At 41.9% G+C, this 72,089-nt stretch overlaps 1 protein-coding gene across 1 annotated transcript; it reads left to right on the top strand.

The window, feature by feature from the left end:
- The first annotated feature begins 26,342 nt into the window (after positions 1–26,342).
- LOC124775526 (alpha-amylase 2-like) lies at positions 26,343–62,276 on the top strand. The gene is made up of 11 exons (XM_047250358.1): positions 26,343–26,516; positions 34,626–34,777; positions 40,156–40,321; positions 45,367–45,482; positions 46,043–46,170; positions 46,258–46,380; positions 50,716–50,837; positions 56,913–57,129; positions 59,628–59,746; positions 59,831–59,986; positions 62,127–62,276. Exons 1-11 carry the CDS (start codon positions 26,343–26,345, stop codon positions 62,139–62,141), a joined length of 1,488 nt encoding a protein of 495 aa, XP_047106314.1. The 3' UTR covers positions 62,142–62,276.
- The last annotated feature ends 9,813 nt before the right edge of the window (positions 62,277–72,089 follow it).

The raw sequence follows: 72,089 nt of genomic DNA, 5'->3' as shown, positions 1-72,089 counted from the left end.
AACTCAAACGATCACTCTGTGTAGCCGCACAGGGGCGGCGAGGCGAATGCGTATCGCAGACCTCGCAGGCAAAACAACAGACAAGACTACAATCAAGTACCAAGATGGTTAATCAAATATTTAAGACTATACATAGAATGGAATGTGTAATTAGTATAAACTGACCTATTCAGTAGTAAACATAAATTGAATATGTAAGTTGTATCTAGTACCTAAAATGAAATTTATAGTTAATTTTAAACTGACTTATTCAGTATATATATTAAATGAATTAAATATTTGATTAATGTTAGAAAAAATGGAAATATCTTAAGGTTTAGGTGATGATGATGAGGTCCCATACTCCGAGGAGCGTAGGGGACGATGCGGGAAATAAAAATGGTTCAAATGGCTCTGAGTACTATGGGACTTAACATCTGAACTCATCAGTCCCCTAGAACTTAGAACTACTTAAACTTAACCAACCTAAGCACATCACACACATCCATGCCCGGGGCAGGATTCAAACCTGCGACCGTAGCAGCATCGCAGTTCCAGACTGAAGCGCCCGGAACCGCTCGGCCACACCGGCCGGTGATGCAGGAGATCTTCACCGCTGTACAAGTCAAGGTCCCAGTGGAGGTTTGCCATTGCCTTCCTCCGACAAGGTTTATACAGTACTTTGAAATACCTAGCTTACAATAAGGAACGTGTAAGTAACCTATTGCACAATTTTTGCAATCATGTCATATCACCCACTCAAAATCGCTCCGTCATAAAAATGGAAACAACTACCATATAAGAGAAAACCATATGTTGCATTATAAGATTTCTACAGTAAACTTCAACCATACGCTTTGTTCTGACTATAAAAAGTTATACAAAAATGTAAAAAAATGGATTACGTTAAAAATTTGCATTTTGACATTCTCCCGTGTAAAAACGGAAAGAAAAACATACGGTCCCAAGCAAAGATCCAAAACCCTGGCCCATAAAAGAATGTACAAACCCAAGTCCAAGTCAAGCATAGTTAACGAAGAACCCCAATCCTCTAAGAGAAAAACTGAATAGGTTTAATGTTAACATATCTCGCGGTTACCTTAAACGATGACAACTTGGTTAAAATCAAGTAGTCATCGTTGAGGGGGGGGGGGGGGCGAGGGGGCTGTGTAACCCCTTGTTACATACCTGATCTTTGTTAAAACTAAAGTTTATTAGAACCGGCCATGAACAATCACTATATTTCATATGGGATCACAAATTCCTCTCTTAAAGCAGAGAAAATTAAATAAAAGAATAATAAGAGCCAATGGAATAGAGTATTATATGCAAAGTAGCAAGAGGCTTCATTGAAAGAGTTTGTAACGAAAGTTCGTTTTGTTTCAAAACAACTACATGAACGCAACGCACATATTCTTAACGTCTTTAGCGTCTTAGTGTTTTCGTCGTCTGAGAGTCGTTAGCGTTTGAGATTTTAGTGCCCGAGCTTTTGGCGTTTGAATCCTTAATATTTGCGTCTCTTAACTACATGCGCCACTGCATGAAGTAGTTAACTTCATTGGAAGCCGGGCAAGTTAAAGTATATTTAGTTTCGTTTAATTTATCGTCAAAAAGACGAAAATTGACTGAAGTGAGATAACGCTAATATCCAGCGATCACCTCAATCGACAGAAGATTGATATCGTTAATTCCAGTTTCAGAACTTCAGTTGTTGTCGAGGCTACTATTCAAACACCGAGTCGCAACTTGACTTTCGAATATTGACTCTGTTTGGACACTTATTTTAGGCTTTAAGTGTGACCATTCATGGTAGTGAATCGTGTCAAAGAAACTGTGTTAGTAAAAATCAACTTCAGGAAAAACTATAGTGTCCTACTATTTGGAACATAGTATAATGAGAAGTAAACCGCATATTGGATTATCTCTGGACAACAACAAAAAAATGGCTCTGAGCACTATGGGACGTAACATCTATGGTCATCAGTTCCCTAGAACTTAAAACTACTTCAACCTAACTAACCTATGGACATCACACAACACCCAGTTATCGCGAGGCAGAGAAAATCCCTGACCCCGCCGGGAATCGAAACCGGGAACCCTGGCGCGGGAAGCGAGAACGCTACCGCACGACCACGAGCTGCGGACTACAATAACAATAGTAATAATAATAACAATGATAGTGATAATAATAATACTTTACTCCATATTAATATAAAATAATATACTTTTCATCGGACAAAACATCATGCTGTATTAAATGAACCCTGTGATCTTTGACGGGATTAATTCGGTGTCACGTGCCTACACAAATCGAAGACATCAGTTCACTTTGGAACGCGAATCGGCCGTCTAGTAATTGTTAATGACCATCATTGGCACTAAACAACCCCTCAGCTAGCCGATGGTAATAGTTTGAATATAAACTTATTAATCAACAAATGTTGATAACAGATAGTGTTGTTTCACCTCGCTACTTTGCCGTTAATCGTGGACGTGCCAATTGGGGCCAATAGGAGGTGCCACATGTTGGGTCACGATAGCAGAAAGTTCGTCTGCCTGTTGGGTAACTGTATTTAACTGTTTTCGGGTAGCAAATTCTGTCTCTTTAGCCTTAAATGATGTGCACTGTTCTTCAAGACTTTGTATCTGGATTTCAAACTGAGAGGGAAATTTCGTCGGTTTCAGTATGTTCGATTTTTGACTTTAGAGTATTTACTACGTGGTTGGTCTCTTTACGTACATCTTGCTTCATAACGTTTCTTTAATCTCTTCTCTAAGACGTTTATTGTCTTCCTTAATGCTTTTAAACTTTGATATAAGGCTTTTATTGTCTTCCTTAACGCTGTTAAACTCTGATAGCATAATCTGTAAAATAGCCTTGTCCGTATCTTTGACGCTACTATCAAAAGGCTTTGTTTGACTAACAGTTGTGGCTGCAAAGCCTGAATCTTTAACTACAGAACTTGACTGTTGTGACAAATTACAACTTAGAGTCTCATTTCCTAAAGCAGAATCCCTCAACTCCACTTTCTTGTTCCAAGTTTGATACTGAAAAATTGTTGTTGTTGTTGTGGTCTTCAGTCCTGAGACTGGTTTGATGCAGCTCTCCATGCTACTCCATCCTGTGCAAGCTCCTTCATCTCCCAGTATCTACTGCAACCTACATCCTTCTGTATCTGCTTAGTGTATTCATCTGTTGGTCTCCCTCTACGATTTGTACCCTCCATGCTGCCCCCCAATGCTAAATTGGTGATCCCTTGATGCCTCAGAACATGTCCTACCAACCGATCCCTTCGTCTAGTCAAGTTGTGCCACAAACTTCTCTTCTCCCCAATCGTATTCAATACCTCCTCATTAGTTACGTGATCTACCCACCTAATCTTCAACATACTTCTGTAGCACCACATTTCAAAAGCTTCTATTCTCTTCTTGTCTAAACTATTTATAGTCCATGTTTCACTTCCATACATGGCTACACTCCATACAAATACTTTCAGAAACGACTTCCTGACACTTAAATCTAAACTCGATGTTAACAAATTTCTCTTCTTCAGAAACGCTTTCCTTGCCATTGCCAGTCTACATTTTATATCCTCTCTACTTCGACCATCATCAGTTACTTTGCTCCGCAAATAGCAAAACTCCTTTACTACTTTAAGTGTCTCATTTCCTAATCTAATTCCCTCAGCATCACCCGACTTAATTCAGCTACATTTCACTATACTGGTTTTGCTTTTGTTGATGTTCATCTTATATGCTCCTTTCAAGACACTGCCCATTCCGTTCAACTGCTCTTCCAAGTCCTTTGCTGTATCTGACAGAATTACAATGTCATCGGCGAACCTCGAAGTTTTTATTTCTTCTCCATGGATTTTAATACCTGCTCCGAACTTTTCTTTTGTTTCCTTTACTGCTTGATCAATATACAAATTGAATAGCATCTGGGACAGGCTACAACCCTGTCTCACTCCCCTCCCAACCACTGCTTCCCTTTCATGCCCCTCGACTCTTATAACTGCCATCTGGTTTCTGTACAAATTGTAAATAACCTTTCGGTCCCTGTATTTTACCCCTGCCACCTTCAGAATTTGAAAGAGAGTATTCCAGTTAACATTGTCAAAAGCTTTCTCTAAGTCTACAAATGCTAGAAACGTAGGTTTGCTCTAAGATAAGTCTTAAGGTTAGTATTGCCTCACGTGTTCCAACATTTCTACGGAACCCAGACTGATCTTCCCCGAGGTCGGCTTCTACTGAAAAATTACCTGATCAATTCTATCAAGCGTTGTCCTACCTGCCTCAGTTAAATCAGTATTGTGAGAGGGTCCCTGCTCATTCGTCCCTTCTCTGTCTATAGAATTACCAAAAGTTACATCACCTGCTTTTGACATTTTAATGCGATTACAGTAAAACAGCAAACAATAAGGAAATCCCTCACACACAGAAGATCAACATTACAGAAATAACTGCTAAAAATTACTTGATATAAACGTTACTGAAAACAGAAAAACATTTAAATTACCGCTGACATAATTCACTGTATAAAGGAAAACCCAAGTTTCTCATATAACTGTGCAATTAAATACGTACACCTCAGTAAAAGACACAAAGTAGCATTTACCGCATGTAGCCACATAACACTTCAAGGTTTAATAAACAAGAATTCTTCCAGCTGGGAATATGTAATTAGCAATAGCAAAGTCAGTAGCAAAATAAATGATTCTAAGCACCACATAAAACTACAAATGCATAAAATGAAAGAATCTGACTTTCACTACCCTCTGTACTATTTCAGAAGTTCACAGTTGAGAATGAAATACTTTTCACAAAATCGGTATTTAAAGTTGCAGAGAGTACACAGTAGTTCTGTTCCTGGTCCAGCAATTTTAACTGTTCTCCATAAAATCTGCATATATTGTTCACGGGTAAAGTTGTTGTAATGTGCTACAGTGTCTAATTACTTCAATTGTAGCTTCACAGATCCTGAAAGTAACTGCTGAGTTGAAGCCTGAAACTGAGATTTTAATTTATGGTTGATAAACAAGCATCTCCCACCTCTCGGCAAGACGTCTCCCCTTTTTCCGGCTTGGCTGCAAGTGTCTTCTTTGCCGGCTCGATAACAAGTGTGTCTATTTTTCTATAATATGTATCCTGGCAGGTCAGGATGCCAGGTGAAAGTATTTTGTAGAACTCAAGCTCGTGTTCATAAGACTCACTTTGGTACCTGAAAAATCTGTATAACTTATTTTGATGTCTAAATGTGTAAAGGTCGGTGCAGAGCAACAGTGCTATGTAAAAATTTAATTTTGAACGGAAATCTGTGAAGCTCACGCTAAACGATGCGAAATCCAGACTAGCCAGTACATCAGACAATTAGGAGGTCCTGCAGACAGTCAGAATTGTTAGTATAATTACACATGAGACGAACACAAAAATTAGCGCATCTGACTTTCCCATAAAACTGCATGAAAATTCACACGTTAGCACTTCACTGGAATATTGCAGTGGTATTAAAACTCTGAACTGGTATAATGTTACACTCTGACCATCACTGTGCCTTACAAAGGACATGAATTTTGATGACATTTATATTTATTGGCATACATTGTTAAGGGAACTCTTGTCTGCTCTGCATCCTATCACTATTAGGAGTGCTGTTGAGACAGTCAGAAATCAAATTTCACTTGCCGTAGTTGCGATGTGTAAATCAAGACGGTATCTTACCATTTATAATAAAAATGCCTCCCATTACACAACTCGCGATGTGCAGTGCGTGTATGCAAACGAAGTCATGAAAGTAAAATGGAAATGGGATGCTAATCTTAACGACTGATAAGTAAGATCAAAGACTTCAAATTTAATTACGCTTCGTTAAGCCATGACAACAATACATCTTTTCATAAAGTTCTCACACCTATAAAAGTCAGCAAAACACTTCTTAAAAACTTTCCTGTGTACAATTACATTCCTTGACACTTGCTTGAAGAGGAAACCATATGTTGCATTAGAAGATGTCTATAGTAAACTTCAACCATACGCTTTGTTCTGACGATAAGAAGTTATAAAAAAATGTAAAAAAAAATTGGATTGTGTTCAAAATCAGCCTTTTGAAATTCTCCCATGAATATAATCTCTTTTTCTTTCCTCAAAACATATTAGTACAAAATTCTTTTTAAATAGTGCTGCCTCCACTATGTGGCAGGTCAGCTTCCATCCTTTTCAAACCAAGGACACAGCCAAACTGTCCAACACACACTGCTACTCCATTCCAAAGAAGTAACCTCTCTGATCAAAGAATATAAAATTACAGAAGCTGAGTATATTTATCAATTCGCAATTGTGGCCAAAACTACCTGAAAATCGCCGTGGGAAGTAGGACAGTCCACTTTCAAGTAGACAGGTGGAGCCCTCCTTCCCTGTACTCACCAAGCTCGGAGAGGTCTTTGCGACCTCTCACCACAGTTGTTCGCTACTTCGCCACATGGAGCGGAGTCAGAGCAAGTGCTTTCATCTTTATTGGTTTTATTTCAAGAAAATTTTGTCGAATTTCTAGGAAAGAAGGGTGTTTTCTGGAGGTGTACATAATTAGTACATTGCGAGTGAACTTATTATGGTGAAACTAATTTACTTCGTTTGTCTTTTGTTCCAGATTTTTGGATAATATGGCGAAGAGGACGCTCGGTTTGAGTAATGAGAAGGTTGTCGAGGAGATAGTAATATTATTGACAGCTGATGATAATGAGGATCCGGTGGTAACAGAAGATTTAGGTGAAGAAAGCGATATTGTGTCAGTACATGGGGCTGAAGAAAAACAAGCGTATACTGAAGATTCTGGCGATGAAGGGGATTTTGACACTGAAGACAAAGATGCACCATTCACATTAGGGAAGGATAAGAATACCAGATGGACCGGAAAGCGACCGAATATGGAGTAAGCGTAGAGGATCTGAGAATGTTGTCGCTCATCTTCCATTGGTCGTAGTAACAGCCAGATTAGCCATAAACCCAGCTGTTTGAATCACTTTTTTACTGACACCGTGAATGAAATGATGGTGAAATAAAGCAGTCAATATAAGGAGAGCATTAAGGGGTATTTTGCTCGAGCGAGGGACATGAGGCCAACAAATGGGACTGAAATTCTGGCATTTATTGGTTTACTGTACCTTGCACGGGCCTGTAAAGGAAATCGTTGAAGTTGGGAAGATCTCTGGGGTCATGAAAACGACGAAATTGTGAAATGTGGAGTGTTTATGAGCCTAAGACGCTTTAAAAACTTGATCAGGTGCCTTCGCTTCGACGATAACAATCCCAGAGAGCCTAGGAAAAAGTACGACAGGCTCGGACCTATTTCGTGAAATCTGTGAACTATTTGTGGAGAATTATGAATAGAACTATTATATAGAGAGTATGTCACCATCGACGAAATGCTCCCAGATTTTAGAAGAAGAAGCCTTTCCTGTCAATATATTCCCTCAACACCAAACGAGTATAGGATCAAACTATTCGCTCTCGTGGTTGCAAAGATGACCTACACATACTACATGGAAGAGTGTGCTGGCACACAGTCTGAAGGTCATTTCAGAGAGCAACAAACCACCTGACCTCTTAAAATTAATGGTTCAGCTCTTATTAGAAAGTGGACGAAATATGACATCAGACAACTGCTTTAGCGACTTTGTGCTTGTTGAAGAGCTCGAAAAGTATAAACTTACCTAAGTTGGTACAGAAAGGAAAAACCAGAGACAGTTTTCTTCAGCCTTTATCAGCACGAAGGGAGCAATACGACAGTATTTTTTGTTCCAAAGCAGGCAACCGAGAGAGCAAAAATATTTGATCCTCGTTTCTTCCCTTCATCATGATAATGCTATTGATCCTTCTTCTGGACAGGCAAGGCCAGAGATCATGACATTCTACAACTCCACAAAAGAAGTAGTGTATATACAGACCAAGTGTACAGAACTTGCCATGTATTCAGAAACAACAAGCGTTGGCCAATGGTAATCGTTTATGAGATGGTGAATGGAGCTCGGATCATGTCTGTTTTCAAAATCTTGTTTGGTTTGTAAAAAGCTATATTCCTTCATTTATTGTGACATCCCATACTCTAGGCCCTAAAGAAGGTAAGACATGTTCTCCAGATCCAAAAGGGGATGGGAGTTATAACAATTTGGAGTTGTCATTTTTTTTCACATTGCAACCGAAGTTACGGAAGGGTTGCAACCGACGGAAGGTTAAGTCGAAGTTGCTAGGTTGCTAGGAGACAAACGGAACTGTCATGCGGACTAAGATGAGGGGTGAGACCTGTAGCGCATTTTACTGTGCGTTCATCAGGCTGTTGCCGGCTCGGAGTTCGTGCGCTGCAGGCAGCAGGCGGCGTTTCGTTAGTGGTGGGCGTGGCGAATGGCTACGACCGGAGGTGAGTGTTGTACATAGGCTGCGCGACGGAAGGCGCTCAGCATCTACCTCCTCTCAGCAAGACGTCTCTCCTTTTCCGTCTTGGCTACAAGTGTCTTCCTTCCCGGCTCGATAACAAGTGTGTCTTTTTTCCTTACTTGCCAATGAGTGTGCGTCCAAGGCGATCTCTTTGCGGCCACCATTGCTATGTCCCCCATTCGATTGGCTGGCTCATATTCTTCTTTTGGCAAATCAGCATATTATTCACTGACATTGTTAAATATTTTTGTACGAGCCACAATTTGCAAGTTCTCGCGGTAAGAATAGATTTTCTGTCTTCCGTCTATTTGTCACCTTCAGCTCCTCCTCCGCTAAAACACTTTTCCATAACAGTGTGCTCTTTCCTACACTTGCGCTCGGAAAGACAGCACACGAAGATACTAAAAGGGCGTTTCATAATAGTAATTATTTCCCTTACTAAAGTGGATAACGCCCATTTCACATTAGTGTTTCACGCCCGGTAGGGTAATCCACTTCTCCCATCTTGCACACTGCAAACTTCTTACCTGCAGTTTTATAAAGCATTTCAGTCTGCGTCTCAACAGCACAGAAAAACAATCTGGCAAACGTGAGAATGGATTTACCGGAAGGGGTAGGGGGGAAGGGGGGGGGGTTGAGGGGAGTACTTCTCTTTCGTCTGTCGGCTGCCTGCCTTGCCTCTCAGACAGGCGGGGATGGATGTGGCTAGGCTGCTATCTCCGGATCCATTACAAGCTACAACATAATACAGACATAGACACGGTGGACATAGTTTCATGGAAATGAAAGAGTATGAAAAACATTTTACTTTGATGATATCTCAGTTACTTCAGCGACTTCAGGTTCGCGTGCAGCTCAGTACAAAAAACATAAACTGATCAGGGAATACAGGAAGACTTGGTCGGAAAACTACAGAACATGCAAGGATACCCCTTGTTTTGAGCTTTCTTTGCAGTTCCCAAAGTTTCTTGAACGTAATTGGAACGCCATATCGCTTTTAGCCAAGCATGGCACTTCCAGTCACAGCGACTAGTGCTTGATGCTGGCCTTGTACGATCGAATCAACTCTATCTCTTTGGAAATGGGACTTCGTTTTGAGATTTTCTGTAGCCCTCCAGTATCTCTACAGCTCTACCGATCGGGTAAACCCATGAATCTGGTGACCCGACTTCTGGCAATTCCATGAACTACCCAATATTTTCTTCCTGTAATTTACTAATTATCTTAGGAAGAAACAAACATTCGACTTCAAAGGTAAACTCACTAATACATGAGACCACTTACACAGAAACAATACACCTTGTTTTTGAAATGGTTGACCCTATTTCTCGGACTGGTACACTGCTGTGCCTGTTTCGATGTTGCACTCGCTGAGCACGTGATTCTGAAATGAATCAGAGGTGTTAACCAGAATCTAGGATAAAATGTTTGCCTCTGGCCACTACTATGAGTTACATTGATTCTAAGTGTTGGAACAGAATGTGACTACTTAGGTAGACGCACAGCGTGCAGTAACTCGATATGCCCAGCTTGTGGCACTGAATTCCCTACCGACATTATTTGGACATTAATAAAATGCCTGCCCCAGTTGCACTTTCCTTTTTACTTTAAAAATAACGACAGGTTTTGGACCCAACCGTTATCCAGTGGTATACGTGAGGCCTTCTAGGAGGTGAGCAATCAGTCTCTGTGCTTCACCAGCCAAAGAGCTCAACTAGCGATATTCAACAAACACCTATATCTTTCCGTGCCAGCTCCGATTTTTCTTATTTTATCATGATGATCGTTTCTTCCTATATAGGTCGGCGTCAACAAAATATTTTCGCATTTGAAGGAGAAAGTTGGTGACTGAAATATCGTGAGAAAATTCCGCTGCAACGAAAAACGCCTTTGTTTTAAAAATGTCCACCCCAAATCCTGTATCATTTCGGTGACACTCTCTCCCCTATTTCGCAATAATACAAAACGTGCTGCCCTCCTTTGAACTTTCTCAGTGCACTCCGTTAATCCTATCTGGTAAGGATCTCACACGGCCCAACAGTATTCTGAACGAGCACGGGTAAGCGTAGTGTAGGCAGTCTCTTTAGTATACATGTTACATTTTCCAAGTGTCCTGCCAATAAAACGCAGAGTTTAGTTAGTCTTCCGCACAACATTTTCTATGTGTTCCCTCCAATTTAAATTGTTCGCAATTGCAACCCCTACGTATTTAGTTGAATTTACGGCCTTTAGATTGGACAGATATATCGTGTAACCGAAGTTTAACGGATTCCTTTTGACACTCAAGAGGTTGGGCTCACACTTTTCAGTATTGAGGGTCAATTGCCAATTTTCAAATCATACAAATATCTTTTCTAAATCGTTTTTCAATTTGCTTTGATCTTCTGATGAATTTGTTAGTCGATAAACGAAGCGTCGTCTGCAAAGTACTAAGACGGCTGCTCAGATTGTCTCCCAAATCGTTTATGTTGATAACTAGCAGCAATGGACATATAACACTACTTTGGGGAACGCCAGGAATCACGTCTGTTTTACTCGATGACTTTCCGTGTATTGTTACGAACTGTGAGCACTCTGACAGGTAATCATGAATCCAGTTATATAACTGAGACGATATTCCACATGCAAGTAATTTCACTATAGGCAGCTTATGTCAAAAGCCTTCCAGAAATCCAGAAATACAGAATCAATTTGTCATCCCTTGTCAATAGCAATCAACTCAACGTACGAGTAAAGAGCTAGTTGTGTTTCACAAGAACGATGTCTGACAATGCACCAACAGGCCGTTTTCTTCGAGATAATTCATAATGTTAGGACACAATGTACGTTCCAAAATCCTGCTGCATATCGACGTTAATGATATGTGCTTTTTATGTAGTGGATTACTCCTACTACCTTCCGTAAATGTTGGTGTGACCTGTGCAACTTTCCTGTCTTTGGGTACGGATCTTTCGTCGAGCGAACGGTTGTGTATGATTGTTAACTGTGGAGCTATTGCATCAGCATACTCTGATAGGTACCTAATTAGTATACAGTCTGGACCAGAAGACTTGCTTTTGTTAAGTGATTTTAGTAGCTTCTCTACTCCGAGGATATCTACTTCTACGTTACTCATGTTGGCAGCTGTTCTTGATTCGAGTTCTGGAATATTTTCTTCGTCATCTTTGTTGAAGGAATTTCGGAAGACTGTGTTTAGTAACTCTGATTTTTCAGCACTGTCTTCGATAGTATCTCCATTGCTATCTCTGAGAGAAGGCATTGATTGTGTCTTGCCGCTGGCACACTTCACATACGACCAGAAGACAGAGAATGGCTGCGTTTCGTAGATGAGAAATATTACTATTTTCTGACGTTGTCACCTTTCATGTAAATTTAATTACTCAAATTCATGCAACTTCACTTACTCTAATTTTCTTTTCATTCCTGGAAGAACGGTACTGTTTATACGAAATATTGAAACCGCGATTTCTTATTGCTACTCAAAATGTTATCCAAGTATCTTTTGCAAATTTTGAATATATGCAAGCAAAAACTATCGGGGACCGACAGGAGTAAATTAATATAAAATACGTAGGAATGAAGTAACTAAGAAATGCAGGGAACCCCAAGCGAAATGGCTGCAGGAAGAATGTGAAGATACTGAGAAAGAAATAAACGTCGGTAGGACTGGTTCATCATACAAAAAACTTGAAACAACAGTTGGTGAAAGTAAAAGCAAAAGTGGCAACTTTAATGGTGCAATGAGAATTCCACTGTTAAACGCATGGGAAACAGAGGAGAGGTGGAATGAGGATGTCGGTGGGACAATATAATATAACAGAAAAAGAAGTTCTAATCGATATGGAAGAGATATGATACAGTACTGGATTCAAAATTAGAAGATCTTTGGAAGCTCTGAGATCAATTAAAGGAAAAGAGATTTATAAAATTTCTTCGGAATTTATAAAACCATTGGGGGAATTGACAACGAAATGACTATCCATATTGGTGTGTAAAAAGTACGAGAATAGCAACGCACTTCCAGAAAAATATCAGCTACACAATTGCGAAGATAGCAAGGGCAGATAACTGCGAGAACTGTTGCCCAGTCGGATTAATATCTCACTCATCCTAGTTGCTGCCATAAGAATGGAAAAGAAAATGTAAGATTGGGCTGATGTTGGTAAGTTTGGCTTGAAAAAAAAAAGGGTAAAGGTGCCAGATAGGCAGTCATGGTGCTGCGCTTGATAATGGAAGCACCACTCAACAAACATCAAGAGATGTTCATGGGTTTGTATACATGGAAAAAGCGTTCGACACTGCAAAATGATATAAGATGCTCGCAATTCGGAAAAAAAGGAGTTAGCTGTAGAGGAAGAGAAAACAGAAAGTCTGGAGGACCAACAAAAACGTGATCGGATTAAAAAGAGTGTAAGCATGGGATACAATCTTTCGCCCCCAATGTTTAGTCTGTACAACGAAGTAGCAACAACGGCAGGAAAGGTTCAAAGATAGAGATTAAAATTCGTGGCAAAATGACATAAATGATAAGATTCTCCGATGACGTCACAATCCTTAGTGGTTATTAAAAAAATTACAGGATATGCTGAATGAAATGAACAGACAAATGTGTACAGAATATGGACTGAGCGTAAACTGACAGATGATTAGTAGTTACAGACATTAGAATAGCGAGAAACTTAATTTGATACTTAGTGATCACCTAGTACCCGAAGTAAAGGAGTTCAGCTACCTTGGAAGCAGAATAACCCTGGACGGACGAACAAACGAGACCATAAAAAGCAGACTAGTACAAGCAAAGGGCATTCCTGGCCAAAGGAAGATGATATTGCGCCATTTACTGGGACAGAATTGCTCGCGACTGATTTGAAGAACATTCTGGATAATTCGAGTGAATGATTTAGCCACCCAGATCATCCGACATGAATCCCAGCGAACGTTTATGGGACGTAATCGAGAGATCAGTTCGTTCACAAAATCCTGCACCGGCAACACTTTCGCAATTATACACGGCTGTAGAGGCAGCGTTGTTTAGTATTTCTGCACGGGACTTGCAACGATTTGTTAAGTCCATACCACGTCAAGTTGATGCGCTACGCCGGGGAAAAGGAAGTCCGACACGATATTAGAAGGTATTCTACGACTTCTGTTACCTCAATGTATAGGCCTTACTTTGAGAAAGAAATTTATGAGAATGTGCGTTTGGGTCACAGCATTGTATGGTGAATCACGTGTAATGAGAAAAGAGAGAAGGAAGACAATCGAAGTATTTGAGGTACGGTGCCACAGAATAATGTTGAAAATCAGGTGGGCTGAAAAGTAAGGAATGAAGAGGCTCTCCGCAGAATCGGTGAAGATAAGAACATACGGGAAATACTCATAAGCAGAAGCGACAAGATCTTAGAACATGTGTTAAGACATCAGGGAATAAGTTCTATGGTACTAGAGGGAGGTATAAAAAAACAATAGAGGGATACGGAGACTGGAATAATCCAACAAACAATAGGGGACGAAGGAAGCAAGCACTGCTCTGAGATGAAGAGCTTGGCACGTGAGGGGGCTGCATGAAATATGTCAGTCAGTCATAAGATCGGTGACTCAGGAGAAAAGAAAAATATCAAAGCTATCGCGTAACAAATCTGGACAGTGAGGTGGATGTTACTACAACTATTACTTCAGATCTATAGGTCTCACACTTAAAAAGAGTCTTGGTGTAACGTGTTGCCTTGATTTCTTCTTCTTTTTTTGAGTCATCATTCTCTTGACTGGTCTGATGCGGCCGCCGCGAATTCCTCTCCTCTGTCAACCTCTTCATCATTGAGTAGCACTTGCACTCTACGTCCTCGATTATTTTGTGGATATATTCCAATCTCAGTTTTCCTCTATGGTTTTTACCCTCTACAGTTCCCTCTAGTTTCATGGAAGATACTCCGTGATGTCTTAAGAGATGTCGTACTATCCTGCCCATTTTTCTTGTCAGTGTTTTCGACATGTTCCTTTCCTCACCGAATCTGTAGAGAGCCCTCTCGTTCCTTCTCAGTCCACGTAACTGTCAACATTCTTCTGTAGTACCACATTTCAAAGGCTTCGATTCTGTTTTGTTCCTGTTTCCCCACTGTCCGTGTCTCAGTACCACACAATGCTGTCTCCAAACGTACATTCTCAAAAATTTCTTCATCGGATTAAGAACTTTGTTTGATACTAGCAGAATTCTTTTGACTGGGAGTACCATTTTAATCACTGCTAGTCTGCTTTTTATCTCATCAATGTTCAGTCCGTCATGGGTTATTTTGCTGCCTAGCTAGGAGAATTTCTTAATTTCTCCCATACGTGATCCCCAATTCTGGTGTTAAGTTTCTCGCTCTTCTCATTTCTGCTACTTATCATTACTTTCGTCATTCCTCGACTTACTCTCAGCCAACATTCTGTACTCATCAGACTTTTCATTATATTCAAGACATCCTGTAATTCTTCTTCTCTTTCAGGGAGAATGGCAATGTGATCAGCGAATCTTGTCGCTGATATCCTTTCACCCTGAATTTTATTCCCATCTTCAAACTTTCTTTCATTTCCCTTACTGATTCTTCGGTAGGGGTGAAAGACTGCACACCTGCTATACACCGTTTTTAATCTGAGCACGTCGTTCTTGGTCTTCCGGTCTTATTGTTCCGCCTTGGTTGTTGTACATGTTGTCTTACGTGTCGTTCTCTATAGCTTCTCAGAATTTCGAACAACGTGCAGCATTTTACATTGTCGAACGCCTTTGCCCGGTCCACAAATCCTATGAACGTGTACTGATCTTTATGTAGTCTTGCTTCCATTATCAACGGCAACATCAGAATTGCCTCTCTTATGCCTTTACCTTAAACTTAGTTAGCTAACATATCCTTAATTTTCAAAAATGGCTCTGAGCACTATGGGACTTAACTACTGAGGTCATCAGTCCCCTAGAACTTAGAACTACTTAAACCTAACTAACCTAAGGACATCACACACATCCATGCCCGAGGCAGGATTCGAACCTGCGACCGTAGCGGTCACGCGGTTCCAAACTGACGCGCTTAGAACCGCACGGCCACACCGGCCGGCCCTTAATTTTCCTTTCCATTGTTGTGTATATTTTTCTTGTCACCAACTGGGATCCATGACCTATTAAGCTGATTGTGCGATAATTGTTGCACTTATTGGCTCTTGCAATCTTCGGAACTCTTTGGATGATGTTTTTTTCGAATGACTGATGGAATATCACACACTCTAAACACCAAGGCACATTGTCGTGTCATTGCCACTGCCCGCAACGGTTTTAGTAATTTCGGTTGTATGTTATCTATCCCCTCTGCCTTATATGATATTTAGTTTTCCAAAGTCCTTTTAAATTCTGATTCTAATACTGGATCCCATAGCTCTTCCCTATCGGGTCCATTTTCACCTTCTATCATGTCGTTAAAGCTATTGGGTACGATCTCCGTTCGGCAATACTCAGAGCTGCCAGGACCAGATTAAATACGAGTTCTGAGAAGGGGTAAAACAACAGATACTCCAAAAGATGCCAGTGAAACAAATCCTGGTTCGGATGACTTGTAGTATTCGGCACACTCTTAACTTAAAAGGTCATAGCACCTAGCCTCGCTATAAATCATTAACACGATTTCAGATTTCAAGAGGAAGCAGTAAACCGCATTTAAAACAACTTCAGGGTCTACACAAGGAAACGTGTTCAAATAAAACGACAACAACACAAGGAATCTAACTTAAAACGTTTCGAAAAGTACACGTCTGACAGCATAAACTCTCCAGTTGGCAGATAAGCGAACCAGGTCCACAACAGCTACAGCCGTCACCGGTCCCGAAGCACCTAGGCTCCACAAGACACTGCCAAGTACTGCCGACGCCGGCCAAATCGGCGATCACTCCGTGAGACAATCGGTAGGCTAGTACTGCCCTTACCTGTCTCCAGTGACCTCCTTTCTCTACGCCAGAGCGCTCCACCTCGCTCTCGAGTAGGAGCTGACAATCAAAGATCGAAAAAGATGGCAAAAGTCGATATGCAGAGAGCCACCACGGCTCGGACTTGACAAACGTAAAAGGGTGGATCAACAAAGCTTTCAACTCGCCTTCATACTTCACAGTTTCGACGTCAGTTTTGATGGAAGGAACGAAGGAATTTTAGGGTTTAATTTGCCGTCAGCTGAGGAGCGGCGAGGAAAATTCACGATTTTTCCATAAGAACCATCCCAAAATTCACCCTATGTGACTTACTGTGAACATGGAAAACATACAACTGGATGAAAGGATGGTAATCCGAGACGTGCTACTCCCAGAAGAGGGTCCACTGCATTAACCTCTACGCCAACTCAATCTGTGTATTCGGCTGAATAAAATGTTGGATCAGAAATACTCAGAATTTTCTGTTTCAGTTATTAACTAACCAAATTGCTATGTCCTTTATAACTGCTTCTGTAGCTGCAGCAAATATTGCCCCCAATCCCATTGTTTGCTCGCAATTAGAAACTTCTCAGTCAGACTTCATTCAAATAGGATCGCTGGGAGAAACTCTCTAAGAATGAAATTATAACGAAATCTAGACCCCTTAGCTGCTTACAGGCGTTGATAATTATCAAGAGGGACAGTTGAATAACGTGTGCCCCGATCGGGACTAAACACCGGGACCTCCTGCTTACAAGGCAGAGGCTCTATTCGACTGAGCCACCGAAGACACAATCGCTAGTGCAACTTTCAAAGCCTGTAAGCAGCTAAAGATGTAGATTTCATTATAATTTTATCCTCCGAGAGCTGCAAGATCACCAATGATATCTGTACAGATACCAGTTTCAAAGTCTAAGAGCCAGGCAGAGTGGCGTGGCCAATGGGTTCAAACAGTCCGCGTGTGGAGGAAGAAAGTGCGTTGGAGAGGATAGTACGAAACCCATCGTATTCTGTTCAGAATCCATATAAGTGCATAAAAAGAGTCCTCAAAACGTGGTTACACTTGTTATAGATGTTGAATCGGTCACAATGCAGTGCTAGCGGATCTCAGTGGAGGAAGAGTGACTTTAACCTGCTGGAATTAGAGACTACGTAAAATCGTAAGTATGACACAGAGAGCCGCTGATACTTCCAGGCATTTACCTGGGCTGAGTTTTGGAATTACTGAAATTTTTCAATCTCTTTTGTCCGAAGGGAATTTGAAACCCCTTTGTTATCGAATTCGAGGCCAGTGGCCCGTCATCCGCCTCTTGTGAACTGAGAGGGACGTAGTGTATTTTTGTATGTGATTTTTCCTGAAATACCTCCTGTCTTATGAGATCGGCTGTATCTCTGCTCTTGTCGACATGTATATATTTGGTTATTCTGTGTGCCACGGAACATTTTCTGTGTCAAATGGCCTAACAATTTCGAGACGATCTAATGATAAGTTTCTACGGTATAGTACTAGCCACACATTCTGCGAAGAGATAAAATTCGATCCACTTTAGTGCCCAAGTCATGCAGAGGCGGCGCACATTCGCCATCTAACCCATCATCACAGCAACGTCAAGGGTAAGGAATATTACCATTGCAGTTAGAATACCTTACGAACAACTATAGATTTGCATGATGAAGAGTAGACTGAAGCTAAAGAGAACATTATGTAAGAATAAATATAGAAGAAGATGGATACGGAAGTACTGAGGAGTGGTGAAGAACATGTGTGGTTCTATAAAATTGTCGGCACAGTTATAAAGAATATCACATGGATCAGTTCAGTGGAAGGCTAATCACCCAAGTTAGACAGACAAATATAGGTACAAGGTGGGTAACGGCGAAGAAATCTTGAGTAACAAAAGAAAAATTCCTACTCATCGATGAGAAGGGAGTCTAAAATGTTTAGGAAAAAAACAAGAACTCAGCAATATAACTCACTTGGGAATACAATGAAAGGAAAATACATGTAAATCAAGACGAAAAGCCTGCGAGAAATAGACATCGGAAAATAAAAGGTAGACGAAGGGCAGATTCAGGATACAGAAAAGTCGAACTACACTTCTGTGACATTTAAAGCATAGTCATCAATACTAAAAGTAGAAGAGAAATTTCACAGATGAATGCAGAGGAGTAAGCGAATATTTGGAAAGATAACTTTGAAGGCCTTTACGAGGGGAAGGACTTGTCTGATAATGTGCTGGAAGAAGAAATGTGGGTCAATATTGAAGTCATAGGTGAACCAATATATGAGTCAGAGTGTAAAAGAACTTTTGAAGATCTACGATCAAATAACACGAAAAGCGTAAACGACATTTCTTCGTAACATATAAAATTATTGATGGAAGTGGTAACCAAACGATTATTCGAATTAGTTTGTGCAAGGAAAAGACAGCTAGGGACGATAACAACTACGACTACTGCATAATCTTCTTAACTCGTGTTTTCAAGTTACTGACAAGAATAATATGCAGAAAAACTGAAGAGAAAATTGAAGATCTATTAGATGACGATCAGTTTGGCTGCAGCAAAAAGAAATTTACCAGAGGGGCAGTTATGGCGTGGATAGTGATAGTGGAAGTTAGCTTTTAGAAAAACCAAGACGTGTTCATAGGATTTGTCGACTTACAAAATTGTTTGGCAATGTAAAACGGTTCAAATGTTCGAAATTCTCAGGAAAATAAGTGTACGCTAGAGGGAACGACAGGTGATGTTCCGTATGTACAATAAGTATAGAAGACCATGAACAAATTGTTTAGACGCGAAAATGAGTAAGACATGTATCTAGCCTTTCGCCTCTATACCATTCCATCTATGCAGCGAAGAAAAATTGACGAAAATAAAAGATAGGTTGAGCAATGGGATTAAAATTGAGTGTGAAGGGCTATCGATGATGAGATTCGCTAACGACATTTCTATCCTCAGCGAAGTGTGAAAGAGTTAAAGAAAGTTTTAAATAGAACGAAGTCTTGGAAAAAAACTGTCAATAGCCAATATCGCATAAATTCATCTTTGTCATTGAGAACGTGTTTCGACAGTTGTAACTGTCATCTACTGGTCTCTAACAGACTGTATGTACATGGGAAATGTCTCCTGTCATGATTTATGAAAAAATATTTCAGATTTGTTTTGTTTGACATTATAAATAAGAAATTGAAAAATGCATTTACATACCTACAAGACAAAATATGTTATAAAACATGTTAGTACTTCATATATTCTTTTCATTATAGTGGACAAAATACATCACATTTTACACAGGTTTCACTAGAATAAAACCACTTGCAGTAAAAAAGCAGCTTGTCCACAAGGGCATGTTCATATATGCAACACTCACAGAGTTAATAATCTACAACATAGTAACAATTAAAAAACTGTGCTGTTTTCTGTACACCATTTTTTACATATTCACTATTAAAGGATTTTGTGAAAATGTAAAAAAATATTTCGTGTCCGTAAAACAGCACAGTTTTGTAATCGTTAAAATGTTGAAAGATTATTCACAGAAGTTTGAAGGTTTAAATGCAAAAAGAGAATACTTTACGCCTTGATTTTACAAGACCTCTAGTGGCTGTAACTATCTACACGCTTTATATTTGCTTGCTGTCATTCAGTTGCACTGTGTACCGCAGGCCTCTAGAGGAACGGAAGGTTCCAAATGACTGGAAAAGAGCACAGGTAGTCCCAGTTTTCAAGAAGGGTCGTCGAGCAGAAGTGCAAAACTATAGACCTATATCTCTGACGTCGATCTGTTGTAGAATTTTAGAACATGTTTTTTGCTCGCGTATCAAGTCATTTCAGGAAATCCAGAATCTACTCTGTAGGAATCAACATGGATTCCGGAAACAGCTATCGTGTGAGACCCAACTCGCTCTATTTGTTCGTGAGACCCAGGAAATATTAGATACAGGCTCCCAGGTAGATGCCATTTTCCTTGACTTCCGGAAGGCGTTCGATACAGTTCCGCACTATCGCCTGATACACAAAGTAAGAGCCTACGGAATATCAGACCTGCTGTGTGGCTGGATTGAAGAGTTTTTAGCAAGCAGAACAGAGCATGTAGTTCTCAATGGAGTGACGTCTACAGACGTTAAAGTAACCTCTGGCGTGCCACAGGGGAGTGTTATGGGACCATTGCTTTTCATAATATATATAAATGACCTAGTAGATAGTGTCGGAAGTAGCATGCGGCTTTTCGCGGATGATGCTGTAGTATACAGAGAAGTTGCAGCATTAGAACATTGCAGCGAAATGCAGAAAGATCTGCAGCGGATAGGCACTTGGTGCAGTGAGTGACAACTGACCCACAACATGTTGTTGTTGTTGTAGTCTTCAGTCCTGAGACTGGTTTGATGCAGCTCTCCATGCTACCCTATCCTGTGCAAGCTTCTTCATCTCCCAGTACTTACTGCAACCCACATCCTTCTGAATCTGCTTAGTGTATTCATCTCTTGGTCTCCCTCTACGATTTTTACCCTCCACGCTGCCCCCCAATACTAAACTGGTGATCCCTTGATGCCTCAGAACATGTCCTACCAACCGGTCCCTTCTTTTTGTCAAGTTATGCCGCATACTCCTCTTCTCCCCAATTCTATTCAATACTTCATCATTAGTTATGTGATCTACCCGTCTAATCTTCAGCATTCTTCCGTAGCACCGCATTTCGAAAGCTTCTATTCTCTTCTTGTCCAAACTATTTATCGTCCTTGTTTCACTTCCATACATGGCTACACTCCATACAAGTACTTTCAGAAATGACTTCCTGACTCTTAACTCTATACTCGATGTTAACAAATTTCTCTTCTTCAGAAACGCTTTCCTTGCCATTGCCAGTCTGCATTTTATATCTTCTCTACGTCGACCATCATCAGTAATTTTGCTCCCTCAACATAGACAAATGTAATGTAATGCGAATACATAGAAAGAAGTATTCTTTATTGTATGATTATATGATAGCGGAACAAACACTGGTAGCAGCTACTTCTGTAAAATATCTTCGAGTATGGATATGGAACGGTTTGAAGTGGAATGATCGTATAAAATTAGTTGTTGGTAAGGCGGGTGCCAGGTTGAGATTCATTGGGAGAGTCCTTAGAAAATGTAGTCCATCAACAAAGGAGGTGGCTTACAAAACACTCGTTCGACCTATACTTGAGTATTGCTCATCAGTGTGGGATCCATACAAGATCGGGTTGACAGAGGAGATAGAAAAGGTCCAAAGAAGAGCGGCATGTTTCGTCACAGGGTTATTTGGTAAGTGTGATAGCGTTACGGAGATGTATAGCGAACTCAAGTGGCAGACTCTGCAAGAGAGGCGCTCTGCATCACGGTGTAGCTTGCTGTCCAGGTTTCGAGAGGGTGCTTTTCTGGATGAGGTATCGAATATATTGCTTCCCCCTACTTATACCTCCCGAGGAGATCACGAATGTAGAATTAGAGAAATTCGAGCGCGCACGGAGGCTTTCCGGCAGTCGTTCTTCCTGCGAACCATACGCGGCCGGAACAGGAAAGGATGGTAATGACAGTGCCACGTAAAGTGCCCTCCGGCACACACCGTTGGGTGGCTTGCGGAGTATATGATTAGATTAGATTAGATTGACTTTCATTCCAATTGATCCGTAGTTAGGAGGTCCTCCAGGATGTAGAACATGTCAGAAAAACAACCATACATGACAAATATTTACAATTAAAACACATAAGCTAATGTACCATTCCACAGGTCCCAAGTGGAATGATCGTCATTTTTTAATGAACACTTTATGAAAGAGTCATTTTACAAATACTAATGCACTGAATTTAAAATAAAAATGTTTATTTATTTATTTATAAGGTAATAAACTTGTAACACAACTACTATTATACTTATTTATAATGAACACATTATTGCACTGAAATGGTGCAGAAGTTAGATTACACACACACACACACACACACACACACATTTACAATGAACACATTACTGCACTGAAATTGTGCAGAAGTTATATTGTACTTTTATATACACAAATCAGTTGGTGTTACTGAGGAATTCAGCAATGGAGTAGAAGGAATTGGCCCCCAATAAATCCTTTAGGCTTCTCTTAAACTGAATTTCATTGGTTGTTAAGCTTTTTATGGCTGCTGGCAAGTTACTGAAAATGTGTGTTCCTGAATAATGCACACCTTTTTGTACAAGACTAAGTGACTTTAAATCCTTATAAAGATTATTCTTATTTCTAGTATTGATTCCATGAATTGAGCTGTTGATTTCAAAAAGTGATATATTTTTAATGACAAATTTCATTAAGGAATAAATATATTGGGAAGCAGTAGTTACTATCCCTAGTTCCCTAAACAGGCTTCTGCAGGATGTCCGTGAGTTTACACCACATACAACTCTTACTGCACGTTTTTGTGCCCGGAAAACTTTAGCTTGGTGTCCACTTCTTGTATCTGCTTGTCATCGTATGTTAGTCGTATACTTGTGGGACACCCCTTACAAGTTCTGAACTGCATGGAGTGAGTTTTTTCAAAGTTTAGTGACAAAGAATTGGCTAGGAACCAGTGATTAATGTCCACAAATATTTTATTAGTTGATCTTTCTAAGATTAAACTTGATTTGCTATTTATTGCAATGTTTGTATCATCAGCAAACAAAACGAACTTGACATCTGGTAATGTTACTTATGGAAGGTCATTGATATATACGAGGAAAAGTAAGGGCCCCAAAATGGAACCTTGTGGGACCCCACATGTATTTAGTTCCCAGTTGGATGATGCCTGGTAGCTTGATACATGTCTCTTTCCTGATTACACCCTTTCTTTCCTGCCAGAGATATATGATTTGAACCGTTTTGCAGCAAAAAAAAAAAAATGGTTCAAATGGCTCTGAGCACTATATGACTTAACTTCTGAGGTCATCAGTTGCCTAGAACATAGAACTAATTAAACCTAACCAACCTAAAGACATTACACACATCCATGCCCGAGGCCGGATTTGAACCTGCGACTGTAGCTGTCGCTCGGCTCCAGACCGTAGCGCCTAAATTTATTGCCATACCTTGTTAAGGGAACACCTGTCTGCTCTGCATCCTATGACTATTAGGAATGCTGATGAGACAGCCAGAAATCAAATTTCACTTGCTGTAGTTGCGATGTGTAATGCAAGACGGTATCTTGCCATTTGTAATAAAAATGCGTTTCAGTACACAACTCTTGATGTTCAATGCGAGTATGCAAACAAAGTCATGACAGTAAAATAAAAATGGGAAGTTAATCTTAACGACTGATATGTAAGAACTCCGAGGATATCTACTTCTATGTTACTCATGTTACCAGCTGTTCTTGATTCGAATTCTGGAATATTTTCTTCGTCTTCTTTGGTGGAGGAATTTCGGAAGGCTGTGTTTAGTAACTCTAATACTTCAGCACTGTCTTCGATAGTATCTCCATTGCTATCGCTCAGAGAAGCCATTGATTGTGTCTTGCCGCTAGCACACTTCACATACGACCAGAAGACAGAGAATGACTGCTACACTATAATATTATAATTTATTTAAAGGGATATTGTGATTTACACAGTCAAATGCCTTTGACAGATCACAAAATATACCAGTTGCCTGCAACTTTTTGTCTAATGAATTAAGCACATTTTCTCTGTAAGTGTAGATAGCCTTCTCAATATCAGAACCCTTTAGAAATTCAAACTGTGACTTTGACATTATCTTATTTGAGATAAGATGGTTATAAAGCTGATTGTAGATTACTTTTTCTGAAGTTTTTGAGAATGGTGGCAACAGTGAAATTGGACAGAACTTTGATGCTATTTCTTTATCTTCCTGCTTAAACAGTGGCTTAACTTCAGCATATTTCAACCATTCAGGAAATATTCCACTGATAAACGACTGGTTACACAGGCAGCTTAATATTTTACATAGCTCAGAATCACATTCTTTAATTAACTTTGTTGATATTTCATCATACCCACTAGATGTTTTTGATTTTAAAGATTTTATGATGGACATAATTTCTGGTGGGGTAGTGAGGGTCAAATTCATATTATGGAAGTTACTTGAAATGTCTGGTCTGAGGTATTCCATAGCAGCAGCTGCCGAACCTGACAACCCATCTTTTCAGTAACAGTTATAAAATGTTTGTTAAAAAGTTCTGCAACACTATACACGTCTCTCATCAATGTATCATTTACTCTTAATGCTATTTGTTCCTCTTCATGTCTGGTTCTACTGGTCTCCTCCTTCACAATATCCCATATTGTCTTTATTTTGTTATCTGATATGACTATCTTTTTCTGGTGATATATTTGTTTTGATGTCCGTATTACAGTCTTTAATATTCTGCAGTATTTCTTGTAATGTGCTATAGCAGCAACATCGGAACTGTTTCGGATTGACAGATACAGTTTTCTTTTTGTTTTACAATTTACCCCTATTCCTTGAGTAATCCATGGCTTCTTTGTAGACTTTGCTGTAACCTTGGTAAATTTTGGGGGAAAACAGTGTTCATGTAAGGTAAGCAATTTATTAGCAAAAGTGTTATAATTTTCATTCATGCCATGAGCACTGTAAACATAATGTCTCTGAGGAATGTCCTAAAATAATCAATTTTTGGCTTATTGATTACCCTCTTGAGCTCAGATTTAACAGATTTTATATCCTGTTCAGTATTAACATTTAACAGAAGGAACTGCATGTCATGGTCTGAGAGGCCATTGACTGTTGGTTTTGTAATATAATTTTGTTCATTGGACTTTTCTATAAAGATATTATCTATGGCTGTTTGTGAGCAATTGGCTACCCTAGATGGGAACTTTACAGTGGGAATTAAGTTGAATGGTAGTGATACTAACACAAATAAGTTCTTATTGGGAGAGTCTTTAAGGGAATCTACATTGAAATCACCAGCAACCACTATTTCTTTGTTTTTTGTTGTTAAATGGGCCAGTACAGCTTCAAGATGGTTTACGAAAAGATTAAAGTTACCTGCAGGTACACTTAATATTATGAAGGATTTTTTGTGAAATTCTACTTCTGTTGCACATGCTTCCATATGCTGTTCTAGGCAGCATTATTTCATAAATCATGATAGGAGATATATTCTACGTATATGCATTATGTTACAGACCAGAAGATGACATTTATAACAATTGAAAGACTGACTTTGGTATCTTGGCTATTGAATTTTTTTCCAAGTAAAACGTAGATCGCTTTTTCTATGTTCTCTGTATGAGAATCTCGTGAAAACCATTAACAAGAAGAATGGAAGAAGTGATAGAACGTGTATTGAGACATCAAGAAATAATTTCCACGGTATTTGAGGGTACCGTAGAGGGTAAAAGCGATATGATATTTCCAAGATTGGAATGTATGAAAGTCGTTGTGTTCAATAGGTATTCTGAGATGGATAGGTTGGTGTAGGAGAGGAATTCACGGCGGGCAGCATGAAGCTAGTCAGAGGACTGATGAAACAAACCACCCCCTTCGTTGACACATGACATTTCAAAGGTGATGTCCTTTGTATCGAAATTTACATTATGTGCATAGAAAGAACCGGTCAGTGCTTACATCCAGGAGCCAAATGATTCCGTGTCTTTCATTATTAGATAATCAGCTGGGATTACAGTCATAAATTTGTAGTTATCTCGAAGGCCACAGCTTAAATCATACAGAGTAATGGATGCGACCGATGTTCGTGCCTTAGTCAATTCGTCTGCCTGTCAACATGTCACGTAATCTCCAGATCTTCACGCAAGAGCAGGCTTTGTACAAACATAGCCGAAGCTATCGTAATGTATTTATAATCTCTGAAAACTCTTCTCCTGGGTTTTCTCGATACGGTAGACGTAACAAGACTATTATCGCCCCTCCACTGTGTACTTTATCAGTTCAATGTGCTTTTATGTTTGCTAATTTGTACTTGTATAAAAGGAGCCACATTCAGTGAGGCGTCGCACTGCTCCCGACAAACTGCCGACAATGCGAGCTACGCTGTGCCTTCTGGCCGCCCTGCTGGGTGCCGCCAGCGCCCAGTGGGACCCCAACGTGGTGGACGGCCGCAGCGCCATGGTCCACCTGTTCGAGTGGAAGTGGTCGGACATCGCTGCCGAGTGCGAGAACTTCCTGGCACCCAAGGGCTACGGCGGCGTACAGGTCAGCTAAAAACATTCAGTCAACTCAGCACTGCGGTTACCTAATAGCCTAATGTCAGCTTGGCATCTGGTGTTAAATCAGACTCCTTTTGGTCCCAGATGCATACAGCAACTGCCCTGAAGTAATGTTTGGCTACTGTCGACGTCGATTTCGTTGGTGTAAAGTCTATTACTAATCTTATTGTCCATAAAACCGAAATCTATGCTATTTCACCAAACCCATCAGAACATCTATTATTGGACATTAGAGATGGTAGTAATTTTGGACGCTCCAGTTCACCTAAAAAGCTTTCCGCCCCTTTTCAGTTCGGACTCTGGGCAAGCCACTCCATTTCAGGAATGTAAATGTCCGCAAACCATTGCCTTAAAGGTTGCTGCTTTATAAAAGGCTGCATTGTCACGTTGATGTAAACAATCATCGTCTGCAGATGTTCCTCTACAGTACATAGTAGACTATGCTATATAACGTATTCAAGTTCTTCCATATTTAGCGTCTTCGTAAGAGCAGTAAGAAGACCAAATACTAACCACGAAACTCACTCCCATACTGTAACACCACTGCCTATCTACTTGGCCGTTGCTACTACATATGCTGACAGATAACGTTCTCCGGCCATTTGCCAGGCGCAAATCCTTCCATCGAAAGTCTGAGTCATGACTCCGGATCACTCGTTCCTGTCGTCCGCCGTCAAGCGGCGTCGCTGTTTCCGCCATCTCGAGCGCCAAATGGTTCAAAAGGCTCTGAGCACTGTGGAACTTTAACATCTTAGGCCATCAGTCCCCTAGAACTTAGAACTACTTAAACCTAACTAACCTAAGGACATCACGCACATCCTTGTCCGGAGCAGGATTCGAACCTGCGACCGTAGCAGTCCCGCAGTTCCGGACTGAGGTTCCTAGAACCGCACGGCCACCACGTACGGCTTCTCGTGCATCGCTTAGCACTGACTACATAAATGTGCACTTGTCAACAGCCATGTAACTTTATTTTATTTGGAAGGCTACCACTGTCAGCATTTCCTATGCCGTCCTCAGGCCCCATAGCCGGCCAGGGTGGCCGAGCGCTTCTAGGCGCTACAGTCTGGAACCGCGCAACCGCTACTGTCGAAGGTTCGAATCCTGCCTCGGGCATGGATGTGTGTGATGTCCTTAGGTTAGTTAGGTTTGAGTAGTTCTAAGTTCTAGGGGACTGATGACCTCAGAAGATAAGTCCCATTGTGCTCAGACCCATTTGAACCATTTGAATCAGGCCCCATATACGTCTCTCCAAATAAACGAAAATATATAGAGCGATAAATCTCTGGATATCGTGAATTCAATCCTTACACTACTGCTTCATTCGACGATTTGCTATCAAGTTATCGAAGGGGGTGCTAGAGTTAAGGCTGAATTAACGAGATCCGGAGATATGCAGCTCTATATAAAATTTTCGTTTATTTGTAGAGATGTATATGGGGCCTGCAGATAGCATAGTAAAACGCTGAAACTGGTAGATTTCAAAATGAAATAAAATAACATCTTAAATTACACGGCTGTTGGTGAATTTAATTGAGGTTCACAAGTACTTAAACAGTCGATGTCCCCTGTCCACGATGGATCAATAGAGATAGAAATGTGTGGCTTATAAGCAGCTGCCGACCATTTTACTCCATTCTTTAAACTTCCTATGCACATTATTTTTTCCTACCGGTGTGCTGATAGTACTTTGGAACTCATGAATCATTCCTTCCGTTGAGGTTTTTACTCTGCAGCGGAGTGTGCGCTGATATGAAACTTCCTGGCAGATTAAAACTGTGTGCCGGACCGAAAGTCGAACTCGGGACCTTCGCATTTCGCGGGCAAGTGCTCTACCATCTGAGCTACCCAAGCAAGGCTCACGCCCCGTCCTCACAGCTTTACTTCTGCCAGTACCTCTTCTCCTACCTTCCAAACCTTACAGAATCCCTCCCGCAAACCTTGTAGAACTAGCACTCCTGAAAGAAAAGATATTGCGGAGACATGGCTTAGCCACAGCCTGGAGGATGTTTCCAGAATGAGATTTTCGCTTTGTCATCAGACAATTCATGCATCATCTCATACTCCTTCAGTGTACTCTTTCCTCCTACTCCCTCCCTCCTCTGCTTTTAACAGTATAATTCTCATTGCAACCAACTCTCTGCCCTACCTTCCTACTCATAGCGAATCTGACTCCAGTTATATGATTTTATTTTGCTGTTGCTCTATACTCGTCTGCTCAGTATTCCTTGCCTTCTTCCCATTTCACTTCACTGACCCCCCCCCCCCCCCTGCCCTACTATATTTAGTAGACTGGGCCGCAGCATTTCCCGATTCAGATTTTCTAGCTTCCCTACCATGTGCAGGCATCTGATATTCCGCACCTCGACTTGTAGAATATTATCCTTTCGTTGGTTAATCCATCTCTCTCTCACGATCATCCGACACTTGTCTGTTCTCTCCTGGAGATTCGGATAGGGAACTAGTCTGGAATCTTTTACCAATGGAGAGATTATTGTGACACTTTTTTAATTACAGGCCACATGTTCTGTGGGTGCGCATTATATGTTTTTAATGCAGTGGTTTCTTATTGTCTTCTTTAGCGTCATTCCGCTGATGATTGGTGATTATTCCTCTCTGTAGGGGCGATTCCACATTGCAAGGCAAGAGAGCGCCCTGGACCTCTTTCCGCTCCTCAGCTCTATTTGACCATTGGAAGAATGAGAGTGACTTCTTATGCTAAAAGTCGTCGGCCGCCATTGCTGTTAATTTTTATTCAAAATTTAAGTAGAATTCACTTATTCCGTCGTTCATTCATCTCTAACGCCTACATTCGATAGTACCTTTTTCGGAGTTAGTTAAGAAACTCGTTTCATTTATCCTAAAAATAAATTCTGATAGAGGACAGTATGAAAGAAAAGGTATTGAAAAAATAGCAGTGTGCTCCCTGATGACACTACACCAGTAAAAATATAACATGTATCAAATCTCATCCACCAGTTTTACAGTTTTATTCGATTTTGGCAACCTTGTAGTGTTCAGTGTTAAATTACTTTTCTCAGAGTGCACGAAAGCTCTTCAAAACACTTTGAAAGCTGGTTTGTAAGACTACACTTAATATAATTCCAATTTTCTCTCTCATTTCACCGTAACATAGCCGGTGTTTGTATTTGTGTTCAATTTCAAAACGGATTACGTATGTCTGTCACAAATGTTTGAGCTAATTACGGACTGAAAGAGACGGACCCATGGGATTTCGTTAATTAGTTTGTATATTAGTCGAACAGAAATTTTTTCTTCGTAATTGCGAATTAGTCTGTTTTTTTTTTTTTTTAGCTTGTCCGGAGCATTAACTTCGCTCCAGCAACAAGAGGCTAAATTGTCAACTGAATTTTAAGGATGGAGGAATAAGCCCCGAATTTCACCACGCTCCTTGTTGAGAGTCAGTAGACTTTAACACGGTTTTACGTCAACAGAAAGTATCGTTCTGATATACGAAATTATAGAGTATAACGATAAGCCTTATCCATATTACAGTAGAGAAAAACATGAACGTGTTGGAGAATGAAATTACAGCGGGTAAAGAGACAGCTGTGGCACAAAGGGTAAACGTGTGGGGTTGTGACTATTGTTCATTCTTGAAATGAAATGACTGATAAGAGATGAAAATTTCAGAGCACATGATGTATGTAGGTGACGAAACCCCCTATAACTTGTGAAGTATAACGAATCTTTACTATAGCTACCATACAGCAACGTTCACATGACACGCAGCATGTGAAAGTTGCTGTATTTGGATGGGTTACTCCTGTAACCGAAATATCAGATCTGAAGATGGTTCAAGATGAACCGAAACCGGTCACATGAATAAACATTTTGCAATCAAGACGGATTATAAGCAACACTGTAAAATCACTAATTGGGGCTATCCTATCAGACATTATGTCTGTTTTTGGTTCAAATGGGTCTGAGCACTATGGGACTTAACATCTATGGTCATCAGTCCCATAGAACTTAGAACTACTTATACCTAACTAACCTAAGGACAGCACACAACACCCAGTCATCACGAGGCAGAGAAAATCTCTGACCCCGCCGGGAATCGAACCCGGGAACCCGGGCGTAGGAAGCGAGAACGCTACCGCACGACCACGAGCTGCGGACTGTCTGTTTTTGCAAAGATACCTGTTTTCTTCTACTACTGCAAGGTACTGATAAAGCAGCTACTCAAAATATCTAGTTAGTGATTCTCCAACTCCCAATAATGACTCTGCAAGTAGAGGCTACGTTTGCTTACCTGCAACAGGTACCAGACAAAATTTCTGATTAATAGGCCAAATTTATTTAAATGTTAATTAAACTGATAAAAAGGCGCCACCTCACAGATCATTTGATGATTTAATAAAACACCAATTCATATATTGGATATGCAATAATCAGGATAAATTTCATTGAAACATTGCTAAGTGGAGGTGCAAACTGACTGATTGTAAGGATCCTGGGAGCGGAATGGCGCTGTGAGATGTAATAACAAAGAATTCAGCAATAGTTCACATTTATTTCTTCATTAACAGTAACACACATACAGAAGTTAAAACGCAGTTACTTGGGATGCCAGCGCCTGCATCGACACATAGTACAATATACAGCGCAGCATCTGGACCGACACATATGAGGCTAGACTGCTAAATTACAGGACACTATTTATCAAGATCACACACACACGCACACACACACACACACACACACACACACACACACACACACACATGTGTGTGCGTGATGTCCTTAGGTTAGTTAGGTTTAAACAGTTCTAAATTCTAGGGGACTGATGACCTCAGATGTTAAGTCCCATAGAGCTCAGAGCCATTTGAACCATTTGAAGGAGTACAGTGAGAGGCGATTCCTGTTTTTGAATCAGTGAAAGTGCTGAAAGCCAGTTCGAGGGCCCTGACGATATGTTTAGGAAACACAAACAGTTTGCGCGGCTCAGTGTTGAAGTGGCACGTAGTAGGAGCACACAACGGTGTTTCCTCCTGGCACTGTATCCCATCATCCTTCATGACAATACACGAAGCTACACGGTGAACCCCGTGTAGGAACTCCTGCGTACTTGGTGTGTGGGAGTTACTCGAACATCCACCGTTTTCACCAGATATGAGTCAGTGCCATTACAACCTATTCGCCAAAACGAAAGAACCTCTTCGTGGCACATGCTACAACACAAGAGAAGACACCAACTGTGCCACAGAGCAGTGCTTCCAAGACGTCGACAGAGAGAATGCGTCGACGTCGTAGGCGCCTTCCATCTCTTGGTGGAAGTTGACCGACGAGCATGACGATTACATTGAGACCTTGTATTACCCTGAACGTCTGTCAGTAACGTTTAGTATGAACTAAAATCGTGCTGCAACTGCTTTTTATTCGACTCTTGTACACACTCGACTTCCCTGTAGTCTGATTAGCAACCCATAAGATAACACGAGGTACCGCTTCTCCTACAGCCAGCCTACTATTGCGTGTGTTGAGGGCCTTAGAAGCCTTCTTCGACGAAAGACGGGTACCACTGATTCCTTGGCCTTTACATTCGGCTGATACGCTACCAGTCAAACATGTTATGAATATCTTCGATCGGAAACTTGCTTGTCACGCTCTTCCAGGAGCGATTGTTAATGCTTTGTGCTGTAACATACATTCTTTGTGTTGGGAATATATTCAGTCCACATTAGACTCCATGCAGTCATATTTAGGTATTTGGTTAGAACCGTGTGTTGATTTGGAACAATACAGAAGTCAGAAGACACGTATACTCTATAATCCTAACCATATCTGTTTTATAATGCACCTCGCTTTTTGATATAAAAATTATTTCACTCACGTTTATTCTTTTTGATAACACAATAATCAGGACGTTAATTTTCATCAAGATCAAGAGCAGTTCACTCAGTAACGAAATTCGAAACTCCGTCGAAAGGTGGTAACAGAGGTGAAGGAGCGATTACTATGGATAAGAAATATGAACATTTCTTGTAATATGTAATATAAAACGCCAGTTACAAACACAACACGTGCAACTATAGATTTCTGCGAGTTCAAGGCAGCTGGGACGACCCATGATAACATATAATGCCTCATACTCTTACGACTGCGGTTAATCGCCCAGGTATAAAACCTCAGCGGTGGCTTACAAGTTCTCCGTCATCTCTAGTATACAAGTTACCTCTTCCGAAAGAAATATTTTTGTTTGCTGGTAGGCCACGCAGCGTCTCAAAGTGACACCCATTGCGACAAGGGGCGTCTTGGTTTGGTGCAGTACAATGTGTAGTACACGCCGTCGAGCCAGGAGCAAAAATAATACGACGTTCTCGTAAGGAGTTCCTACGAGTAGCAACATCGATTAGGAGCTTCGCAATTTGCCTTTGGCATTGTCATATGATGTCTGACATCCTGACACGTTTTGAGCTCCACAACTAAAAGCATAACCTGAACAGTTCTCGTCCGTCATGTCTTCCACTTTCAGTGGCTTTATCTGCGATACTATCAGTAATTTGCTGTCTTTCAGGCTCTATATCGCGGTCATGTAACCGTGTTTCATGTTGTAGAGTGATTTGGCAGGAGACGATTTCCGATGCCAGATGCTATGTCATTTCTGTGTTCATCGTCCAGTTATAAAATGTAAAATGATGTTTCGTTTATGTAACTAATACAGGTGCAGAATTGTTAATACAAACTGAATAAATGAAATAGCAGTATATTGAGTGATGTAGCAACTACGTTTTAAAACGTATCTTCAATGACTGCCTTCACAGTCTCCATGTTCCCTGCTGGAAAGTTCAACAAGGGATACTTTTCTCCATTTCGCTTTTTTCTGTCTCCAGTAGAGTAAACTTGTACGTGAATCCAACACATTCCACCCGACAAACTCACTACCCAGTTACATTTATGCGAGAACCTCTCAGAAATCTGAATAACCATATTCCACAACCGCTACGAGACGTGCAGGAAGCGAGTCAATAAGGTTCTGGAAGGTAGCGATGGGGATGTGGCGGCATGCCAATTCCTGTTCCGTGGACAGCTGCGATAGGTTTCTCGGTTGAGGACACATGTCGAGAACAGCCCGATCGAAATTATCCCACAGACTGCGATTGGGTTTAAGTACAGGGAGTCTGGTGGCCAGGGGAACACGCTAAATTGATCCTGGTGCGAGCTGTGTAACATGTTGTATTGTCCTGCTGGTAGGTGCCGTCGTGACAACTAAAAGCAAACTGCATGTGGTGTGGATATGGCCTCTAGGACAGATGCATTGTCCCTTCCAGAATGATAATACCACCCAGGGAATGTCCTCCGGTCTGGACCCTTCAAACGATTACTGCAGTGTGCTCACTTTCAGGCGTGTCACACCGTATACACCGACGCCCATTGGTTCGAAAGAGCATAAAAGGAGATCTTCTGAAAAGGCCACGTGTCGCCACTCAGTGGTCGTCAAGTTGGTGCATTGGCGTGCAAATTGTTGCGTGAGTCACCGATGAACAGCAATTAGCATGGGTGCAAAAACCAGGCTACTGCAGCGGAGATCCAAACGTAGCGACTTTCACTGAACGGTCCTTTAGGAGACACTGTTGGTACTCCCTTGGTTCATATGAACGGTCAACTCCTCATCAGTTGCACGTATATTCCCCCGTACACATCACCGCAGCCGTCGTTCACCGCAGTCATCTGTGGCCCGTGGTGAACACAGATGTCTCGGCGCCGGCTTTGGATGGCGTCATTTCGCCATGTGCGACATACTTTAGCCAGGGATCTCGCGAACAGTTTATCAAATTAGTAGTTGCGATAATTCTTCTACCCTTGGTCCGAAAGCCAATGATCTGTCCCATTTCGACGTCAGACAAATCTCTCGGCTTCTGCATTATATCAAAGACTGCATTTTTTTCCATACCACTCCGGCACTCTTTACATACTCTCCATTTCCAATGCTGCCACTTGTGGTCTGGGATTGCACGTTGACGTCTAACTTAGGATGCAGTCACACTAATGTGACTGGACAGCGTATTTATAACAAATCAGGTAAATTAACTGACTCCGATTAATATGCCCACAATGTTCCATGTTTCAGGTGTCCCCACCGAACGAATACCTGGCCATCACCACCAGCAACAGACCGTGGTGGGAACGCTACCAGCCGGTCTCCTACAAGATCATCAGTCGCTCTGGAGACGAAGCCGCCTTCACCGACATGGTGAACCGCTGCAACAACGTAGGAGTACGGTACGTTCCACACCGTCAACTTTGCAGCTCTTTCTTCTCACAGAGAACCAATTATTAGCTTCTTTGCAGACAAACAGGATGTTTCACATTAATCTAGTTTCATTCAAATTACCACGCAGGTCTAAATCATGGCACACGTTTAGAAGTCAGTGATAATACTGTCACACATCTGGCTTGAAATACAGCTGGAAATATGTTAGATTCTTTGATCGAGATACGTTTCTATTTCTTTACTTGTCTAATCGACTGGGACGTTGCCACAAACGGATATCGACCGCAGTACGCTACGAGAGAGGGTATTGTTGGTGGAATTCTCCCGCCATTACCGTTCAACGATTTTTGGAAATTGTGAAAATCTAATATCAGGATGTCCAACCCATTACTTGGACGGGCCTGAGCTACGATGAGTCGTGATGAATTTCAGCGTGCTGCATTGCCTGACCAAAATCGATTTGCAGGAAGTATCAGTGGTATGGCCAACATTGTAATACTTCACGTGAATATCAAAATGATGTCCAGATGAACCACCCATGACGCACGTGTTTACGTGTATTCGCTACAGCTGGTCAGACGAATGTGGAACCTCTGCGGCTGAGAGCGAGCAGTTGCTTTGAGCACTGTTATCTTACTGCTATCACAATTAAAGGGTCATTTTTTCCAAACCTCTCAACTGTCTCCCATTCCATCGCGTGACTTTGGAATTCAACTCAAAGCTGTCTATGACCTTTCTCTGTATGTTGCAAAAGAGTGGCGCCCACCGACGTCCCCCTGAGGCTCGGCGACGCTTCAGACAGGAAGGTGTCGGCACACGCGAAAAACAGGCCTCAGTTCAGAAGTGCGTGTGAGTTATGAGGTGACCTAATGATATCACATTAGCACCAAATTTCACCATAACTCTGCCGAGCGACTCCGTGGCGCACCCCTTGTTCCCGAATTTAACGCCTTCTTTTGACGCCTCTGCGCTGGAAATCTAAACGGCAACGCCCAGCGGTGAGTTCAAGCGGTTTCCTTACAGGTGGTCGAGAATAACGTTTTTGACACAGCGCCGTTAAGTGTTAACACGAAAAGGTCACTCATTACGAGGCGCCTGTGCGACAGACATTCCTTTCGACACCCCAATGATGTAGCATGTGGCAAGCAGGCGATAGTTCAGCGGCTCTTAACGGAGTACGTAATGGAAGTTCAAAGAAGAGCAGCACGTTTTGTATAATTGCGAGATAGGGGAGGGAGTGTCACTGGCATGTTACAGGATTTGGGTTGGACACCATTAAAATAAAGGCGTTTCTCGTTGCGGCTTAATCTTGTCACGAAATTTCAATCACCAACTTTCTCCCCCGATCGTGAAAATATTTTGTTGACGGTGACCTTCGTAGGGAGAAACGATCATCATAACAAATTAATTGAAATAAGAGCTCACACGAAAGGATATAGGTTTTCGTTTTTTCCGTGCGCTGTTCGAGAGCGGAATAATAGAGAATTACTGTGAACGTGGTTCGATAAACCATCTGCCGCGGACTTGAATGTGCTTTGCAGAGTATGCATGTAGATGTAGACTTCGCCACTCCCAAGAGGACCGTCAGACCTGTCAATCACAGATTTTGATGGGTCTTAGGTACGTTGTAAAGAGATCTGTCCTCATTACCTGGCTAGCGGCTTTTCATGCGACAGCTCCTAGTTTCCGATATAATCGATTTTGAAGTTTTATGCGTTCCTTTTATATCAGTTACGTCAATCATGTTTAGATAGCTAATGAAGCGCAAGGGCTAAGGTTTACAGCTGCTACGCTGGGAGTTTGTGTTCAGTCCCTGCCAATATTCCTTTTATTCGATATCTAGGAAGAGAATATCTTTTAACAGTTACAGAAAATTATTCAAAATTACTAATTTCCGCCGTGATAATTTCATTAATAAAGCAGTCATTTCAGCATACTTTCTTCAAACGTATTTTCCGTTTGAGGTTCGTAGTTAAAATTTCAAATACCTAGACAGCTCCAAGGAGTTTGCAATGATGCTGCAGAAGGATTCCATATGCAGACTAAAGTTCTCAGCCCCAATTTTGTCCTCGGTTATATAATTAATATATAACAAATTAGCTGCCGGCACCAATCGACATATAACAGATGCTTTGCGGAACAAACAGTGAAAACCTATCTGCGTAAGATTAGATATTTATTCACAGGACAGTATACTAAACTGCGCCAAGAAAGATACTCCGTTACGTTTTCTTACGTATTCAAGAACCATCTGGGATATTTGATCAGGTTATTCAAGAAAGAGTTGACGATTTGACTCGCAAATTTTAAACTGTAATTGTGGTCTGCACGAAATCAGGGAAGTTTACGAAGGTGCTGTATCAAGGGTTTTTAAAATCTGTTATTCTTCACATTATTGATGCGCTGGAGACAGGGGGGGGGGGGGGGGGGTGCAGACTGATCAGACGTTTTAGGATCAAATATTTGTAGGCGAGAGAGAAGCATGGACTTGTGCCGCAAAAATTCTCTCACCCAAATTTACTCCATTTTGCCGACCCTGTCATGTTAGTTTTTACAGGCGGATTAAAAGGTTCACGAAAAAATTTCGAAATACTTCCGAATGGATAAAGAGTAATACAATAGGGAAACCACTTCGTGCGTAGATTCCATAGAAATAAACTCTTCAATTCTGTGTCCTGCTGTGACATAAATGATCAGATATGAGTGGTTCGCACCTAATTTTTGATCGAAGAAAGGACAATCATTCTGAATCCAAACAAGCTGTGTTTTCCAGTATCGCTGCTTTTATTAAATATGCGTGGTGCTTTAAGAATTTGTGTTTAAGTTGCATCTACGACAAATACTATCCAGAATTATATTCTAGCACGGCAAGTGCTGCAGGCGGTAGCATGTAAGACTATTCTGTAATTTATTCCATAACATGCGGAATACACATTTGAAGTAAGTTTTTCTGTAATGATTGCTTTATTGATTAAATAACTATGGTGAAAGTTACTATTTTAAAATAATTTTACATGAGATGTACTATTTAATGACATCTTGCACGAAGCAATAGGAAAAAGAAAAAGTGGTACAAAGGCTGGGTTGCAATCTATACCGCAAATATGGTGGCTGTGAAGTTTAGCCGCAGCCCTAGACTCGTTCGTGCAAACGTTCCTCAGTGTTAGAGGTGTGGAGGCTACGCATAACATTTCAACATCTATTTTCGCGGAAACTAGGGGTCGTCGTGTGAAAAGTCACTAGCACTGCACTGAGAACTGTAATTTTCGACCGCTAAATGTGTGGGAATCAATGAAACTGGGGTAGTGATAGTTTCATTGGTGCGCATTATGCCACACGTAAGGCCTTTTCGTGTCCATTCTCAGTGGCGGTAATTCTGAAATGTCTTTCTCTGCCATACAACTAAATGGTTTCGAAAGAAGAAGTAGTTTCAATTTTATGTGACACTTATTGCTGAGGAAGTTACACTCCTGGAAATGGAAAAAAGAACACATTGACACCGGTGTGTCAGACCCACCATACTTGCTCCGGACACTGCGAGAGGGCTGTACAAGCAATGATCACACGCACGGCACAGCGGACACACCAGGAACCGCGGTGTTGGCCGTCGAATGGCGCTAGCTGCGCAGCATTTGTGCACCGCCGCCGTCAGTGTCAGCCAGTTTGCCGTGGCATACGGAGCTCCATCGCAGTCTTTAACACTGGTAGCATGCCGCGACAGCGTGGACGTGAACCGTATGTGCAGTTGACGGACTTTGAGCGAGGGCGTATAGTGGGCATGCGGGAGGCCGGGTGGACGTACCGCCGAATTGCTCAACACGTGGGGCGTGGGGTCTCCACAGTACATCGATGTTGTCGCCAGTGGTCGGCGGAAGGTGCACGTGCCCGTCGACCTGGGACCGGACCGCAGCGACGCACGGATGCACGCCAAGACCGTAGGATCCTACGCAGTGCCGTAGGGGACCGCACCGCCACTACCCAGCAAATTAGGGACACTGTTGCTCCTGGGGTATCGGCGAGGACCATTCGCAACAGTCTCCATGAAGCTGGGCTACGGTCCCGCACACCATTAGGCCGTCTTCCGCTCACGCCCCAACATCGTGCAGCCCGCCTCCAGTGGTGTCGCGACAGGCGTGAATGGAGGGACGAATGGAGACGTGTCGTCTTCAGCGATGAGAGTCGCTTCTGCCTTGGTGCCAATGATGTTCGTATGCGTGTTTGGCGCCGTGCAGGTGAGCGCCACAATCAGGACTGCATACGACCGAGGCACACAGGGCCAACACCCGGCATCATGGTGTGGGGAGCGATCTCCTACACTGGCCGTACACCACTGGTGATCGTCGAGGGGACACTGAATAGTGCACGGTACATCCAAACCGTCATCGAACCCATCGTTCTACCATTCCTAGACCGGCAAGGGAACTTGCTGTTCCAACAGGACAATGCACGTCCGCATGTATCCCGTGCCACCCAACGTGCTCTAGAAGGTGTAAGTCAACTACCCTGGCCAGCAAGATCTCCGGATCTGTCCCCCATTGAGCATGTTTGGGACTGGATGAAGCGTCGTCTCACGCGGTCTGCACATCCAGCACGAACGCTGGTCCAACTGAGGCGCCAGGTGGAAATGGCATGGCAAGCCGTTCCACAGGACTACATCCAGCATCTCTACGATCGTCTCCATGGAAGAATAGCAGCCTGCATTGCTGCGAAAGGTGGATATACACTGTACTAGTGCCGACATTGTGCATGCTCTGTTGCCTGTGTCTATGAGCCTGTGGTTCTGTCAGTGTGATCATGTAATGTATCTGACCCCAGGAATGTGTCAATAAAGTTTCCCCTTCCTGGGACAATGAATTCACGGTGTTATTATTTCAATTTCCAGGAGTGTATATACAACAAGAATGCACACATGAAGCTATCAGAATCAAGGATGTCAAAAAATGGTTTTAAGTGCATTAAGTTGATAACTGAGTTAATATCTGTTTCCATTTGGTACGTAATGGAAGTCAATCTCAAAGAAAGAAGGGAAAATGTTATTTCGTATATCCAATTTACAGACAGTGCACTGAGTGTGAGTCTTTCAAATTAATTAAAGAAATTAATATGTTTGTACGGCTTTGATGTACCATTTGTGTTTTCTGATCACAACGGAAAATACATAAGTTATTCAGTACAGTCCTAAAGAAAGGCAGCATCATCAGACCGTGTTCTTTTGCGGCAACTATTATGATTAGTTGTCCTTATACTACTTGTACTACTTTAGGCAGAAACTCATTAAAATTTTTTACAGTTATGGTCATTACATTAATTTCTTTCGTGATTATCTGTGCATTGCTGTAAAAGAGTCTGTATAGTGAACTCACGATCACGTTCTTTTGATTTGCAGCATCTACGTGGACGCTGTGATCAACCACATGAGCGCCACGCAGGGCGGTCTGAGCGGCGTCGGGGGCAGCAACCCCACGGCCTACAACTACCCAGACGTTCCGTACGGACAGAACGACTTCCACTATCCACCCTGCAGCATTACCAACTACAACGACGCCACCAACGTATGATTACACGAGTTTTCTCTTATTTAAATATCTTATCTACAAGGAGTAATTGTGTTACGTTTATTCACCCAACTTCTCCCTCTTTTGTTAAGATACATATGATATGTGCTATGATTGCCGTAGAAATCCATTTTTTATCCTAACATGAGAATACAGTTTCACGGTCTATTGCCTTAAGTCCAAAATTTACATTTGAATCCCGATAGGGAAGACATAAGCACTCCATTCTCTAAGCTGCTCGCCGCTCTCAAGACTCGTAAATAATTAGAGTCTCTGGCCGAAGCGCTGAAAAATTCAATTTGGATTCGAGCTACTACTAATATTTTAAAGTAATTGTTTTTCGCTGGCAAAGTTCATTCAGCCCCTGCCGCTTGCCTCGAGTACCTTTCTCTAGTTGAGCAAAAATGGCCCAAAAATGTGTAATAATCTGAAGAAGCTGTAGGAAATGGAGGCCACTGCATTCAGGATGCAATGTGTATACGATTTTTACGTTTTCTGCTGCATAGCATGTTTCAGTATTTCGGTGACAAGCTTTGAGGCACAGACATCATACACAGAGGGACATTGCCTATCAGGAACATATCTTTCTTAAAGCACCATATATGAGCTAAATTCATACTTGAGTGATGTGGAGGATTGTAGAAGTAAAATTTTAAGAGTTTCACGACGTTTAGGCCGTATACATACCCGATTTCATACCTAGTATGTAAATTATACAACAGTCTCTTTATGAAAATACTCACTTTGCTGTCATCCAGACGTATTTCTCTTTATCTGGTGCAGTCTGCCCATCTAATAATGTGTAGTGTGCATAGAATACCGCAAAATTATGTATTCTGACGAAGAAAGCGTTGTACCTATTCCACCTGGTACTACGAGAACCCAAATGCGATTGCTCTTAGTTTTCAACAGCGTTTCCGTGAACGTTTCGTCCGAATGGTTGCAGTCGTTTTCTCAGACTTGTGCGTCTGCCAGCACACATAACTGAAGCAATTTACCATAGACTCATGCATGTAGAAAATGCGGATCTGTTGAACACAGTACTGCTTGCTGCTTCGAGTTCCAGTGTGATAGAGCAGCAGTGCAACCAGTATTGAAACCCAAACGTAACTATGTACTTTGGTACGTTACGAGGAGGGATAAAGGGACCCAAGACGATTTGCGGGGTGGGTGGAGGGGTTAATTGCACGTGCTGGACGTTTCATGTGGACAGCGGTTTCCCCTGATTCAACATCGTATTCATTTTTTTTCTTTTCACAGCTATTGCGATGTCTTAATAGCTATGATTTTAGTTGTTATCGTAAATGGGAAAACACTCTCTGGATCAGAGTTACATCTATTGTCGGCTACCGTTTTCGATCTGCCTTCCAGATCACCCTCAGATCTGACCAGATTCACCTTGCGGTGCCAGTCGTCGACTTGATCTGCGGCGCACACTGAAAGATAGTTCTCAATAAAAGGGAGCTTGACTTTTTGGTTTTCTTTGCGGCGTATCAAAATTGTTTTTTCTCTTCTTCATCACTGCTGAAAAGGTGCAATCACCTGACGAGAATTACGGCAGACTGTTGCAACACCAGTCCCAAATCTGTCACAAAAAGTCTATAACGGGATGGAAGATGTGCACAGTTGTCGTTATCCTTTCTCTGAATCTCTGGAAATGTCAAGCGTTCAACTAAAAAGAAATTCTTTATGCTGTATATGTTACGATTCTCGAGGTCAGTTCATTATGTTCGGAAACATCAACACGTGCCACTTTACTTAAACATCATTTCGAAAAAAAAAAAACAGCTTCGTACATGTGTATATTATCATTATTATTAGTAGTAGTAGTAGTAAGTCCTACTTCCCACCAAACTTACAGTCAAATTGTGCCATAACATTCTCTTTCCTAGCTCGGTTCAGTACCTCTTCATTAGACACCGGATCTACTCTTATAATTTTCAGCTTTCTTCTTTAGCACCACATCTAAAACATTTTGATTCCTTTCCAATTTCACTTCCGTTCAAGGCTGCACTTCGAAAAATACTTTTAGAAAACACCTAATATTTTTTGTCGACGCTAGCGAACTTCTCTTTTCAAAAGTCTTTTCCTTGCTATTGCCACTCTGCATTTGATATTCTACTAGTACTTATTTCACCCATCGTCGGTCATTTTGCTGTCCCAGTTGTAAATTTCATCTATTACTTTTAGTGTCTCGCTTCCTAATTTAATTCTTCCAGCATTGCCTGATTTAGTTCAAATACTACATACTACAACTACTACATACTACAACTACTGCATACTAGTACATACATACACGTTATAAGTTTTTTCAAGGCAATGTCCATTCCGTCCAACTGCTCTTACAAGCCCTTTTCTTCCTACAGAACAGCAATGTCACTATCCAACCTTAAAGCTTTGATCTGTTCTCCCTGAACTCCGGTTCCCTTTCTAATGTCTCCTTTACTGTTTTCAGTGTTATCTTCAATTAGACATTTCATAGTTGCATGCTCCATTTTTCCGTTTGGTTTTCTTTCAACAATTTGTGTGTTAAACGTGACCTATGTTTGTTTCAATACAATTTTAAATAAAATTAATTAGCTAACTTTACTCTGTAAACTGAATTTTATGTAAACTAATCACGATTGAGCAGTCGTGTAGACATTGGTTCATATAAATTTTTTGTGATTTCCCAGAATAATTTGAGTAAGATGAGCATATCTTGATCTCTAATGAATCGATGTACGTGTGACATCTAGTAGCAGTTACATGCTTTTCTTTTACGAGGAAGGAATTTAATTTTTTGTTACAATTGTAATACGATAACTGCGAGATCTCTTAACCACAATGGCCGGAATGTTGTTACACGGCTCCGATCGTCAAAAAGCCTGACATTTTCCATTTTATGTCTTCATCAGTCAATAATACAATGCGTTACATATAAATACCTCTTAAGATGGCTGTACATGAACAGTTCATTTGCTCCTCCGGGTAGTGGCACAACCTTCATAATTGTAAAACCTCGGGGTTCTTGACGAATAGGGTCGTCGATATAAAGATGGCGAATACTCAAAGCGGGTTAGTGGACCTATGACAAATACAGTTCTCTTGACTTGCCGTAGTATTACAAACGGAGACTTTGATTGACATAACATGAAAAAGATGACGACAAATAATTTAATACTGAGATAAGCACATGCGGTAATACACAAACAGGAAAAAGTTTTGCATCACCTCGGTTTCGAGAGTTCCGGGACCTGTACAGAAAATTGGAATACAGGTCAACATAAATATCATTGCCGACCTTTTTATTGCTAATGAAAACCACACATTGCATGTTGTACCACCATACAGCGAGACCTTCAGAGGCGGTGGTCCAGATTGCTGTACACATCGGTACCTCTAATAGTAGCACGTCCTCTTGCATTGATGCATGTCTGTATTCGTCGTGGCATACTATCCACAAGCTTATCAAGACACTATTGGCCCTGAGTGTCCCACTCCTCAATGACGATTCGGCGTAGATCCCTCAGAGTGGTTGGTAGTTCACGTCGTCCATAAGGAGTCCTCTTCAGTCTGCCCCAGGCAAAATCAATAGGGTTCATGTCTGGAGAACATGCTGGCTACTCTAGTCGAGCGATGTCGCTATCCTGAAGGAATTTATTTACAAGATGCGCTCGGTGGGAGAGCGAACTGTCGTCCAGAAAGACGAATACCTCGACAATATGCTGCCGATAGTGTTGCACCATCGGTCGCAGGATGGCATTCACGTATCGGTCAGCCATTACGGTGCCTTCCATGACCACCAGTGGTGTACATCGATCCCAAATAATGCCACCCCAAAACATCAGTGAACGTTCACCTTGCTGCACTCGCTGAACACTGTGTCTAAGGCGTTCAGCCTGACCGGGTTGTTTCCAAACACGTCTCCAACGATTTTCTGGTCGAAGGCATATGCGACACTCATCGGTGAAGCGAAAGTGATGCCAATTCTTAGCTGTCGATTCGGCATGCTGTTGGACCCATCTGTATCGCGCTGCATGGTGTCGTGGTTGCAAAGAAGGACTTCGCCATGGACGTCGGGAGAGAAGTTGCGCATCACGAAGCCTATTAAGTCGTAACACGACGATCTGTGGCTGCACGAAAAGCATTATTCAACATGTTGGCGTTGTTGTCAGGGTTCCTCCGAGCCATAATCCGTAGGTATCCATCATCCATTGCAGTAGTGTAGTAGCCCTTGGGAGGCCGGAGCGGGGCATGTCATTGACTGTTCCTGTCTCTCTATATCTCCTCCATGTCCGAACGACATAGCTTTTGTTCACTCCGAGACGCCTGGACAATTCCCTTGTTGAGGCCCCTTCCTGGTGCAAAGTACCATTGCGGACGCGATCGAACCGCGGTATTGACCGTCTAGGCATGATTGAATTACAGACAACATGAGCCGTGTACCGTGGTGGAATGACTGGCGGACCCCCTCCCTCTAATAGGCGCTATGCAGTCATGGGTGATTACATGTTTAGGCGGGTTTAGTGACATCTCTGAACAGTCAATGGGACTATGTCTGTAATACAATGTCCTCAGTCAACGCCTATCTTGAAGAGTTCTGGGAACCGGGGTGGTGCAAAACTTTTTTTTGATGTATATATTTCGAGCATTGAGCTTGATGGGTTTGTAGATAGTAGTCATTGGGAATACGTTTGGCTGCAAGTTGAGAAATACTAGTTACTATCAGTGCTACACTTCCCTTCCTTCACCCTTCACTAAGCTGCAGCGAAATCGCACTTATTCGGTACAGCGCAAGGATATCGTACAATGTAATCTTCAACATACAAGTCGTTTTGTTACAGCAAGAACGTTCTTCAGCAACAACAGTTTCTACAAAATGTCTTTTGAAAATATTCCTCCTCTCAATATGAAAGATAAGAGAGAGAGAGAGAGAGAGAGAGAGAGAGAGAGAGAGAGAGAGAGAGGAGAGAGAGAGAAATTTTCCAAACTCAGTGACAATACAGTATTGAAGGAATGGAAACATAATAGCAAATAAGTTTCATTTACATCTTTTGCAGGTTCGCAATTGTGAACTGTCTGGACTTCAGGATCTGAATGATGGGTCAGAATACGTACGTGGGAAGATTGCGGACTACATGAACAGCCTGATAAATATTGGCGTCGCTGGTTTTAGGTAATTTAAAAACTGACATAGCACAAGAAATTTTCTACGTGATTCTATTCGAAATTCCGGCTGCTGTAGCTTACTTGAATATTTCCAAGTTCCACTAACAACGATGTAATGTAGCTATCTATGTACGAAGATGCTCACCAAAAAATTACATTTTTGTCGTCCTGATTATAGCAGAAAGAACAAATAATGTTCGTTGAAATGGAAGACAATTCAGTTTCAGCGCCCACAGTTAAGCGAACGAGTTACGAAAAACTAGAAAATGTTATAATTTTTTCTATAATCATATTACGTTTTTTCTACTGTTCCGTTTAACCATCTCCTGTCACTAACTTAGAACTTCATTACTTTCTAATGCTCAATAGATTTTCCCGTAAGAATATATTACTTCTGAAAAACCAGTAGTGGAGTGCCACGTCAAATATTTTGAATGCGTAGTTGTTATATTACAACCGAAGAAATCAGTTTCGCGGTAGGATTTTACTTCTTTAATGGTACGTGAAATATCTACTCGCTCTGGTTACGCGTAGTTGTTCAATAAAATATTTGTTACTCCCTTGCAGGATTGATGCAGCGAAGCACATGTGGCCGGACAACCTCGCATTGATCTATGGCGCTTTGAACGATCTCAACAGCAACTACTTTGGTAGTGGCAAGAGGCCACTCATCTTCCAGGAAGTTATTGACCCAGGTGGGTAGATAAGCGTTATTTAAGGCATTTTTCCTCGGTTTAGCAAAGTGTAATGTTTCGATACTTATCAGTACTCTTACTTTCTAGGAACCGAAGCTGTGAAGAAAACTGAATATATCGGCATGGGAAGAGTGTGTGAATTTACGTATGGATCGTCGCTCTCAAACTGCTTTAGGAGGAACAACCAAATGAAGTGGCTTGTCAACTTTGGTAATTAAGAAAGCGCTAAAATCTCAGTTGTTCAGAAGTTTTTATTAGAACTTCGTAACTTTCGTCTCTGAGAAAGAAACGCATCCAGACAGTTGAAGATCAATCATTGAAATTTTCTCCTAGTTAGTAAGCGTTTTATTTAAATTAGGTGCAAGTGTTGGTTAAAAAAAAAAAAAAAGGCTCTGAGCACTAGGGGACTTAACTGCTGAGGTCATCAGTCCCCTAGAACTTAGAACTACTGAAACCTAACTAACCTAAGGACGTCACACAAATCCATGGCCGAGGCAGGATTCGAACCTGCGACCGTAGCGGCCGCGCGGTTCCAGAGTGTAGCGCCTTGAACCGCTCAGTCACTCCAGCCGGCAAAATCAGTATATTACCGAAAAATAATTTCATCAGTGTGAAAAACACTAAATGAGCTACCATGACGCTGTGAGATACTGAGTTTGATAGCTGGGTGCAGTGAGGCTGAGTAAAAAGACACATTTTAGCATATTTGAAACTGTTTTTACCCACTGAGCACAAATCTGGAATAGCGTAAAACTTAAGTTTTACAAAAAGGGAGGATGTCAGTTTCATGTCACGCAGAAACGATGCAGGAGTGGTTGGAGTCAGGAAAACAAATATATTTATACTGAGTGCTCTGGATTATAGCGTTAAGCTACCTGACGGCCCAGCATAAAGGTCATGTTAACCTGCCATATAACGTAGTACGGTGATATTACGAGAAAAGTAGCTCGTCTCGATTAGGCACTGAGCAACATTTATTTCGTATTACCACAAATCAGACGCAATTATAATTAAATTTTGATACTGCTGAGGACTCCAATTAAAAACGAATGATTGTAGGATAATGAAACTTTGTGCAAACTTCTGTGAGCACATGCTGAAGAGAATTAACAAATAAAGCGTGCTCCATCACTCCACAGTGTTCCAAGGCCAAATGTCGTCTACTTCAAGTCCGGGAAAAAACATAAGACCAAAGTCTACTCGAATGTCCGCATCACGTGACAACAGTTGATGATGAATGTGAAACTTGTACGGACACCTGTTTGCAATTGTTCGCAGTACTTTTCGAACGTTGGACCATGGAACGTCCAGCTGTTGTGACACAGCTAGTGCACTGCTTGGAGATGGCTCATTGTGTCCAGCATTCTCGGCCGTGGCAACACTAATTTCTTCAACACTGTGTGGCGCAATTGGCCGTCGGCCTCTCCCACGAGCAATTCCCAAATTGCCATTTTTTTTTTTTCTCTTTATTGTATTTCAGTTCCCCATCGGGGCGGGCTGGCAGCAGCATATGCGCTGCTCTTCAGCCGAAAGACATAGAACAAAACAATAGAACACATTTAAAAACAGCAGAGGAGAGAAGAAGGCGAACATAGATATAAAAAAGGGAGAACATCAGGGAAGGCAATATACAAAAAAACGGGGTGACTGTAAAATGGAGATAAAAAACTGTTTAAAATTAGCACACACAAAAAGCCACACACTGCGACGATTAAAAGAACACAAGGCACAGTATGACTGGAGCATAAAGGTGTTGACGGATGGCAGAGCACACAACGTAACACTGACGGTGAACCTCAAGGCAGTACACAATTAAAATCACACCTCTTGACGCACACGAGAAACAGCACGAAACACAACACTGACGTGGCACACTGATGATGATCAATACAGAGGATCTGCCATGTTCAAGGAGATGAGGGAGACCTGAAGAAGGGAGGGAGGGGAAGAGATGGGGGAGGGGAATGGGGGGCGCTCAGAAGAGGGCCAGGTAGGGAGGGATGTGGGAAGGAGAGAGGCAAGTAGGGGGTGCAGGGTCTCAGGGGAGGGGGGGATGGAGGAAAATCCGCTCTGGGAGAAGGAGGAAAGAGGAGAAGGGGGCCCTGGGGAGGGGGGGGGAACAAGGCCGGGTTATAGTTGGAAGGAAGGGTATATGTCACGGCGAAGTTCGTCATCCGGGAGGGGGAGGCGTTGGAAATTGCCCTGATGAAGGAGATGGAGGGTGTGGAGGTGGAGAGAGGGAGGGATACAGCGATAGAGGCGCGGCAACGGGCGGGGGGTGGAGAGGAAGGAGGAAACCAGAGGGTGGGGGGGATCAACCCTGCGAACAATGTAAAGGATGCGGAGATGTTTAAGGAACAAGAGGAGGTGGGGGAAGGGGATCAGTTCATACAGGAGCCGTGTGGGGGAAGGAAGGCGGATACAGAAGGCAAGGCGGAGCGCATGGCGTTCAAGGATTTGGAGAGCCTTGTAAAAGCGGGTGGGGGCGGACATCCAGGCGACGCTGGCACAACAGAGGATAGGACGGATGAGGGATTTGTAGGTGTGGAGGATGGTAGAAGGATGCAATCCCCATGTCCGGCCGGACAGGAGTTTCAGCAGGCGGAGGTGGGAATGGGCTTTCTGCTGGATGGTCAGGAGATGAGGGGTCCAGGTGAGGTGTCGGTCAAGGGTGAGGCCAAGATATTTCAGGGTGGGGGTGAGTTGGATAGGACGACCATAAAGGGTGAGGTAGAAATCTTGGAGGCGAAAGGAGCGAGTGGTACGGCCTATGATGATTGCCTGGGTTTTGGAGGGGTTGAGACGGAGGAGCCACTGGTTACACCAAGTGGTGAACTGGTTAAGGTGGGTTTGGAGGGTACGTTGAGACCGTTGAAGGGTAGGATAGAGAGCCAGGAAGGCGGTGTCATCAGCATATTGGAGAAGGTGAACTGGTGGGGGTGGCTTGGGCATATCAGCTGTATACAAGAGATGAAGGAGAGGGGAGAGGACAGAACCCTGGGGGACGCCAGCCGTGGGATAAAAGATACGGGAGTTGGTGTTGTGGAGGGTGACATAGGAAGGACGGTGCGAGAGGAAGGAAGCGACCAGACGGACAAAATTGATAGGCAGGGCGTAGGTTTGGAGTTTAAAGAGGAGACCGGGATGCCATACACGGTCATAGGCATTTTGGAGGTCAAGGGAAACAAAAATGGCGGAGCGACGGGAGTTGAGCTGGAGGGACAGAAGGTGAACAAGGTTGAGGAGTTGGTCGTCAGCAGAGAAGGAGGGTCGGAAGCCACACTGGGTAAGGGGGAGGAGGTGGTGTTGAGCAAGGTGCCGATGGATACGGTGGGAGAGGATGGATTCAAGGACCTTACTGAAGACGGAGGTGAGGCAGATGGGACGATAGGAAGAGGGGGCAGAAGGGGGTTTGTTGGGTTTGAGGAAGAGGAGGACGCGGGAGGTCTTCCACAGGTCAGGGTAGAAGCCAGTAGAGAGGATGACATTATAGAGATGGGCGAGGACAGTTAGGAAGGAAAAGGGGCTTTCTCGAAGGTGACGGTAGGTGACACAGTCGTGACCAGGGGCCGTGTTGCGTTTGGACTGGAGGAGAAGTTTAATGTCTTGTGCTGTGATGGGAGTGTTGACGTCGGAGGGGGGCAACTGCCCCAAGTACTGGAGACTACCAAATTGCCAGTTAATTCGAAGTACTGAACCGTGTTCTTGCACCTAATTGAGGAGAGAGGACGTCTGGTTTTCCTTTAATACGTCAGTACTCACGAAGAGAATCAGCACTGATAATACAGCTTTCCGAATAAAGCCCTGCTGACCCTGTGCAGACGGATGTTGACTGTCTGCAACTGCAATGCACACTGATGCTCGTGTTTCATTACTACGCCATACCAGTGGCGGTACCTCACGGCAAGTCATGCCACTACCATCACTAACAATGCAAATCACGCAGCGCTCAGTCTGAACATCATTCATACAAAGTTGGCTACCCATGCGGTAATTAGTTTTCCGTTTGCAATGGCTCAAGTAGCGGAAGTTTAATTATAACCATTCTATTTACATTGATTAGCTAACTCCATGATAAATATTAAAGTTGAATCCTAATTTTTCTGAAAGTTTAAAAAGATGAAATAGATCTTCATTATGTCTTCCTACACTCTCTGCATTTAGAGTCCATACATAGCACCTACAGTAAAGTTGTATCCCTACACGAAATAATCACACTTGATGCCAAAAATATTTTTTAAACTATTTTACTCTAATGGCAACGTGTTCGGTCTTGATTGCTCGTTCGACAAATGTGTCTCTTGACATATGTTCTTGCTGCACTTGACTTCTCTTCACACACCTAAGTAACATGTAATGCTATGATGATGAGCGTCAAGACTGAAACCGGTACTGTTGAAATTAATATTTGAAAAAGCATTTCGTCTCTCAAGACTTGTTACCTCTTGTTAATTTCGTGTAGACCTTTACGCTTCCAATAATGTTGTCTAAAATCATTAGTTCGCTCTCTGTCTGACTGTTGAAAGAGGAATATACATGTTTCAGGTGAGGAATGGGGCATGGTCAACGGGAACAACGCACTGGTTTTCATTGACAACCACGACAACCAGAGGGGCCACGGAGGCGGTGGTAACGTCCTTACTTTCCAGGAGCCGAAGCTTTACAAGGTAAGACATTCCGCTCACTCCTAACTGAACTTTCTTCGGTATTATCGCTGTGATCTTTCAATGTGTCTAACTGTTCATATGTTTGCTTGCATCTGATTAAAATCACGTACGGCTGGTGGCACCTTATAATAACTTCTCTGTAATTGTTGCAATTCTAGTCTCTGTTTTACCTTAAGTGATTTCGTGCAAAAGCTCATTCTTTCGCAAGAGAGGACAGCGCTGACTGATTTAGTAAAGCCTTCTGTTCCATTATATTGAACACTTTCAAAACAGTGTGACGTATAGAACGAGGAATGTGTTTCCTAGCGGGTGTGAGGCACTGATACATAATTCGACTGAAGTCATAACTGGCTTCAGGAGCAGAGTTGATTTGTTCAACTAGTACTATAGATTACGACAAACAGATTACTTCGGTTTTATTGGTGGTTAATTAGACGAATGATCATGAGTGGGATCTACAGTTGCTGAAAAATTCTATTTGCACATCTACATATACACTGTTCAGTCATATTAATGTCACCACCTGTCAAAAGTCTGAATAACCACATTTTGCAGCACAGATCTCTGCGTCACATATAGGAAGGGAGTCAGTGAGGTTGTGGGAGGTAACCACAGGGATGTGGAGTCGTGGCCAGCTGCGCTATGTTTCTCCGTTGAGGATCAATGGCTCCAACAGCCCGATAGAGGTGGTTCAAGGATTCTCTATTGGGTTTAAATCCGGGGAGTTTGGAGCGCCAGGAGAGTACAGTAAAATCATCCCGGTGCTCTTCGAACCATGCACATCCAATGCGAGTTGTGTGACACTTTTCGTTGTCCTGCTGCTACATACCACAGAGCCGAAGAAAAAAGAACTCCATGTAAGGATGTCCATGGTCTCCTACAACAGATGCATGCTTGTGTTGATCCATTGTGCCTTCTAGAATGACTGTATTGGCCAGAGAATGCCACTAAAGCATTCCCCAGACCATACCGTTCTTTCCTCCGGACTGCACGGTTCCGACGGTTGTCGCAGGGTGTTTGCAAGCAGTTTCACGACGTACACACTATCCGTCTGATGAAGCAAAAAACGAGAATCATCTGTAAAAGCCACCTGCCGCCATTCCGTCGTTGTCCTGTTGCTGTACTGCAGTGTAAACTTCAGCCTTCGTCGCTAATGAACAACATTCAGTATGGATGTCTGAACCAGGCGCTTGCTGTAGAGACCCATACGCAGCAATGCTCGCTGAATGCTCGTTAAGGGACACCGTTGCTAGTTCCTTGCTTCACATGGGTGGTCAGCTGCTCGACAGTTGCACATCTATTCGCCCATACACATCTACTAAGCCATCGTTCATCCCATTACGTGTGGCCGGTATTGGCTCGGTGCCGATTTTGGGTAGGGAACAGTTTACAAACTTAGCAGTTTCGGAAGTCCTTTCATCCTCGGCCCGAAAGCCAATTATCATGAACTTTTGGAAGTCAGATAAATAGCTCCGTTTCCGAGTGACAACTGCATTATTTCCCGCATCCCCCAGAGACGTCTTATATACCCTCCACTGCTAGTGCTACAACTTGCTGTCTGTGTGTGGTTATTGCACGTTGACGTCGAACATAGACAGTGGTCACATTAACGTGACTGGACCTTGTATAATCTTCAAGCCGCTTCATGGTGTGTGGCAGAGGATACTTCCGATACCTCACGAAGGTGCTTCCTACACTATTCACAAATGGTGTTCAATTGAAGACAAGCACGGAAAAACGGGCTAACCCTGAAACGAGGGCCGGCCGCTGTGGCCGTGCGGTTCTAGGCGCTTCAGTCCGGAAACGCGCTGCTGCTGCAGTGCAGATTCGAATCCTAGCTCGGGCATGGATGTGTGTGATGTTCGTAGGACAGCTTGGTTTAAGTAGTTCTAAGTCTAGGGGACTGATGACCTCAGATGTTAAGTCCCATAGTGCTTAGAGCCATTTGAACCATATGAACCCTGAAACGTAAAAGCTCTGTTACTGGGTACGGGAACTATCAAAATTGACATTGGTCTCACCCGTAAATATCATAATGTGCTTTTTAGGGGTGAGACTAATGTCAATTTCGATAGTTCCCGTTCCCAGCGACAGATGGCAACACTTATCTCTAAGATTTTACATTAGAGTGTTAGCCAGTTTTTCCGCACAATCCCCAATTACTCTTTGATCTCTAGTTTCCCTGATTTTCTTGTCCTCTCGGGAGACACATGTGGAAGGAAGTAACATCTTGCATGACTCTTCCTTGAATGCACGATCTTGAAATTTGAACAGCAAACCATTCCGCGATACACAGTACCTCGCATGCAGCGCCTCTCACCGGAGTCTGGTGAGCATCTCCGTAACTGCTGCCCGCTTTTTAAACAAGTGAGAAAATGTGACACTTTGTGCGTATCTCCTCTAACTCATCCCTGAATCCGACGTTGTGTGCGTCCCAGACTGATGAGCAGAGCTCAATAATCGTTCCTAGATTGAGGAATTGGTGCAAAAACCAGATAAGTCACGTTTACACACTTTCGAGTAAAGCACGAAAAAACTGTTCACAAATTGGAAAACGTGTATTAATCGGTCTTGCCTTTTCCCAACCTTTATTGAGGCCAGCAACACACCGTAATAGCTTATTAAATAACCAAACAAAGACTATAAAAAACAGTGTCGGACGCAAAACGCTTTGTTGCTAATGATACACCTCGCACGTTTGCCGCATCTTCAGATTATCAAGAGGTAATAACGAAACAATTTTTGTTACATGAATGTATGCGAATGTATCTGATACTGACACTCAGTGATATTAAGCTAACGGTGCGGTATAAAAATTATTATACAGTGAAAGCCGCATTAGTCAGTCGATGCAGGCCTCAGTAACATAAGGTTAAAACGAAATACGAAATCGTCAAGACTGGCCCAGGAAGACGTCCAGGAAAGTTATACTAAAACGTTAATAATGTCTATTATTCTTGGAATAAACATTAAATCCTCTTGAGCTAAGGAAGCATAAAAAATGAACGTAAACTCTCACCGAGCTTAAGTGGAAAGTGATGCAAAGACGGGAATCATTTATTGAATTAAAGAAAAGGAAAAAAAAAAAAAGATTTACTCTCGCTTTTTCACCAAACACCTAAGTTATTTGAATATGATGTCTAAAAACAATAAATATAATGAGGGATCTGAGAGTTACAGAAAATGGATTCCGTAATAAGAGTCATACGTGTGGAAAGACAATAAGTTCATAGCTCTTTCCCTTCTGATGAACCATACGTGGCATTCGTACCAGTTCTCTCACATTCGACCTTACGATAAAATTACGTGTCTGATGTCAGCACGTACTTGATGGCCAACCTCATGGCGCCTTTATGTTTATCATATTTATCAAGCAGAGGATATTTATAGCTTTTCCTCACGATAAGACGATGTGATTGAGGCTTTCTGAATGACGAAATATAATAAGTTTTGGTAATGACGCCGTACAGCGAACGACATGCTTGTGTGAAGTGGACTACTCAAAGAAACTGTACTTTGGGACGGTAAACACCAGCACTCTTAATATTAGACCGAAACAGCTGTTTTGGGCGGCAGAAGAACTTGAAAAATACATTTTGTGTAATATCGACCACAGTGAACTTCTTCCATGCAAATCACATTCCAGAATCCGACTACTGTTTGGTGCACTAACTAAGCAAGCCCTGGACATGTCTGGTTCTTGCTCCAAACACTCGACGTCGACAAGTCCATTCACTGTGTTATTCTGAATTGGTCGTTTTGATAGCTCTCCTTCTTGCACCACACAATAGAGAAATTTTGAAACGAAAATTTGGTCGAAACTGGTATATCTCGTAATTGCAACAACGTCTTCTCACAATCGTGACGGGCTGGCAGAACACCATGCGTCGAATAGCGACGTCAAAATATGTACGTACGGGAAACATCTGTATACGTATTAGAAGATTACATGTTAATTACCGTACTCTTACTTTAAATATGCACAATAAGGAAAGGTGACCTAGGTACTAGAGGGAATGACATTAGCTGGTTTGTGAAAGAGAGGACGAATGAAATGGCGGCATTACGTCTTCCCACATTTCGCCATTTAACCATACAAGAGAATATTGACCATAATCTTTGAACACGATACGCTCACTGGTCAATGCCGTTGTTACTGTTCTCCTTCCCCATGGGCATTATTTCATGAGAGAATTCTGCCGTAAAAGCATTTTTATGGATGACTGTGTCCGACAGCGCAGTTGGAGGATATACCGTGAATGGATTGGCCGTCCAGTTCCACCGACTTAAATCCTCGAGCACTTGTGGGATGTGTTGGGGTGACACACTACACGTACCAACGACCCTAATGGGGAAATGGAACGTGCTTCCACAAAAGCAACCGTATGGCCAGCATGGCAGCACTTTGCAGAATACGCATTGCTGTCCATCGTGATCACATGTCTAGAAATAAAAATATCGAGAAACTTAACGTCATGAAATCAAAGTCGTTTAACTAATTGTGCTACATTGGAAGCAAAACAACTATGTAGGACGAGCAAGAAGGACGTAAAGCAGATTAGCACAGGCATAAAGGGCGATCCTGGTCAAGAGAAGTCTGCTAGTATCAAATATTGACCTTAATTTGAGGAAGAAGTTTTTGAGAATGTACGTATACAATACAGAAGTGTACGGTACAGTATCATGAACAGAGGAAAAACCAGAACAGAAGACAGTAGAGGCATTCGAGAAGTGGTGCTGCAGAAAAAATGTTGAAAATTAAGTGGACTGATAAGAAATGACGAGGTTCTTCGCAGATTCAGCAAGGCGAGGAGCACGTAGAAAGCATTGACAAGAAAAAGAGACAGTATGTTAAGATAAGTGTTAAGGCACTAGGGAATAATTCCGTGATACTAGAGGGAGGTGAGGAGGGTAAGAACTGTAGAGAAATACAGAGACTGTAGTATACACAATATATTACAATTTGATACTCTAAGATGAAAAGGTTAGAACAGGAGAGGAATTCGTGCTGGGCTACATGAAACCAGTCTGAAACTGAAGACTCAAAAAAGGATGTTGAAAATACTTGACTAAAAGAAGGGAACTTTTGACAGGACGCGTCCTGAGGCATCAAGCAAGCGTCAGTTTCATAACTGAAGGAAGTCTGTGTGAGTCTGTGTGTGTCTGTGTGCGTGTGTGTGGGAGAGGGGTGCTACTAATTATCGATGGAGGCGAACGCTTCAAATCAGAAAGCACCCTGAATTGTAAATAGACTGCGATAATTTTGAGGTGGAGATGATTGCGCAGGATAGACTATCATATAACGAAATAATAAGCAACCAGTTGCATGAAAGAAATTTAATTTCTTTATTGGCACTTGTTGTTTCACTTCTTTACACTGATTTTGTACTGACGCTATGAAGCACATGACCATTGCATTTTGCTGTATGCATCTTATCGTTAACATTTGCAAATAATGAGACAGATATAACCTTCTTAAGAGGAGCACTAAGTGCCCGAAACCGATAAGTAAATTAAATTTCCTTTCTGCACCTGGTTGCTTATTATTTCGTTACATACGATTACAATTGCTGAGGGTCGATAAAATACTATATAGACTAAAATATGAACCTGTATCAAAGCAAGTCTTCGAATTGCAGGCAACAACTGCAACAACAGAAGAGCACCTTACTTATTACGTGCTAGTTTGATGGAATCTAACATTTTTCTCCAACACATATTGCTACATTACCAAAACGAGTAAGCTTATACAGCAATGATCAGTCTCTGCACCCATAAATGAAAACCAAAATAATACTGTCTACTGGAAGAAATGAATTTTAATTTACTATCTAAACGAGAAACTGTGAACCAACGAAGTTCAATCAAAGAAGTGTCTCGAGAAACCACGTGTGATTTCTGCTATGGCCTGTAATATTGTTTTGAGTTCATATTTCGATCGATTGTTTCTCCGGATTCTCATTGTTATTAATTTCACTGGGCCCAATCCATTTCAAGTGCATACAGAGTGAAATGAAACTTCTCAATTAGTCTGTGCATACTTTGTTATTTATAGTGCTTTCTCTCCTTTTTCAGATGGCCGTCGCATTTATGCTGGCATGGCCTTTCGGCTACCCGCGAGTGATGTCCAGCTACGAATTCAGCAGCTCCGACGACGGACCTCCACAGGACAGCAGCAACAACATCATCTCTCCCACCATCAACTCTGACGACTCCTGCGCGAGACCGTGGGTGTGCGAACACCGCTGGAGGCAGATCTACAACATGGTCGGCTTCAGGAACGTTGCTGGAAGTGAGTGAAACTTTCTTTACGACTGAAAATAGGTTTATTCTGTCTGCTTAAATTCCTGAAAATGGTAGTCGAGGATACTAAGACTTGACCATGAACCCAAGGGTACATCTTACAGTCGAATAAAAGTTGAGAAGAAACGGACTTCTTTAGAGAGCCATTGGTAAGTGTAGTGACTCTCGAAATTAAGAGTCACCAAACGGAAGTACAGTGATATCTGGCTCTGCTATTTCTTGTAACTGGCGCCAGAGCTATTTACCTACTCTCCCATTAAACTCTCAGTTCTGAATACAAAAGTGACTGTGAAATGTATTGGTTCTGAAGCCAGGTATTTGTGTTGACTCCTTTATTACTGGTTGCTTCAGTAAAGCAACATAATCTGGATTGTTTTTTCTCTCCATCCACCTCCCCATATAAGTGGTCATCATGTCTGGCTACTATGCGGTGGAGCCAGGTCTGATTCATGGTGCTAAGAAGGATTTTTCCTTAGTGGTAGGACTGGCACTGGATACACTCAGCCTCGTGAAGCCAATGAAGGACCTAGCTGAGTGAGAACTAACGGCTTCAGGGGCAAGAAAGCCGACAAGTGGCGGAAGATGGGCGTCCTGACTACACCTCCCTCCATGGTGCATCCAGTAACGCCTTTGACGGATGACACGGCGGTCGGTCGGTACCAATTTTCCTGTCAGGACCGGCATTGTTTTGCTTTGCTTGTCTCTCCATTGAGTCTATTTTTCAGTAAAATGAACTACACAATTTATATTCAGTCACAATTATATTATAGACTCACATCGGCCGAAAAATTTATGTCAGCTAGAGTCTATAGCATTTGAGACGGCGCTGGAATGCCATTCTCTTGTACTGCAGAGCGTCCTTGCAGGTATAGCTTGCCGTTGCCTTCCTCCGAGTTATGGTTGTTTATCACATTCTGAAGTCCCAATGATGTCCATTTGTATTAGCATAGATGTATACGGAAATGAAGGCGAGGATGAAACCAGTGCCTTCATTAGGGTTATTCCATGAAAAGGTGCTGTTGAATTAATGTCCCACTCCAACAAGTGTACCTCCGTCTCACTGGCCACTAGGAATCGAACATGCTACATAGTGGTCGAGCGACCTTTCCTGTGGTAATGGGTTCCTCGTCTGCAACGAGAAATTTATAATGTCTGGTTCGTAATTCCATCAAATTTTTCGCTGTGTCTGCTATTAATTACAGGTAAATCTCATTTCCTGAATTTTGATACTTTTTCTAAAGGCATTCACTTAACTCTGTGTATCTCTCTGTGAGTTTGTGAGGTTTAGATGTCAAATATAGGTTGAAATTTCTCATATTGAGAAGTGAAAGCAGAAATCTGTTTTACTTGGTAAAAGACTTTTTAAAGTCTAGGTCGCCTGACTATTTCTTTATTTTCAGCAACAGGTTTCAACAGACTTCGCTTTGATCTTCAGGTGCCATATACATCATCTAAGGTGGATCGTCACTGAATGGATGTCAAGTTACCGTAAACAGTTGTGCTGCTGTACATTTGTATGTTGTGACATTTATGACGTAAACATCACATGTGTGCGCTACATATAGGGACATGGCCATGTGCACTAGGTACCTTTTGACTATAAATGTTTTATTTCCGACAAAGTTTTGTACCATGTGCTATCTTTTGTCTACTAACATGACAATTTACTGCGAGGTTCCATCTCACGATGAACACATTTTGAAACAAAATATTTAAGACCTGAAGATGACAGCAAAGTCTTTCGAATCCGGTTGTCGAAAATCAAGAAATATTTATGCGGTCTTGTCTTTAGAAAGTTATTTATCAAACATAGGTGACTCAAAGTTCTGCTGGCTTCCCTTTTTTTCTGTCATCTGTGCCCCTATTCGTAACCCGAATATTGTCAGAGGTATTTATTCTGACTAGTTTTGTTCTACTGATAAAAACATCATCTTTTTACGGAAGTACCACGTGCACATATTTTGTGTTCATTAAAGTGAGTGTCGTATCAAGTGAATGATTTTGTCAGCACGTTAATCCTCAACAGATGGAATTTAAAAATATGTTAAGGACGTGGTTATTATTTTTTGATCATATTGTTCTTCATGAAACATATTTGTTTCAGTATACGATCACTTCTTTCATAACAAATTCTGTAATATTTTTGATTAAGTTATTATTATTCAGTTCGTGATGTGCAAACATAATGCACTGAACTGCTGTTATGGTTATTCAAAAATTTTAGACAGCTGTAAGTCCACATTATATCATGAAAGTTTTCAAAGCCGCACAGATGTTTAATCGATTTTAAATGATTTTATTGCTAATACTATTTTACCTAACCTTTCTCACATTTACATCAGTATCACACCATGTTCCGTTGATATGGATGATCAGTGATATATGTGTCGTTTAACTCCACTCACATTCACAACAAATTTCCCACCAAATCTACATCACTTATATGCCAGTTGTCATACAAGCTAATTACTATAATGACGTCCACAGCCACCGCCATGGCCAACTGGTGGGACAATGGTAACTACCAGATCGCCTTCTCGCGAGGAAACGTTGCTTTCATCGCGATCAACAACGAAGCTAGCGCCGATCTGAAGCAGACCTTACAGGTGAGTTCTACATTTCCCTTGTAGTGTTTTGAGACTGCAATACGCAAAAAGAAAACAAGGATTACATAAGTTCTCTTTCGGCAGACTGGTCTACCAGGTGGCACGTACTGTGACGTTATATCTGGTAACGTGAACGGCAACAGCTGCACCGGCTCCACCATCACTGTCAACAGCGACGGCACGGCCTACATCGAGATCCTCACGTCTGCCGATGACGGCATGGTCGCTATTCACACCGGGGTAAGTGCGACAACCTGCAGCGGACAAATTCCAAATCATATGCGGACCAAGTAAACATCACCGGTAAAATTTATGGAACCCATAAGGTGAAAACACGTCTTGCAAAGATGTGTTGAGGCACATAAATTTGAAGGCTTTCACGACCAGATGACATAGCTGTTGGTAAACCTTTCGGGATGGGAGGTCGTGGTCCAAGAAACTGTTCTGTTCCTGAAGTTTCGTCCAGGACTGCGCTGGACATCCTCAGAGGCGCTCCTCCGCTGAGTCTTGCCAACTCTGAGGATGTCCAGCGCACTCATGGACGAAACGTCAGGAACCGAAGAGTTTCTTGGACCATGACCTCACATTCCGATAGCCGAGCGGTCTCAGGCGCTACAGTCATGGACTGTGCGGCTGGTCGCGGCGGAGGTTCGAGTCCTCCCTCGGGTATGGGTGTGTGTGTTTGTCCTTGGGATACTTTAGGTTAAGTAGTGTGTAAGCTTAGGGACTGATGACCATAACAGTTAAGTCCCATAAGATTTCACACGCATTTGAACTTTTTTTTTCACATCCCGAAGGATTTACCAGCAGCTATGCACAAACATTTACCTACATTTTCAACATTTCTTCTTTAATTATTTGGGTGATATGTAAGCAAAAGAAATGTGTTTGCTGAAAGACCTCAGCCTTAATTAACGCTGCTGCCGCTTTTTTTGTTAAGTATCATTTTCATAAGCCACCAAAGTAGCAGAACAGTTCATAGTAGTCGTGTATTTGCTTCCATCATATTCTTTGTTACATTCCATGTATCTCTATAACGCTTCTTCATACACGGTGTTTTATTTCTGATTTAAGCGGAGATACTCGTCTACCAACATCATTAATTACTGATGCTGTCATGTTTCTACTTTTCAAGACAAATGTTGGTATTAAATCTCTATATAAAATCTATGTAGTACCCGTGGAATTCAAAATTGTCTGAATATTACAATCAGAAAAATAATATTTAAGTAAGAAAAAGAAGCCAAGATATCGCTTGTTGGTAGAAGACACAAAAATCACGAACAACTAACTATGGTCATGTTTAAATATGTGTTGTTTATCTTACAGGGCAGGTTCGGAGCTTTCGGGCCCCCCATAGATCCTTTTAGAAATGCCGTTCACATCTAATATTACACTGTACACAGACAAGATTGGTCATTAATGTCAGCGAAATAAACACTCAAATAATAGTAATTATTTTAGACAATGAAATAAAATGTAACGTAGCCTGTGGCGATGGAAAGCTAATCGTATAAAGGTAAAACATGTTATTGGTATTCCGTTATGAAAATGGCAAACAGTCAGTAGACGTTGTCGCTGACGAAGAAACAGAGCCACCTAAGGGGAGAAAACGTGGCTTGAAATCCGTTAAAGATATTGTCGACAAATATTATACATTTTCTCTCTATCTAAAAAACTTAAAGAATACAAACGGTTCAACCAATTCTAAAGCTGCTTCTAAATGAATGTAATGTGTAAAGTAAATAATTAATATTACCATTATGTGTGAGAACACTTAAAATACTTTATAAAATGATATGGCGACCGAAAAAGATTACAGATCACCTTAATTTTATGCGATATAGGCTGTTATGATAGTCGGATTTCAGCGTGGACACTTAATGAACTTACAATGAAAAGGTACTAGAACAATGAATACGCGTTAGAAAGAAAAATCTCTATCAGTACTGCTGATAATAAATTACCAACGGAAAACCCTTCCAAAAGCGATTGTTGGTGCATTAATGGAACTCTCGTAAAACCTATAACAAAGGTGCAGTACAAGTACATGTGGGTTATGAAAAAGCCACAGTTTGTTTCATTGTAACCACGTAAAATGTACGTAACACAACATCCAAGCTCGTAAGTTGCAGTCATTTAACCAATCACATAACGGTGTTTAGAGCTGTAAGATCATTCCCGTTTGATGGAAAATAAGTAGGCCGCCCTGTGCATAAGTTACACTTGCCGGTTTCACACATTACTGGAGATTTTTGGATATTATGCATGACACAAAGTTTATTAGGCGTTGTAAATAATTTATTTACGTATGCAAAATAATTATTTAATATATTTTGGTAACATTTTATAAAACTAATAAATGTTTTCCTCTTTACAGGCGAAGATCGGTTGAGCACAGTTGTATACTGGGGACTTCAAAAATCAGCACCACCAACGACATCACTCTGTCTTCTGGATTCATTCCATCTCTTTTTGATAAATGTTGTGAATCTTCGTTGTGAAAAATGATGGCAAATAGACAACTTTGTAATGCACAGTTTTTCTATTTTCAAACTATCCAAATTAAAGTTTCTTATCACCAATCATTTTAATTTCTATTTCTCCTTACATGTTTGTCAGTGGTCATTTACCTAAATACTGAATAATGCAGATCGGGTTTTGAAAGCTTGAAACTGCAGTCTTGGAAACACGATGTAATACTTCCCCTTGTTGGCAGCGATATGGCACCTGTGACGGTGTTAAATATCTACGTTCACTTACCCAAATTCACAGATAAGCAAGAATATGATCGATTCACCAACCACCATCAGCAAATTTATTTCTTGAACCAAAAATCAATATTTAGTTTCTTCGTTAATACGGCTTACCTCTTATTTACAGTAGTCAATAGGTAATTGCAAAGATCTTAATATTACCGTCTGTTCCACTGCAGTCGTATCGGTGTAGTTGAGTACCTAATAATGTTCAAAATGTTATACAATAATCCTTATCTCTTTAAAATAAAAAGGTAAATCTGGACAACATACTGTTGTGTACATAGTTCCGCGTAGTCAGCGCGTACACAACTTTCCCACTAGAGCGCGCCCCGCTAAGCATAACAGCGCAGGCGCAGCGCTCATCCGTCTCCGCACTATGAGATGGCACAGCCATAGAGACAGACCAAATTCTGCTTCCGCTGATCCGCGTATTAATATGTAACGCAGCCAAAGAGCTTGCTGCTAACGTAGAACCTTTTGTCCTCGCGGATCACACTCGCGCAGTGATGCATGAATGCGCGAGGTATTATAACGAGTGTACAGACCTCCGATTAGTCAGTCTGCATTTGTCTGCACCAGTCTGTACCAGTCTGCATTAGTGTACCAGTCTATAGTCAAGTTTCAGTCTGCGCCTAATCAGATTACCATAATCCTGTACATAGCCATGAAGATAAATGTATAGACACTTTTGTCAAGTATCAGAGATATGTGAGAATAAGACTAACATACCAATTCTAAGGGAACTTCAGATTGTCAATTTTAAATAGCATCCAGAACCAAGTTAAGTAATTTTTATGCTTGTTATTATTTTAATAAATGTGTGTGAAAATTAATCAAGTTCTGTTTAAAGTTGGTCACCGTCAATCTGCTACTCTAAGCGTGCAAGTGGCATTTCTATCGTCTGACCTAACGGCAGAAGATAAACACGCCATGATAAGACACATTGCTGACACTCGCCTACTTCGTTAGAGCGACAAGTCAAATAATCTGATGGCGTGTGTACTGAAGGTCTTACAGTACGCACACCACACATACATACTGCCAAAAAATAGAAACATTACAACACAGTTAAAAGAAAGTTATCTTTTATGTCTTTCGCTCTATCATTTGCAGTTTGCGTTAACACTAATGAAGTAAAATTTGTCACTGAAGACCTTAGGATTTTATCAAAAGACTGTTGCACATAACACACAGTTTCGAGTTCGAAATCCAGAAGGACACGGCCCTGGTCACTTAGATTTCTTTTGAATTTTTCCTTTTAAAAATTGCACAAACAATCTATTGAAGTCAGGTAGGAGAACAAACCGCTATGAATGATATGAAATAATGAGAAAGAAAACATTTTGAGCAGGAAAGCAGATAACTATGCTTTTTTAAAATTTGCGAGAATTTAGTGTTATGAAACCGAGATGACTCAAAAAACAATGAATTCTCTTACGATGATGTACATAATCGATCCTCAAAAGCCCGCATCTCGTGGTCGTGCGGTAGCGTTCTCGCTTCCCACGCCCAGGTTCCCGGGTTCGATTCCCGGCGGGGTCAGGGATTTTCTCTGCCTCGTGATGGCTGGGTGTTGTGTGATGTCCTTAGGTTAGTTAGGTTTAAGTAGTTCTAAGTTCTAGGGGATTGATGACCGTAGATGTTAAGTCCCATAGTGCTCAGAGCCATTTGAGCCATTTGAGCCATTTGATCCTCAAAAATCCCCTATCAGCGAACCAGATTTAAGTTTCTACTGACTCGCCCGCATATCTCATGACAAACGCCGAGATGCTACCTGTGAAAAGTATACTGTCTTAAAACAATTCGACTTTGTGCTCCTTTTCTATCGACTTCATCGTCCTCTGGACGTCAAACATCAAAATTTCTTCCTTCCTTTCAAAATGCAGAGGAAAATAAAGCCTTTCGTCATCGATAACTTTCGCTTTTCCTGAGTAAATGACGAATAATTATCTTGGACTTAAAATTATCTGACTTAGCCTTGACCTTTGTGCAGTAGGAGATCAGGACGGCTTGTACCACGCCACCAATAGCGATATTTTTCTCAGATTTTCCTTGTATCTTACACTTCCGTAAGATGCAGGGGTGGTTAATGGAGGGGAATGTGGTATTGAGGTAAAGGACGATAGATAATGGGAGAGGAAACGGAGTGGAAAATGACCTAATTATTCAGATGTATGTGAAACCGTAAGGCCTATGACATAGGCATATGCATCTTCATACACACTCTGAAAATCAGTGTGACATGCTTGGCGGAGTGTACTTAGGATGGTACCACATGTCAAGGTTTCGTTCCGTTCCAGTTGCGTATAGAGTGCAGTAAAAAAAACTTAAATGTCTGTATGCGTGCTGTAATTAGTCTAATTTCGTCGTCACAAACCCTGCGCTAGCGATACGTATGGGGCTGGAAAACATCTCCACTTCTTCGTATTTTGTTAGAAGGCTTTCGTGGGACAGTCAGAGCCAATCTTCAAGAATCTACAACTTCAGATTTTCCATTATCTCAGTCACATACTCCCGCGATCATTCAAATCTGTCACCGCTCGTGCTATCCTTCTTTGCACACTCAAAATGTCTCTGGTTAGTCCTATTTGATATGGGTTCCATACACTTCAAAAATATTCTACAGTCTCCCAGTATCCTGGAATCGAGGCGACGTCAGCCGACTGTCTTATAGACAACTGACCATATGTAGCGTAAAATCGAGTTACTTGGGCACGTCATGAACACATACACACACTCACTCACTCACTCACTCACACACACACACACACACACACACACACACACACACACACGCACACACACGCACGCACGCACACATTCCCCGTGCACATGCACTGCGCCCACGTTCACAAATGGTCGTCCATTCAAGTTAAAATGGAAGCAAACCCTGAAATGCATTATTTTGGTGTTCATATAGCTGCTCCGTGCCACGACTTATGCGTTCTCCTTGGTAAGGTTTCAAAAAGTTAACAAAAAGCGCGAAGTTAAAATGCCGACAGAACGGTGATATATTGGAATTGATGACCTCGCCCACTGCCCATCCTCAACCCCCCTCCCGCCCCCCTCTTCTACTGCGTTTGTCCTTCATCTTCCATCTATGCATACATCTCTGCCACTGAATTGGTGTATGTTGCTGACATTATTTCACTGTAATAAAAATCAGACCTTTCAAATTTAAGTTTTTGCAGACATTTCATCATTGATTACATTCGTATAAATAATATGCTTATCAGCAGTTAAAAGTAGAGCTATTTTACATTATGGAATTGGCTCTGTAGCACTTGAAATATGAATTAACGAAATATTTAAAAGTAAACCAGCAAAAAGTATGCTAGATGTTCACAGCAGATTTTCTGTACTGAAACACAGATCCAAAAGGAAAGGAAAGGGCGCTTTGTGGTGTCTAACATACAGTTCAATCATGAAATTTACTTGTCCTTGTACCAGTATACACCACAGGAGGCTGCTCATTGAAATCCACAGAATTAAAGCCACAGAGAAATGCCTTCAGTATTCTCAATATGACTTGTTCATGAGCACATAAAAAAATATGGCTTTCAAAAAGGTACAGTACGCTGCACAATTTTTAAGAATATGTCGTATCGCACAAATTTGAGGACAGGCTACTATAAATTAGAGGGAACCTATACCATTCCGTTGTTGATCGCAAGTGGTTTAATTTCACTGGAGAAGAAACTTTTAATGATTATTTAAGCGATTTCTGAATTCAGTCGTGCGAGACGTGTGAGAAAAGTAATGAGATCTTCAACACTACGAGCAATCGCTCAACGCCGTGTTGTTCCACTTATGTAGACCGGTGTGTTCATCCCTCCCAGATGCACAGTCGGAGTTTCAGCTCCGTACAGCTACCACGCGACTTTTGAGAGCCCCATCAATGAAGTTGTGTGTTTGTTGTGTGCTACGAAATTGGACCAGTGGAATTTAGAGCAACTTTATACTACCAAATTTTGTATTAAACTTGGGGAATCTGATAGTGTGATAGTGTGAGCTCTGAAAAGTTGAAACAGGTCAATGGGGAACATTCCGTATCAAGATCAAACGTTCTTTTCGTTCAAAACTCATTTTTGGAAGGCCGAAACACGTCGAAGATGAACATCGCTCAGAGAGACCCCCAATTTCGAAAATCGACGAAAACGTCAAAAATGTGGGTGCTCTTGTGTGATACGACCGACATTTAACAATAAAGATGATGGGTGACCTGTTAAACTATAATTCTCCTGCTGTAGATCAAATTTTGACAAAAACTCTCCACATGAGGAATGTATGAGCCAAAATGGTGCCGAAAAACCTCGCAACTGAGAAGAACAATCGAAGAAACGTGTGCTTTCATCTTCTTGAGAGGACTGCCAGTGCCCACGAATGTTTCAGTCGTGTGATCACAAATGATATGTATCCTGGATTTCTGAGTACGGTCCTGAGACAATGCGGCACCGTAAGAAGTGGCACGTTGAAAATTTTCCTCGACCTAAAATAGTTCGAACGAGCAAATCGAGGTTCAAAACAACGCCCATTTGCTTTTTCAACAGTAGGTGTATCACACATAAGGAATTTGTTCCTCCAGGATAAACTGTCAACCAAGTGTTTTATAAAGAATCGAAAGACTGAGGAAAAGAGTGTATAGAATGAGATCCGGGCATTGCCGATAAGTGGATGCTGCATCATGACAAGCCCCCATGTCACATAGCCACTTCCATCGCGGAATTTTTGACCTCAAACGGCATTCGTGTTGTTTCAGAACCCCCGCCTGATCTGAGTCTTTCGGACTTCTTTCTTATTCCGAAATTGAAAAACCTCATAAAAGGACGTCACTACGTAGAACATTCAAAAGAATGTTAAACATTGAAGCCTTCCAGCGCTGCTACTAGGCCTGGGAACAACGACTCCGCCTGTGTTTGACTGCTGAAGGGAACTACTTTGAAGGAGACAATAGTGTTGTTTGAAAAAGAATAAAAACTTCGGTAGATAAACATATCAGTCAAATCACTTTTGTCAAACACTCATGGGGGAAGATAAAGACGCTATTTCACACGTGCCCACACTAAGAATCTTCACGTATTATGTTGGACATATTTCAAGCGCTAGCATTATATTAGCTTGACAATGTTTACTGCTTTACCCAGTGCTAATAAATCTTCAGTACACAGAACGAAAGTTTCAGTAAGTATACACACCGCAATTTCCTTCTGCTTAAATGTGCACACCTGTCGCATAAAATCGAAGTGAAAGCTGAAAAATATTAGGGAAAAGTAGAGAGAAAGAGCTGTCATCAATATTTATATGGCATTTGTTTGTTTTACAAGAACATTAAATGTGCATTTTTATAATCTCCAGAAACAGATTAATGATCGGCTTCCACACCGCACCCGTTTGCTTGCCGTTCACGGGGTTCGGGAAGGCGTGCCTTCTCCAGATGAATCCGCTCAGCAAATAAACGACAAAGGCTGGTGTGCCGGCCAGCCTGGATGTGGTTTCTAGGCGGTTACTGAGATTCGACCAGGTGAATACCAGGCTGGTACCCACGTGCCACCTCAGTTATCCCAGCGGCCAATATTTAAAAACGTTGTCACACTTTCACATGGGATAACACTGGACACAGACGGGGTACACAAATTCTGTCCCACGGGACAGGAAGGGCTGGTGACAGGAAGGATATTAGGCCACCATTTACCGCTAAAACTGCCATGTCCAATAATTGCTGTGCCGACCCCAAGATGATATGGAGTGAGGATCAGAAAATATAAGAAGAAGTTAATAATAGGCTTTCACAATAGCCAACGAAAAAAGGAAAAGAGAGCGTGTCATTTTGTATGGTCCCTAAATCCTCTCATGAAACACATACCACAAACCACACACACCCAAACTCACACCCTCACCCACCCATCCACCCACTCACACACAAACACACACACACACACACACACACACACACACACACATATATATATATATATATATATATATATATATATATATATAAAAACCGGGTGACCAAGAAGTCAGTATAAATTTGAAAACGTAATAAACCACGGAATAATGTAGATAGTGAGATAAAAATTGGCACACATGCTTGGAATGACATGGGGTTTTTTAGAACGAAAAAAAAAGTTCAAAAAATGTCCGAAAGATGGCGCTGGGCAGCAAAACGTCAGTGACTGCTACCGTGACTGGTGAGCGGTATGCCGATACGTTACAGAACCGCATCATCCCCAGCCTGGCTGATAAACACCTGCTGGAACGTACGATGTTTGTGCAGGATGACTCTCCACCCCATATTGCGCGCGTCGTTTGGTGATGATCGCGTGCTCAGCCGCCACTTTCGTCATGCCTGGCCTCCCAGGTAACTAGACCTCAGTGCGTGCGATTATTGCCTTTGGGGTTACATGAAGTCGCAAGAGTATCGTGATCGACCGTCACCTCAAGGGATGCTGAAAGACAACATTCGACGCCAATGCCTCACCATAACTCCGGACATGCTTTACAGTGCTTGTTCACAACATTATTCCTCGACTACAGCTATTGACATATTGAGAAATTCCTGTAAAGAACATAATCTGTGCATTGTCTTACTTTGTTATGGTAATTATTGCTATTCTGATCAGATGAAGCGCCATCTCTCGGACATTTTTTAAACTTTTGTATTTTTTTGGTTCTAGTAAAACCCCATGTCATTCCAAGCATGTGTGGCAATTTTTACCTCTCTATCTACATTATTCCGTGATTTATTCAGTTTTCAAATTTATACTGACTTTTTGATTACACCCTTCGCACAGTTGTTGCAGGGTGTTTGCTTTCAGATGTTTCACGTCGTTCACGCCAACGGTCATTTGTCCAATGGCGTATAAAATGATTGTTCTGAAAAGGCCACCTGGCATCACGTGGTGGACGCCCTGTTGCGGTATTGGTCGTCGACGAATTTCAGCCTTTACGGGTGCATGAACCAGACGCCTGCCACAGAAGCCCATACGCAACAACATTCCCCGAACGATCCACGATGATATACTGTTGGTGGCTCCTTGGTTCATCTTGGCGGTCAGTTGCTGGACAGTTGCACCTCTATTCGTCCGTACACATCTCCGCAGCCGTCGTTCAACTTCGTCATCTATGGTACACGGTGCACCACTGCTGCCTCGGCGCTGGTTTTCGGTGGCGCCATTCTAACATGCACTGTATACTTTAACCGCGGCGGCTCGCGAACAATTTAGAAACTTAGGAGTTTCGGAAATCGATCTACCCTTGTCCCATCAGTCAATGATCATGCCCTTTTGGGCGTCGGATACACCGCTCCGATTCCGCATTACACTCTGTGTCTTCTGCTCAGTACGTTTTCAATTAGGGTAGGTCTATAATCATTTTGTATGCCATTTGTGTAACTATTAGCAGTTTATTTCAAAAATATTATTCGGTTTTGATATAGATAGCAGACTTGTATAACTGAGCGGAAGGCAGCATGTCTGCATACTTGTTTCTTGTTCGAGCTTGCGTTTTTATGTAAAATGTTTACGTTTTCTCTATCCTCGTGCCTCTCCTCAGCGCTTGTCTCCCTCTCACTACCCTCTTCCCTCCCAGCCCAACCTCCCCTCTCTCTCCCTCTCTCTCTCTCTCCCTCATTCCCTCCCTCCCACCCTCTCTCTCTCTCTCTTTCTCTTTCTCTCTCTCTCTCTCTCTGCGTATGCGTGTGTGTGTGTGTGTGTGTGTGTGTGTGTGTGTGTGTGTGTGTGTGTGTGTGTGAGAGAGAGAGAGAGAGAGAGAGAGAGAGAGAGAGGGAGACGGACAGAAATTATGTACTTATGTCCCTTATTGACATATTTCGACATTACATAATAGTAATAGTTTTTATTCCACAATATATGAATAATTATGATCTCCTTCGGTACAACAGAAAAATTTTGTAATATCTCTGAATCGCACTCTTGCAGTGCGAATGGGAGCTAAGCCAAGCGGCAACATTACGCTTGCTAGTAGTAACCAGTAGTACACGCACATGTTTTAGTCTTGACATCACAGCTCACGGTGAAGATGATACTGCGCCTAGTAGTTGTGAGAAATGTAGAAAAATTGCGAGATGGCAGGAAGAAGAGATAGGCAAAGGTACGAAGCAACTCAGGACAAGACTACATGATTGAAAAAGCTAACAAATTTCTTGTAGCGAGGGAAGGTAGCGGTCGCGATTGTGCCGTGAGGTCTTTAATAGGAACCTCAGTTGGTGTGAATGTCACACACTTACGTTGAATGATACGGTCACTCTCTTTACTGTGTTCTTTAAATTAGTAAACTATAATCTGCAAAATACTTTTGTGTGATGTCTTGTGGTGCACGGTAAAGAGTGTATAGAAGCCGTACAGCCTTTCATAGCGGAAATAAAAGGAAGTTATCGTATTCTTACAGCATAAAGAATGTTAATGATGTTTCAGTAAGGGTTTGTGCTAAAGCATTTTGTGATATATTTGCGATATCCTGGAAGCTAGAGGAGACCGAAGTTCACAGTCACCTGACGTTGATCCTGAAACGCCAAATGATATTATTCTTTTGACAAGTCACTCGAAGCATAAACGTTAAAAAATGAACCCTGAAAATCTTCTCATAATGTTAACAGGCAAACGAAAGTCAGTGTTTATCGATTTGGAGGCTGGAGTAAGTAATCATTTAAGGCGATTACCTTTGCATACGTTAACACTGTAGGAGGAGATCGCCAAGGATCTACACATTCTGAGAACCTTGTAGCTGAAATCAATCGATGGAAGGAATGGTCTGAGGAATGTCGGATAGAATAGATATAGAATAGATACAGAATAATATCTATTTAATATAGGTTTCAAGATGTCTCATACTCATAAATGTAAAGCATGTGATGTATGGCTATCCAAACATAAGATACAGTACCTCTGAATAGTCGCCTACATCAAACTCGAGCCACAGCAGCCTGTAGATTTCTGGCCCAGTGTCGGGCTGAATACCGCAACGAAGAATCAGACTTCCGTTTAATGAATTATTATTTGTGAGAAGCTCTTCAGACACCGCAGGTACCTACTGAAGTCACGTTCTGTATGCGGCAACTGTGGCTGTACAGTTCCTGCATTCACACAGGCAACTATGATAGTGATATTCTGTACATGTCTCCTGCAAACGTGGCATCAACAGTTGCAGCCAACATCGCGTCTTGTTTGTTTGTTTAGATTTCGAAGTGTCCAGCAAAAAACAATGAAAAAATAAATTTGCGTTCGTTTTAGGACTGCTATTCAGCATAGAACAACTGTACGTGATGTACTACGCCCTCATAACGGCTGTAGATCTTGATTCAACTGAACATTATCACTAAGTTCCTGCACATACACGCATTCGGGAGGACGACAGTTCAATCCCGCGTCCGGCCATCCTGATTTAGGTTTTCCGGGATTTCCCTAAATCGCTCCAGGCAAATGCCGGGATGGTTCCTCTCAAAGGGCACGGCCGACTTCCTTCCCCGTCCTTCCGTAATCCGATGAGACCGATGACCTCGCTGTCTGGTCTCCTTCCCTAAAACAAACAACCAAACAAACTGCACATACATTCTGGCTGTGACG

The sequence above is a fragment of the Schistocerca piceifrons genome, chromosome 2 (assembly GCF_021461385.2).
Source record: "Schistocerca piceifrons isolate TAMUIC-IGC-003096 chromosome 2, iqSchPice1.1, whole genome shotgun sequence".
In the NCBI taxonomy this organism is placed as follows: Eukaryota; Metazoa; Arthropoda; class Insecta; order Orthoptera; family Acrididae; genus Schistocerca; species Schistocerca piceifrons.
This window is presented reverse-complemented; position numbering and strand designations above follow the sequence as displayed.

Excerpts from the sequence above, each read along its gene's own strand:
- LOC124775526 (XM_047250358.1), top strand. The coding sequence starts at position 26,343 with ATGCGAGCTACGCTGTGCCTTCTGGCCGCCCTGCTGGGTGCCGCCAGC. Across the intron at positions 26,517-34,625 it reads AGGGCTACGGCGGCGTACAG|GTGTCCCCACCGAACGAATA; the intron begins GTCAGCTAAAAA and ends TCCATGTTTCAG. Across the intron at positions 46,381-50,715 it reads GAAGTGGCTTGTCAACTTTG|GTGAGGAATGGGGCATGGTC; the intron begins GTAATTAAGAAA and ends TACATGTTTCAG.